This window comes from Heterocephalus glaber, unplaced genomic scaffold (assembly GCF_053883595.1).
Source record: "Heterocephalus glaber isolate CG9 unplaced genomic scaffold, H.glaber_assembly_v1.0 deba00001587, whole genome shotgun sequence".
NCBI classification, from domain to species: Eukaryota; Metazoa; Chordata; class Mammalia; order Rodentia; family Bathyergidae; genus Heterocephalus; species Heterocephalus glaber.
In genome coordinates, this window is record NW_028258365.1 from 3,238,690 (window position 1) to 3,310,778 (window position 72,089).

The 72,089-nt window shown below is 37.8% G+C and overlaps 1 pseudogene; it reads right to left on the minus strand.

Moving 5' to 3' along the window:
• Positions 1-22,483: 22,483 nt before the first annotated feature.
• LOC101704808 (leucine-rich repeat-containing protein 49-like) lies at positions 22,484-54,129 on the minus strand (annotated as a pseudogene).
• Positions 54,130-72,089: the final 17,960 nt, after the last annotated feature.

The window sequence follows — 72,089 nt, forward strand, 5'->3', positions numbered from 1 at the left end:
TACTCTATATAGAAGAACCCAAGAACTCCACCAAAAGTCTTCTAGACTTAATAACCAAACTCAGTCAAGTAGCTAGTTACAAGGTCAACACACAAAAATCAATAGCTTTCCTCTACACCAATGACAGACTCACTGAGAGAGAAATAGGGCAAATAATTCTTTTCACAATAGCTTCCAAAAAACTGAAATACCTAGGAATCAACCTAACAAAAGAAATCTTCTCTGAAAACTGTAGCACTCTGAAAAGAGAGATTGAAGATGATATCAGAAAATGGACAGACATCCCCTGCTCCTGGGTAGGAAGGATTAATATAGTGAAAATGGCCATACTTCCAAAACTGATATATAGATTTAATGCAATTCCAATTGAGATCCCAGCAGCATACTTCATGGACCTCAAGAAAACAATCCAAACATTCATTTGGAACAAGAAGAGACCCAGAATAGCAAAAGCAATTCTAGGTAACAGAGATATGGCAGGGGGTATCACAATCCCCAACCTGAAACTATACTACAAAGCTACTGTGATAAAAACAGCATGGTACTGGCAAAGAAACAGACTTGAGGACCAGTGGAACAGATTAGAAGATGCAGAAACAACGCCAAACACACTCAGCCATCTCATCTTCGACAAAGGAGCCAAACACCCTCACTGGAGGAAAGATAGCCTCTTTCATAAATGGTGCTGGAAAAATTGGGCTTCAACTTGCCAAAGATTAAAACTAGACCTATATCTCTCACCATGCACTAAACTAAAGTCAAAATGGATTAAAGATCTAAATATTAAAACAGAAATGCTGAACCAGCTGGTATAGTCATTACATAAAACTCTTGAAGACATTGGTGTACGAAAAGATTTTATGAACAAAACCTCAGTTGCCAGTGGATTAGCACAAACAATCAACAAGTGGGATCTTTTCTTATTAAAAAGCCTCTGCACAGCAAGAGAAACCACAGACAGTGTGAAGAGGTAAAACTACAACGTGGGAAACAAATTTTACCTGCCCTTCCTCATCAAATTATCTATAGATTCTACTATCTAGAATCTATAAAGAACTTTACAAAATCAAACCTCCCAAATTGAAAGACCCAATCCAAAATGGGCATCTGAAATGAACAGACATTTCTCAGACAAAGAAATAGAAATAGCAAATAAACATGAAAAATGTTCAACATCACTGGTCATTTGAGAGATGCAAATGAAAACAAGGCTGAGATTCCACCTCACCCCAGAAAGAATGGCTGCTATCATGAAATCAACCAATAACAAATGCTGGCAGGGCTGTGGGGAAAGAGGAACACTGCTCCACTGCTGGTTGAAGTGTCAACCGGTGCAACCACTGTGGATATCAATATGGAGATACTTCAAAGAACTAGAACTGGAAGTCCCATTTGACCCCGTTATTCCCCTCCTGGGTATCTTCCCCAAAGAATTAAAAGAATCATATCACAGTGATATATGTACAGCCATGTTCATAGCATCACCATTTGTAATAGCTAAAATTGGAAACAGCCCAAATCCCCATCAACTGGAGACTGGATAAAGAAGATGTGTTGTTTTTTTTTAAAAAAAAAAAAAGAACAAGATGTGGTTTTTTAATAAAATGGAGTACTACTCATCCATAAAGAATGAGAAACTAGAGACATTTATAGCTAAGTGGATGCATATTGAGGCGATACTCTTAAGTGAAATAAATGGGACACACATGTGTAAATACTGAATAGTTTCTCTAGTGTGAGAAACTGAAAGTGTAAATAAAGACTCAAAGGTATAATAGATTAGATAATATGAAATAGGAAGAAAAGGGTCAAAGGGGAAGGGGAAATGAGAGGAGTAGGGGAAAGGAAAGAAATTAATATGAGAAAATGGAAAGATGGAAACAAAGTCTTTGTAAATAGTGAGGGTTGGAGGGGTTGAAGGGAGGTCAGGGGAAGGGGGAAAAATAATAACCAAGAGAGATTGTGTAAAGGTGCAAATTTCCAATGATGAATGTCATTATATTGTATTCCTAAAATGTACCAATGATTAAAATGAATAATTGATAATGCAAAATAGGAAGAAAAGGTCCAAAGGGGTAGGGGAAGTGGAAGGGGTAGGGGAAAGGAAAGAAGAGAAAGGAAAAATTATGAGAAATGGAAAAAGTGGAAACAAAGTCTTTGTAAATAAGGAAGGGTAGAGGGGTGAAGGGAGTGCAGGAAATGGGGAAAAAATAAGAATCAAGATGCATCATGTAAAAGTACAAGTTCCCAATGAGAAATGTAAATGTATTGTATACCTAAAATATACCAATAAAAGAATTTTTTAAAAAAAGAAGCAGAAAGCAGAGGAAGAATGCCAGAGTACAAGAAGCCAGGGATTGAAGATAATCCCCAAGTTCACACCCTAGTGACCCACTTCCTCCAACTAGTCCCCCCTCCTAATAGCCCATTCAGCTTCACAGAACATTTTGTTTAATCTCCAATGATCAACCTATTGATGAAGTTAGTGCCATCCCATTCCATTCTCCTCTCTAGGAGTCTCTTATTTCAGTCAAGTTGACAGTGAAGATTCATTAGCACAGAATTATAATGAGCTATTATCTGGGAGCCCTTTGGAGACAATTATATGTGTCAAAATTTAACCACATTTTTCTAGTGTATTCCTTTCCAGACTCAGTGAAGTTGAATTCATTAGCCTTTGTCAGCTTCCTGTCCCAGGAAGGATTGGTCATTGTCCCCTACCACCACAAAACATTTGTTAATGATATTCCAGATACTCTTGGGTCCATTTGTCTCTCTCATACACATATCCCCCCCAAAGTTGGTTCTTGCTCTTTTTTTCTTCCAAAAATTGTATTGAGGTATAATTTTCTTACCATACAATTTAAATATTCAATTACTTTTAGTAAATGTATAAAGTGGTGAGATCATTACCGTAGTAAGATTTAGAACATTTTTATCATTTCAATATGACCATTTGTACCATTTACGATTAATCACTGTTCTCACATGACACTCAGGAAAACAGCAATTTATTTTTTGTCTGTATGGGTGGATTTGCCTGATATTTCATACAAATACAACTATACAGTAATATGTGGTCTTTTGTAATACCTGGCTTTTTTCATGTAGCATGTTTTCAAGACTTTTTCATGTTGTAGTATTTGTTACTTCTCTCCTTTTTATAATCAAATATTCTTCTGTAGGGATGGAACACATTTGTTTAATCATTCATTCATTCATTCAAGGGCTTTGGGATTGTTTCCATTATGTGTCTATTATGAATAATGTAGCAATGAATATTCATGAACAAGGTTTTTTTTTCTTAAATTCTTTTATTGGTACATTTTAGGTATACAATACATTTACATTTATCTTTGGGTGCTTGTACTTGTACATGATGTATCTTGGTTCTTACTTTTTCCCTATTACTTGTGCGCCCTTCACCCCTAAACCCTTCCCTATTTACATACTTCGTTTCCATTTTTTTTTCTTCTCTTATAATTTTTCCTTTCCATTCTTTCTTTTCGCCTTCCCCTCCCACCACCCCTACCCCTTTGGACCTTTTCCATTTTCAAAGTATCATTTATTAGTTATTAATCCTTTTTGTCCCTATTTACACTCTCTGTTTCTCACACTAGAGAAACTATTTGGTATTTACACATGGGTGTCTTATTTAATTCACTTAAGATGATGGCATCAATATGCATCCATTTAGCTATAAATGACTCTAGTTTCTCATTCTTTATGGCTGAGTAGTACTGCATTTTATAAAAAAAAAAAAAAAAACACATATTCTTTATCTTGTTTCCAGTTGATGGACACTTGGGTTGTTTCCAAGCTTTAGCTATTACAAACTGTGCCACAATAAAGATGGGTACAAATATATCTCTGTGGCATGATTCTTTTAATTCTTTTGGGAAAATACCCAGCAGAGGAATAGCCAGGTCAAATGGCACCTCCAGCCCTAGTTCTTTGAGGTATCTCCACATTGATTTCCACAGTGGTTGCACCAGTCTGCACTCCCACCGACAATGGAGAAGGGTTCCTTTCTCTCCACACCACCACCAGCATTTGTTATTGGTTCATTTCTTGATAGCAGCCATTCTTTCTGGGGTGAGGTGGAATCTCAGAATTTCATCTGCATCTCTCGAATGACCAGTGATGTTGAACATTTTTCATATGTTTATTTGCTGCTTTTACTTCTTTATCTGAGAAAAGTCTGTTCATTTCAGATGCCCATTTTTGAATTGGGTCTTTGAATTTGAGGGGCCTGATTTTTTTCAGTTCTTTATATATTCTGGATGGTAGACCTTTGCCTGAGGTACAACTGCTAAAAATTTTTTTCCACATTGTAGGCTGTCTCTTAGCTCTGTTGATGGTTTCTCTTGCAGTGCAGAAGCTTTTTAATGAGATGAAATCCCAGTTGTTGATTCTTTCTGCTAGTTCCCATGCTACTGAGGTTTTGTTCATAAAGTCTTTTCCTATGCCAATGTCTTCAAGAGTTCTACCTAACTTATCTTCCAGTAAGTTTAGTGTTTCTGTCTTAATATTTAGATCTTTACTCCACTTAGATCTCAGTTTAGTGCATGGTGATAGATATGGGTCTAGTTTTAATCTCTGGCAGGTTGAAATCCAGTTTTTCCAACACCTTTTATTAAATAGGCTATCTTTCCTCCAATGATGGTGGTTGGCTCCTTTGTTAAAGATGAGGTGGCTGAGTATGTCTGGAGTTGTTTTTGCATCTTCTAATCTATTCCACTGATCCTAAGTCTGCTTCTTTGCCAGTACCATGCTGATTTTATCACAGTAGCTTTGTAGTATATTTTCAAGTTGGGTATTGTGATATCCCCGGCCATGTCTCTGTTGCCCAGAATTGCTTTTGTTACTCTAGGTCTCTTCTGGTTCCAAATGAATTTTTGGATGGTTTCCTCTTGCTCTGTGAAGTATATTGTTGGAATTTCAATCAGCATTGCATTAAATCTATATAGCAATTTTGGAAGTATGGCTATTTTCACTATATTGATTCTTCCTACCCAGAAACAAGGGATGTCTTTCCATTTTCTTATACCCTCCTCAATCTCCTTTTTCAGAGTGCTGCAGTTTTCAGTGTAGAGGTCTTTTGCTTACTTTGTTAGGTCGATTCCTAGATATTTCATTTTTTTTAGATGCTATTGTAAAAGGAATTATTTCCTCAACTTCTCTCTCAGTGAGTCTGTTATTTGTGTATAAGAAGGCTATTGTTTTTTGAGTGTTGACCTTATATCCAGCTACTCTACTGAATGGGTCAATTAGGTCTAGAAGACTTTTGACCGAGTTTTTGGGGTCTTCTATGTAAAGTATCCTATCATCAACAAATAATGACAGTTTAACTTCTTCCTTTCCTATCTTTATTCCTTTTATTTCTTTCTCTTTTCTAATTGCTGTGGCTAAAGTTTCCAGAACTATATTGAACAGGAGTGGTGCTAGTGGGCATCCTTGTCTTGTTCCTGATTTTAGTGTGAAAGTTTTCAGTTTTTGACCATTTAGTATGATGTTGGCTGTTGGTTTTTCATAGATAGCCTTAATCAGGTTGAGATAAAGACCTTCTATTCCAATTTTCTGTAGGGTTTTTATCATGAATGGGTGTTGGATTTTGTCAAATGCCTTTTCTGCATCTATTGAGATGATCATATGGTTTTTGTCCTTGATTCTGTTAATATAGTGTATTACATTCATTGATTTATGTATGTTGAACCATCTTTGCATCCCTGGGATAAATCCAACTCGGTCAGGGTGTATGATCTTCTTGCTGACCCTCTGTATTCTGTTTGGCAGTATCTTTTTGAGGATTTTTGCATCTATGCTCATTAGGGAGATTGGTCTGTAGTTCTCTTTTTGGGTTGGGTCTTTCCCTGGTTTTGGAATCAAAATCACACTTGGTTCCAGGAATGAGTTTGGAAGCCTTGCTTCTCTTTCAATTTCCTTTATGAGTTTAAAGAGTAATGGCATTAGTTCTTCTTTAAATGTCTTATAGAATTCAGCAGTGAACCTACCAGGACCTGGGCTTTTCTTTGTTGCTAAATTTTTTATTACATTTTCAATTTCACTCATTGTTATTGGGGTGTTTAGAAATTCTATATCTTCTTCATTTAACTTTGGCAATTCATATGTATCTAGGAATCTGTCCATTTCTTCTGTGTTTTCCATTTCATTAGAGTACAGGTTCTCGAAGTAGGTATTGATGATCCTCTGGATTTCTGCTGGGTCTGTTGTGACTTCCCCTTTTTCATTCTTAATTGCATGGATTTGAGCCTTTTCTTTCCTTTTTTTGATAAGGTTGGCTAAAGGTTTATCAATTTTATTTATTCTTTCAAAAAACCAACTCTTTGATTCATTAATTTTTTTTATTGTTCTGTTAGTCTCCATTGCATTGATTTCTGCTCTGATCTTTATAATTTCCTCTTTTGTGTGGCCTTTGGGTTTGTTATTCTCTTCTTTTTCTAGGAGTTTGAGGTTCTGCATTAGATAATTTATCTGAGTTCTCTCTGTTTTCCTAATATGAGCATTCACTGCTATGTATTTCCTGCTTAGAACTGCTTTCATTGAGTCCCATAGATTCCTAAATGTTATACTGGCATCATCATTTACTTGTAGAAACCGTCTAATTTCTTCTTTAATTTCCTCTGTCACCCATTGGTTGTTCAGGAGGGTGTTATTTAATTTCCAGGTGTTTGTGGGAGTTTTGCAGTTTCTCATATTATTGATCTCTAATTTTACTGCACTGTGGTGTGATAATATTCAGGGGGTAATTTCAATTCTTTGACATTGACTTAGACATGTCCTATGAGCTAGCATGTGGTCTATTTTGGAGAATGATCCACGTGCAGCTGAAAAGAATGTGTATTCTGATTTTGTGGGGTGGAACACTCTGTAAATATCTGTTAAGTCCATTTGTTCAATAGCTTGGTTCACTTCTAGAATTTCCTTGTTAATTTTTTGTCTAGATGATCTGTGTATTTGTGATAGTGGGCTTGAGGGCACCCACTACAACTGTATTAGTGCTTATTTCATTTTTCATGTCCATTAAGATTTGTTTTGTATAGTTGGGAGCATTCATATTTGGTGCATATATGTTTATGACTGTCATCTCTTCCTCTTGGATTGTTCCCTTCACAAGGATGTAGTGACCATCTTTGTCTCTCTTAATTAGTTTTCGTTTGAAATTTACTTTGTCTTCAAATAAGATTGCTATGCCTGCTTTTTTCTGGGTTCCTGTTGCGTGGAGAACTGTTTTCCATTCTTTTACTTTCAGTCTATGAATTTCTTTTTGAGTTAGGTGTGTTTCTTGTTATACAGCATATTGCTGGATTTTGCTTCTTAATCCATTCTGTCAGTCTATTTCTTCTGATTGGTGAATTGAGGCCATTAACATTGATAATTATAATTGATAGATATTGACTCATCCTTGTCATGATGTTTTACTGTTGTTGGCTCTTATTTCTTTTTTCCTCTTTCCCTTTAGTTTCTTACCTCGTCTAGTGGCTTCCCTCTGTTGAGCCTCATGGAGTTGTGACCTTCATTGCCTTTTTCTAGGATATTGCTTAGAATTGTTTGGAGTGCTGGTTTGGTGTTCATGAAATTTCTCAGGTGTTCTTTGTCATGGAAATATCTAATTTACCCATCAATTTAAAAAGATAATTTTGGCCGGGGATTTAGCTCAGTGGTTCTGGTGCCTGCCTCGCAAGCACAAGGTCCCAAGTTCGATCCCTGGTACCAAAAAAAAAAAAAAAAATAGTGAGATTTCCAAAAGATAATTTTGCAGAATCACCAGTCTAGGTTGAAAATTATTTTTTCTTTTAGGGCTTGAGCTACTTCACCCCAGGCTCTCCTTGATTTGAGGGTTTGTGTTGAGAAGTCTGCTGTGACTCTGTTAGGCTTTCCTTTATAGGTGATTTGTTTCTTTTCTCTAACTGCCTGTAGGATTTTGTTTTTCTGTTGGGTTTCTGGGATCTTGACTATTATATGTCTAGGTGTAGATTTTTTTTTTGATCATGGCTGGGTGGAGTTCTATATGCCTCCCTTATCTGTATGTCTGATTCTCCTCCTCTGTCTGGGAAGTTTTCCACTATTACTTCTGTGAAGAGTTATTTTATGTCAATTGTACTTTCTCCTGTTTTTTCATGGACTCCTATCAGTCTTATGTTATTCTTCTTTGCATCATCTAGCAGCTGTTGAATTGATTTCTCATGGTCCCTTACTATTTTTAAGAAATCTCTGTTTTCATGGTCCTTCACTGCAATCCGGTTTTCTATATCTGATATTCTATCTTCAGATTCTCTTAATCTGCCCTGCATGCTTTCAATGGAGTTTTTAATCTCCTGAATATCTGTTTGAATCTGTTTCATGGATTCCATTTCTTTCCTATGTTGGGCAATTATGGTTTCCATTTCTTTCTTATGCTGGGCATTCCTGGCTTCCAGCATGTTTCTGAGCTCATCTATTTTTTTATCAGTTTCTGTTCTAGAGCCTCTAATCATGTCTTTCACTCTGCTCATTGTCTCTGTAGTTATCTGGGAGATTATTTCTGCTTTGAATTTTTCTAGAGCCTCATGGATCAGTTTTGTTACTTCCTGTGCTATCAGTTCAGGGTGTCCAGGTGGTTGATTATCAGACTTTTCCAACTCATTTCCCCCAGAAATTGCCTTTTGTGGGGTGGTAGTCTGGGTTTGTGACTTGCTTAAATGCCTTCTCATTTTTGTTTTTGGCACTGTCCTTGGTTTAGTTCCTGATATTATGAAGTTGATCTATTTAAAACCCTTATGGAATGATTGCTTCTCAGAGGTGTCTACCAGATATAGCTGGTCTTTAGGTTTTAAGTCTCTAATGACTCTGAGTCTCTCTCATTTTCATTATACCAGGAAGGAAAACTGTTTAAATCAATCACGACACTTTAGCCCAAGACATACAATCAGCAACACCATCGCATCCAATACCTCTTAAAGAATGACAATTTGTGGTAGTTATTAATCTATCACCTTTAAAAAATAAAGGACCTCCTTCAAGGTGTGTCTCTGCTGTCGCAACAGACAATGTGGGCAGCAGTGTGCAGTTATAAATCAATGAGTCTCAGTAAGCTAGTCCCAGACCTGTGAGATTCAGGCAGATTTCTGGTTGCAAGTCCCAAGTTGAGCTCCCTGTCCTCCTGCAGGGTTGCACTCTGCAAGTTTTTACTGCAGGTTTCAGCTGCTTTTCCCCTGAAGAAAGTCCAATTTCCAATGGGAGCTGATAATCCCTCCAATTTACCAATTATGGTGGTCTGGTGTGCCTTTATTGCAGAGATTCCTTTCACTTTTCCAGTGGGCTTGTTTTCATCAGGGAGCCTGAGACAGGGGCACTCTCTCTGTTGTTCACTTCTGGAGCTCAGGACAATGGCTTTTGTCCCCCTGTGCCTTTGCAGTGTGTAACCAAGTAGCTGCACAGCCAAAAGGCCAGAGGCCAGGGGGATGGGGTATTGTTAGAGGCAACCATTCGGCCAAGCCATCAGCTGGTGGGCCTGCCCGGGGGGGGGGGGGGATCCTCCTCACCTCATGCACAAGTTTTTGTGTAAGCATATATTTTCAATTCTATTGTTTATATGCTTAGTTTAATTGCTAACTCCATGTTTAACCTATAATGAACCACAAAGCTATTTTCCAAAGTTGTTGTACCAGGTTGTTTCCACCATTGGCATGTTTGTGCTCCAGTTTCTCCACATCCTCATCAACATTTGGGATTGTTCTTTTTAGAAAATTATATCTGTGCTAAAAAATATGAAGTAATATTTTATTTTGGTTTTGATTTACATTTCCCTAATGTTGAGCATCTTGTCATCTTATTATTTCTGTATCTTTTTTTGAGAGATGTTTATGCAAAACCTTTTCTCATTTAATAAAAATTGTTTTGTCTTTTAATGTAGAAAAGCTCTTTGAGCTGTAAATCTTCTTTATATATCCTGGATACTAGTTCCTTATCAGTTATATTATTTGCAATATTCTTCCCATCCTTGTGTTATCTTTTCACAAGACTTAGCATTGTCCTTTAAAACACAAATGTTTTTAATTTTAACAAAGTTTAATTGATTTCAGGTTTTCTGGTGTCATATTTAAGAAGCCATTCCTTAATGCATGGTCACAAAGATGCACACATATACTGCACTTTCTTCTAGAAGTTTTATAGGTTTAACTATAGCATCTATGTGTTTGACCCATTACTAGTGATTGTTTACATCCTGTTTAAGGCAGAGGTCAATTTCATTCTCTTGCATGTTGATACTCAGTTGTATTATTACCATTCATTAAAAAAACTTCTTTCTCCTTTGAATTTTCTTGGCCCTCTTGGTTAAGATTAATTTACTGTAAATGTCTTGGGCTATCTTTGAATTGAATCTATTTTCAATTAGTTTGTGTCTGACGTGTAAGAGTCTACGTTCATCTTTTTGCATGTCTTAGTCAAATGTCTTAGTACAATCTATTGAAAAGAATTTTATCATTTCCCTGTTCAGATTGCCTTGGCACCTTTATCAACAACCAGTTGTTCACAAAGATAAGGGCTTCTGGATTCAGTTTTATTGATCTCTTTTTTTATTCTTTTTAGTTAGTTATTTTAAATTTTTTCCACACATGGAGAGTGTTAAATGTTGGTAACTCACATCATGTTTTCTTCTAAGGAAAATAAAGCAGAAGTTACGCTTTTAAAAAGTGAAGTAAGATACAGGTTAAATGACAGGTTACTGGAAGAAGAAGCCTGGAAATTACAGGAACTTAATATGGTTTTTAGTTAGAAGAGTCTAAAATAAGGGGAATTCTCAGTTGATAACTTCAGGTTTTTGCTAAATGTAGGAAGATTGATGAGAAACATTGCAAAAATGAAATCTGCAAAGGCAAGGATTGGGAGAGAGACTCCATCAGTAGTGATACCAGATTTTGTCACAAGCCACATTGCCAAAATTGATTTTCCTGCTGCAAAATACAACATATTTACTATTCCCTTGACAGCAGGCTAAATTGAAGACCAGAGGAAAGGAAGGAATTGTTGACAGTATTCTACATGCAGTCAATGGTAGTCAGTATTCTAGGAAGGAGGACTCACGGAACATTACCATTCTTGATGCAATGCACATGTTGTGCTCAGGAAGGAATGTAGAGAAAAGTGACAGTCAGAATAAGATTTGCATATGCTGGTTCAGCTGATAGACAGGGAGTCTCCTGTACCTGCCCCACACAACTAGCTGTGCTTGTGGTTAGCCTGAAGAATTCTGCCCTAGGATTGTGGGAGACTTCAACTGGAGGAGATACAGGGAATAAGGCCCATAGCCTCTCCCTAAACAGATTTATTCTGATATAGAAAATATTGGGAGAAATAGTTTTAGAGGAAATGAACTAGACCTTAGTTGTTTCAGTCTTGGCTCTGTCTGGTCATTTTAGTTAAGAACATGACAACAGAGGATAAACCTACTAGAAAATGCAGTAGGTATGAAAGTAGAGTGATGTTAATTCAGTAACTAAAAGCTGTGAAGAGGTGAAGGCTCATTTGTGAAGAGTAAGTTAATAGTATTTGCTCCTTTATAAAGCAGATGCCCCAAGAGTCAGCTTAATATACTAGCAACATTTTTTAATAAAAATATTAAATTTCCTAAGGCAGAAAACTGGAGTGGGTAAATAAGGGCAAGACTTCATGGATGTGAATTCCAGATTTTCCCTAACTAGCTTTATGAACTTGGACAAGGATTTAATCTTTTGGGGCTCCATGGCTACTTCTGTAAAACCAAAAGATTAACTTTGTAATTAACTCAGAGAGTTGTGTTAAAGATTAAATGGGTCATTATATGTAAAGAATTTATGAATAACTGGACCTTACTAGGTGCTGGGTGTCTGTTTGCTATTATAATACATCTTATTTTCTTTGATCATAAATTATTTTCAGTTCCAACTAAAAACTAGGGATCATTTATACCTGAAACTTGTGTCTTCCTCTCATTTTTATAGTAAAGTTACTATATAAAGTAGAATTAATATTATTTGAATATAAGTAGTAGAGAAATCTAAGTTGATATTTAATGATTATATATTAAAAATATTCATTACTGATTCATAGTAAATCAGCATTCGTGAAAAGATGAGTAAAAATTAAAAACTCTTCAAACTGAAATGTAATTACAATATTTCAGTAATATATGTACAGTTAATAAATATATACTACTTTTGAGATTTTTGTACATAAATGATATGTTTTTATGAAATAGTTTTACTCAGGAAAGTAGAGGAGAGAAAGTCAAGTTTACATTATTTTTGAGATAAACACGCTCCTGAAAAGTTAAGTACAAGTAGCATATTTGAAAATTTAAGAATATGATTAATCTTTGTTGTGAAATGACCAAACCTTTGTGTAATGTGAATTTAGTTTGTGTTGTGTGTTTACAATTTGAAATAAAATTAAGAAACATGTATGGAAGAGGTTAATGCATTTCAGCCCTTTTAGTTTCTAGATGTCTTGGCATTTCCAGATGAAGGAGACTCATTATCTTGTTTCTTTGTGGTCACGAAAGCCTTTGACACACTGCCTGAGAAGTAGATGCCATCCCGATGTGGCCAAGGTTACAGTCCAGCGAGGTATTGCATGGGACTGTATAATATGGTCTCTGGAGATTGCACTGAAGAAATTTTATCCTCTTTCATGTAGAATAGGAAAAGGAGGCTGCCTAAATATGCCTCTGAGATGATCTTGTTCCATGCAAGTGAATGTTTTAATACAACTGAGGTCTTCATGACTCTGTCATATTCTTTACTTATAATTTAATTTTCCAGTTTTTTTCATTTTTTGTCTCTTCTTTTCCTATTTTAATCTCCACAATTATGTATTTAATGATGCTTCCAAAGGTAATTGTATCCTCTGTACATTCTTCCTCCATTCTTTACCATCTCTCTGCTTCCATAAAATCCATTTCTACTCACCACCCTCCATTACCTGGTCACTGTGGTTTCTATGGCCATTCTGTCAGAGTTTTATGGTTTGTTGGCACCTAATGCATCCAATGCTACATTGTTCCTTGTGGCTCCTAAGCAATGGCATGTCATTAACACCCAAGGGAATTCCTCAGATCACAAACACACTCATTCAAGGAGGTCATCCTCCAGACATGTCTTCCTTTCTGGCCTGCTACCAGTAAGCAACAGCTGTTGGGTCACATTTAGCTCCTATCCTAGCCATTTTCTACCACAAGAAATCCCATACTACAAGGTACTATGATTGCTCTGAGATACCAACCCTGCCAGCTGATCTGTTTGTGGGCAGAGCAATTGGCCCTAAGGGGTTCCTATTCCCCACACATTCTGTTCTCAGGAATGCAGTCACCTGGAGAAAGTTTATTTCACCGATAAGGAAGCACCTCATGCCATGCCTAGGGGTCACTCATGCCTATGACATGTAAGAGATCACAGCTATCCCTCCAATAGCTCTCCATTGTCATGGCCTAAGGGATAAATGCCAGAAGCCTTGTAGGGCATGCAGTGCCCAGCATGGCTCCATTCTCATCAGTCAGAGTTTTAGGCAAATAGATGTATCAGTTTACTAATTAGTGCTATGTACCTTGCTTAGTGTCTACTTTAACTCAAGGTATGCTGGGCTGTGTAGCATGCTCTCCCTCCCCTACTTGCCTCAGTCCAATCAGCCTTCAAAATGAAGCTAAAGTCTCACCACCTTCCATGGACACTGCCTCTGACTGACCAATCCCTATGAGATTAATTCCACTTTCAATTTCCTTTGGGACAATTTGCACTATTGATTTGACCATTATTACATTTCTTCAATAGAAATCCAATATTTAGACTTTTGGAAAGGACTTTAGTAATAATTGATTTGTTTTCTCCTTCATACAGTTTATTAACTAAGGCCTTGGGGTTCTGAGCACGTTTGTCCACCTCTATTTCTCTAAAACTGAGGAGATCTGAAGCCCTGCTGTTCTAAGGCTGTAGTCTCGACACAGAAGAAAACAGAAAATGGAACCGCAGCTTTCCAGTGTGGAGAAGAGGAAACTCAATCTAAGTCCAAAGAAGGCTCAAGAAGACAAATAGTTTCAATTCCAAGGGAATAGGTCCAGACCAACAATCAGCCACAAAAGAAGAAATTACTTATGTATGCAATCACACTTGCGTGGTTAGTTTTAGGAATAAAGCCAGAGGCAATGGGATCCAAGGCATTAGAGATCTTTTAAAAATAATTAGAAAATGAGGCTTTAGAAAGAAGCCACTAGGAAATGTATAGTAATGTATATTCAAGTTTGATATAGTGGATATATATACATATATATCCATGTACATGTGTATGCATTTATATACATATGTGTGTGTGCACATGTGTACTCATCTAATCTTGTCCTTTATTGGTGTTCCTTGAGGGCCATGACTATTAAGTTAGTACCTGGGATATCTACTTGTGCCTCATTCATGGTGGGTGTTCAATAATCATTGGTTTTTGGGCTGAGGATTTAGCTCAGTGATTCCTCAGCCTGCCTCGCAAGTACAAGGTCCTGAGTTTGATCCCCAGTACCAAAAAAAAAAAAAAAAAAAATAGTTGGTTTTCAATGATCATGAGTTTCCCCATAGTCTTAGGATATTTTCTCAAGCAGGTATGCAAGTTGAAATGAATGACTTCACTGGGGTTATACCTCAGTGGCAGAGTGATGGCCTAGCATCCCAGAATCCACAGGGCCCTGGAGAAAATAAAGGAAGCAGAACTTAGTGAGTTGCAAACTTGGCTGACTCCCCTGGAATCTTTTGTCTCCTACTGTCCTAACTGTCGCTACACTCCCTCCTACAGCTGCTATTTGAATGCCACACTCAGGCAACAGATAGATAGGCAAACCTCTCCGACCCTGCCACTTCCTGATGTTCTGGAAGGAAGTCAGCCCCATGAAGCATTCTCTGTGGCCTTTGGTGTGCTACTTACTGTGCCAGCAAGACAACTGACATGGTCCACTTAACCAGGTGGTGTCTGGAACAGACCCACACTGTATTAACCTAGCTGGTGGAGACAAGTTAGACACAATTTAGCAATTACCATAATACAGTTATTCAAAGAGAATGATACAGCTTCAAGTCCAGGCCTGTCTGAAGTCATCATTGCTACCTCACTTATTCCTAGGAGCTGCCGTTCTTCCTTCCATCTCTTGCCAGTTTGCACCTACTGGTTCTGTGGCTCTGCCGAGGTTCAGCAGCCCTGGTAACATTCTCAGCTCAAACTAATTTATTCTCTTGACAGACCTAGTCTCCTCCCAGGCCAAAATCCAATATCAAAACACATTGAATTAACTGGGAAGCAAGTCACCTACTGCTCAAGAAAGAAGAGCAAGACCAGACCTGTCCAGAGGCCAGATGAACTTTAATAAGGAGGGAAAAGTGAAAATTTAGCACTCACATCTCTTTCAGAAAATATGCATACTAAGACATTCCCATTCTGAAATACCAGGAGCATGCAAAGGGATATTAGGAAATTTGATAGGCATGAGAAAGCACTTACAGGCCCCTATGACCCTTGAGGTTCTGGTCTCCCCAGGGCCCCAGGAGTGGGATGATTCCAGCCAATTGCTGTTTATTCACAGAGGTGGAAACTAGGGAGCATGGCTAATGGAGGTCTTCTGTGAATTCCAAGCCTTGTTACAGTCATTATTTTCATCCTTCTTCCCCACCAAACTTTTAGAGCTGCTAAATGACCAAGTTGAAATTTCACTTCCCAGCCCACCTTCTGCTGAGATACTGAGCTTCGAGTAGAGTTCCAGAACCACCGTAAATTGATGGACAAAAACTGAAAGATCTCTGAGAGTAAAAAGATGCCCAGCTTTCTAGGACAGGCTATGGTAACCAGAACTAGAGGGAACTGTGCCTGCCAAAAGTGGATCACATCATATCAGGATGTAAGCATGTCCCCCAATCTACCATTTATGCATCCCCAGAGCCCCACCAGTTTGCTTATCTGCATAGTACCCTTTCCACTCATTATTTAATTTATGTGAAATTAGTTCTTTGGATACACCTAGTGCTGATGACAAAGGAGGAATAGGAGTATTAATTTGTAGGAATTACAGAAATAAGGAGAAAAGCTGAGCAGAAGAGATGATATCCAAGCTGAGACCCTTGGGGAAACAGTATCCCACGGTGGGTGATTGGCTTTGGTGTTTGCCCACCCCTGTACAGCCCCTGACAGCTGTTGGCATCAGTGCATAAAAACTATCAAAAATAAATCATTCAATTTTTTTGCATACATGTTAGGTTTACAGAGTCCTACACTATTAATATAGTTATAGGGCCTTAGAGATCATTAGTCCTGCATATCCTCTCCCACCACTCTTATTTTTAGATACTTTTCACAAGGAAAAATGAATTTATTATTTATTAAAGATATCTGGTTCTCTCACCGCTGCCCCTCCCTAAGTTTGTAGAAGAGTGGACTGTGTGGGGGACCAGGTGGTGTCATATTAGTCACGGCATCATTTTTCAAATCCTGAAAAGAAAAAACCTTCCTCCACCTGTAAAAATAAAATTGATATCATTTTCCATACATTTTAATATCATGTCTGGAAAACATTCCAACACCCTAGCTCTTGACTGGACGTCACTTTATACAGTGGGTGAAAAATGATGCTGTGACTACTATCATTCTCCCTCCCAAAACAGACTGAGATTTGACGAGAAAGCAGATATACAAGAAAACATCAAAGAAATACGCTCCCATTTGGCTTCCCCGAAGAGCAATGATACTTTTAACGAAATGCTGCAAATAATGATATTTAAAATTCCTTCCTATCTCAAGCAGTTTTTCAAAGTTTCAAAAAGAATACTGTCAAAGTATGAAACAGTTCCAAAATGTTGTCAGCACTGATCTTTTTCATATTATACAGTATAACCATATGAGGACAAGGATGACCTCTTTGTTTATATGCTACCAATTGTGACAGTAATGAACTGATAGTGATTTTTAAATCATCAACAATAATTGCGCATTTTGTTTTGTGGGTGGAAAATATTCCTTACAATTAAAACGAATGCATCTGAAACAGCTGTCTCTTCAATTTGAGCTTCATTAATTATGATACCACAAGAGAAAAAATTTACAGACAGATTTTCTCCAGATCTCCATTTTTCTCCAGTTTTAAGAAGGGACCAGGTAAATCCAAGGGCAAGTAATATTAAGTAAGCATCAGTTATCTTGTTCTGGAAAATTAGCTAATGTGACAAACTTAGTTTTCACAAATTTAAGAAAAATATTGGAACAGAATCTCAAGGTATTGATGACTAGAAACTTTTCTTTGCTCTTATGCAAACAAGAGTGGAAAATAGAACTTGGAAATTTCAAACTACCAGTATTCTCAAGTATGAAAAACACTTTAGAAGGAATTGTCTATGTATGTGTTTGATAACTGGGGCCACTCTGGTTAAAAGCTCACAACCAAACCACCAGAATTTTACCAAGTTAAAAAATTTTTCATGGTAAATTTCTTTTGAAAATACACAAAAGCTTTTGGCTTAGATGTTTTCTTTCACTGATTCAATAAAGAACTAGGTAAAATTTATAATTCCATGGTGAACCAAATCCAGATTTAAACCAGTTTGTGGTCTTTTCACAGAATCACTTTAAGAAAATAAATCAATGTTTCTTTGGGGGTTTTGTATTCTTCTTATTTATTTCTTTACTAGAATTTTCTTCTAAGTGACTTATCTGTTCTTAACAAAATTCCTTTTATTTTATTTTTTTCTTCAGTGTGCATGCCACTATCTTCTTGGCAGACAAAGATCTTCAAATATACTCAGTTTTTACTTTAAGACTTTAGCTGTGAGTGAAAACCAGGAATTCAACATGCATTAAAGAGTAAGAACGATTTCATTTTCAGAGAAGAATAGCAAATAAAAACCCAATTTTGGGGCCGGGTATGTACCTCAGTGGCACCATGCCTGTCTGACAAGTGCAAGGTCCTGAGTTCGATTTCTGGGGCAGGGGTTGGCAATTATTTCCTCAAACACAGCTAAACTGGTTTTAGGTTTGGAGGCAATACTTGCCAAATCTGATCAAATGGTTAAAGATGTCACAGAAAAAAACACAGTTCTATTAAAATTTTCCACACTTTCTCGAGATAGTAAGAAGTGTTAGAAAAGATTGAAATTTTGTTAAATGAAGCAATCTTCTCTTGATGTAACATTGGAAAATGTATCAATAAGCACATCTTGGATAAAGCTATTGATAAGACATCGCCTCCTTGAACAAGTCTGTGTGTGAAATGTTTGTCTCCTTATTTACTATGGCTCCCACCTAGGTCTCAATTTGTAGTCTCCTATATGCCTAACCTTTCTAAATTCTTTTTTACCCTTGAAACTCAACTGCCCTAGGTCTTTTCTCAGGGTCTAGGAGAAGAAAATTTTTACTTCTTGTACTGCAGCCCTCATATTTCCTGGAAGTTCTACAGATTTTGTCAGAAGTTACATGTGCTTAGCTGTCATCGTGTGCCTTTGGGACAAAGCTGTGAAGGATGAGAACTCTTCTTCTGTCATAAACATACTTTTTAAAATTTTAAAATATTAATAGTTTCAGTTTGGTTAAAATGAAATTCTAGAAGTATTTAAACTGCATGATCTATTTAAAGTGACTTTTCAAACCTATCTTCTGATCTATTTCCTCATTTAAATAGATGAAATAGAAGAAAATCTATTTATTTTGCTTGAGGAAAAGCATTACTATGATCACTTTCAAGAACTAACAAGTAGGAATATGTAAATAATAAAATTAAAATACAAGCTATGGCAATCAAAATATTCAAGGTCAGTATGCATTTTCCAATGAGATTAAAATATCAATATGAGCAGTTTAGACTAGATAATCTTTAGCAAGATCTTCTTTATTCTAGGTGTATATAATTCTGAAGTATTTTTCATGAGCATAAATCCTTGTTTAATAATTTTAGATATCATAGATAATAAAACCACACAATACAAGGCCTTAGAGCATCTAGTTCAAAATTTAGCAGTATCTCCTCATTTTGCAGAAAAAAATTAAATACTGAAAGTCCCGTAGCTAATAATTCTGCCCAGATCTATTTCCACTGTTTCTCACATTCCATGTTGCACCTAAAAGTGTTTACTGGAACACTGCAAAAGTTCAATAATTGATATCTTTATTTTAATGGTTAGCATTAAATTTTAGTGATGGTTTGTCTGAAAGTGATAAAATTCTTATTTTTATCTAAAATGTCTTTCTTTCACGTCATAATTAAGTGATAATTTCAGTGTGCTCAGGTCCACAAATGAAAATTATTTTCCCTTTGCATTTATAAAATAGGAGCATGCTGTCTTGTTTGATATCATCTTCTATAAATCTAAAGGATATTTCTTTCATAGATAATTTACCTTGTCTCTCTGGTGTCTTTCCTAACTCTAGCTCATGCTTATTAATTGCCTCTTTAAAAATTACTTTCCTCAGATTTTTTTCTGTTTTCTTCCCTTATGGAATTCTTCTTAAACATAAGTTAGATTTTATTATATTTTTATGTTCGTTGCCTCTCAGAATTTCCATCTTTTTGTTTCTCTGTGTTTTTTATTCTGTGTAAATTTCTAAGAATTATTTTTTAATTCATTAATTCTCTCTTTAACTATATCCAATCTACTCTTTACTCATCTGATAAGTTTTTAATTCCAGTGACTACCTTTTTAAAGAAAATTTTTCTATTCCACATTTCATATTTATTCTCAAAGGTCCATTTCCACCAATGGTACAAAAGTTCATCATGATAGTTTAGACCAAGCCTTAATATAAAATTTTCTTAGCTTCTTTTAGGTAAAAGTCAGCCACTTTAAAGTTATCCCTTCATCATTATTATGTTTTCATCACTGTTAATTACCTATGCTGCTTAGTAGGTAGAGAGGAGAGGAAGAGAATACACATGTATAGTAATTATACATCCTGATTTTCCTGTTATAATCTTAGCTAATATCTTAATTATGGGATCCCATCTGGTTGAGCAATAATTCCAAAATCTTATATTTTAATTAGTACTATTAATGATCATTTTATTGAAATAGTCTGGAATTAGTTTGGTAGATCTGCCCTGTGGACTTGTAGTTTCTACCTTGGCTTTCTCTAATAGTGTGCATAACATGTGCATACTGAATAGAATTTGCATTTTACAGCTAACAATTCTGAACAATGGCCAATGACAACCTACTTCTATTTTCTTAACTTTTCCTGGATTCAAAGTTACTAACATTTTCCTCTCAGAGTTAGAATGTGAGGCACTTACTGATGAAATTCTTTGGGTAGTGAGCAGCTAGGGGAAGTGGACTCCTTTATATGTCAAGGGCAGTTGGGGAGAGAACTTGACCCTGTTGTGCCTGCTAATCACTGGTGTAACAGCCAGTTGGGTGACAGCCATGGCCTGTGTCATGCATAAAACCACCCACCCCAAGGTTTTGGAAATAGAATGAAAACTGAAATATATATATATATATATATATATATATATATATATATATATGAACATACATTAAGTATTTTGAAATATATACAAAAAGTAAAGGTTAAGCATTCTTGCTATACAATACAGAGTATTCTGATTACTGCTTCTACTGTGGTTTTGCTATTTATTTTACATTGTAAATCTACAGCTAATTATTTACTATATTAATCACAATGGGGTTTTCTGGTAGTCAAGGAACTAAAAAGAATCTTAACACAAATGGCAAGCACGGTGGATTGAATAAATCCACAAAGCTGTCCTGTAGTTATTTCTCCAGTTTCTGGATTTATAACTGGAATAAATATACTCAACACATGGCAGAATTCTTGCACGAGCTTTCTAACCCAGCAAGGGACAAGTGAAAAGTCCAGAACTCCTTCTCCCTACCAGGACAGTAAACCAAAAACAATATGACATAACTTGGTACAAGTATGAGTGCTATAATCTCAGACTTAAATGACGCAGATGACATCAACCATGATTTCATTTTACTTGAGTATCTCTTCTGGGTAGAAGGCAGATGAATGTTAGAGGACATCTGTGGATTATTATAAACTTTGATAAAAGATAACTCCATTTTCATTGATGTTCCAGATCTACTGTGTTTACTGAAGCAAATTATAGAATGTGATAGGAAATTATTAAGTAGGAAATGTATTTTCTCTAGACCAATGCACAAGAACTTCAAGAAATAATTTTCTTTTACCTGGCATGGCTAACAATATACCTTTACTATCTGGCCACAGGCTTTATTGTGTTTTGGATTTTATGAAACTACCATTATTTGAGAGTTGGTATATGGTAATCAATAAAATGTATAATTATTTTTTTTTATAGTCAGTGACCCATAAGCTTAAGTGTCAACTTGATTGGCTTGGGAACTGCCTGGAGCAGATTAGTGAAGCACACTTCTAAATGTGTCCATTGGGTCATGGAGGTGTGATTTAGGGGCACAGTATCTAGTTCCTGGCTCCTTCCTTTCTGGCACTTTTTCCTCAGCTCTACTTTCTGGTCTTTATGAACTAAGCATACCTTTTTGCTATGATGTTCCTGCTTTAGAACCCACTGTTGGAGCCACCCAAGCACTGACTAAACTTCTGAAACCATGAGCCAAATAAACTTCTCCTATAAATTTTGATTGTTGAGAACTTTGTTCCAGCAACAAAAGCTGATTAGTACAGAAAATTAGTGCCAGAGAAGTGGGGTTGCTGCTGTGGCTATGCCTAACAAGGTGGTTCAAAAGCCTTTGGAGCTGGTTTGCAGGGGAGTAGCTTACAGAAAGAGTAAGATGCCTTAAGCAGAGTTTTGTGGGCTCTGGTTGAGGTTCAGAAAATCAGAATGCTGATAGGAATGCAAACAGTAAATACCAGATTCATGAGATTTCAGTTGAGAACAAGGACTTTATTGGGAATTGATCTAGAAGCCATGTATATTATACTGTGGCAAAATAATTTGTTTACATTTTGCACATAGCCTGAGACTTTGAAGAAGGTTGAGTTTAAGGGCTATGGACTAATTCTGGCAGAGGAAATTTCTTTTTTCTCTTTCTTTGTTTTTTACTAATGTATTCTTTATTCTTCACTCATAAAAACAATATTTTGGGGCTTTAAAATCATGATGTAAAATGAAAAAGCAAATAAATGAAAATTATCACCTGAAAGTATATAGAGGCAATCTATGCAACCCATCAGCAAATGCTATATCCTTAAGTCTCTATCAGGTGCACCAACCAGCAAGAACTGAAGTTACATCACTAGCCTAATACCAAAGCCATCTTAGTTCCCAAAGATTGTATGATCAATATATATATATGAAATGAATCCTCCTTCTTTTCTGCTTTATTTCTTAGCCTTTAATTTTGAAACAGTAAGCAACAATACTTTGATGCTTTTTTCTAGTTTGTAGGATAGTGTTGTTATTGTTTAATCTGCATATTTTCAACCTTGAAAAAAATCAAACTGCCAAAATAAAATATAAAAGAAGCCATTTCTATTTTTGGGTAATTATCTTCCAAACCATGAGCCAAATAAACTTCTGTAGGCAGAGCTTCATATAGAAGTTTTTATTGTGGATTTCTATGACTGCATCCCCACCATCTCAATGAGTATTTGTAACCAAAGCTTCTGTAAAGCTTCATTTTTTATATTGATTTCTGTGGCTTCTTTCACAAGGCCCTTTATATATGTCTTGAATTTCTTTTTTTTTCCTTTTATAGCCTCTAACTTTCTTTATAAAATTACCTTGTGGTGTAATTTAATGTACCATGGTTTATATTTTCTACTACAAATATTTTGCTGTCATTATTTTCTTCATTGGCAGTACCAGGTTTTTTCCTCTTTGGTTTTTAGTAGATGCCAGAATTGCTCTTCCCTGGAATTCCCCAAATTTGAAGTCAGATGGTACTTAGGTAACTCAGAATGTGCTACATATGCTAGGATTCCAAAGAACTTTTCAGTCACTATCATATCATTCTGGGTCACCTCTGTTCCATTTACTTTATGCATATTAAAATGGCTCAATGTAAACAGTACATAGCATTTCAAGGGTGTAAAATTGGCAACTGAATTTCCTTGAGAATTGATTGTCAATTGGTCACGGTGATGAAGTTGTGTTAACGTATTAAATGACTGCAACATTATAAGATTTGTATCCTTGTATTTAAGGTTTAAAATATTAGGAAATTTGCTCTTCAATTTGAAACCATTTGGAAAATTTTGCCAAATTCTATAAATGTGAAGGAGACTGCAGTGATAACACAATTCTTGCTATCTGACCACTCCAATACTGATCCATAGATTCTAGGACTCCTGAGCCAAACAGGTAAAAGGTATCCCTGTCCACTCCAACAAGGTATATGTCTGTGACAGAGAAGCCTTATAAAGCACTGGCGAGTCCTAAATCTAGAGCTTTCATTTAGTTCTTTAGAATTTTTCTTCCTTCTTTCAATATTTCCCAAGGTAGTGCCCTTTGGATATCAAACAAGAAAAATTTCCCTGGAAATGAAGAGATGATACTTCTATTCATCTGAGAGGGGTCCTGAAGGAGGAGAGTCAGAATCTTTTCTGTCTTGATTTATAATATTGTTTCTTACTGGTTGTTGCAAGTCCCAAGATTACACTATGTTGTTGTTAACCTTTTCTGCTCCTTAAATGAAGACTATTGATGACTTTCTTGCTTCTCCTCTGACTCTTTTGTTGTTTTAACAGATGCTATGTCCCTTTCTTATTCCATGATTAACTTCTCCTCTAGTTGGTGTAGTTGTGTAATAAGCTGAAGGAATTAGTGTGCTTGTACTGTGATTCTTAATCTATTGGGTTTCTATCAAAACTGATGTCTGAGAGATAACTAGAGTCAGTAAGGCAGAAAACACTGGTAAAACTAGATATATCACTGGAGCCAAGAAGCAGACATTAAAGGCAGGTCATGCTGGAGTAAGAATGAAGCCAAAGGTACAGTGCAGACTCCAAGAAATCAGAGATGCATGGAATGTGGAATGTCTACTCAGGAAAGCTGCAGGCAGCAGTTAGCTGCTAAAACTGGCAAGTCTGTAGGGATGGGTCCACCTAGTACCTCAGGGACTCACTTCTCCCAACCATGTTGCCTGGAATGCTGGACATGGAACTATAGGATTTAATGGTTGCTGTGCTGGATTTCAGTCTTTCATTGGTCTTATTCTTTTCTATCCCCCTATTCCTTCCTTTTGGAATAAAAATGTTTATCCAGTGGTGTTGTATTTAGGGATTAAGTAAGTTGCCTTTTAAAAATTTTACAGAGGTTTGCCACTAAGAGTTTGCCTTCAGTTTCAGATAAGACTTTGTTCTTGGATTTTGAGCAATATTAGAACTGTTGGGACTTTGGGGATAGAATTATTATACCTTCACTTGTAGGCAGGATGGTCATGTTAAACAAAATCATGAAGTTGTTATTGTCTTTATTTGGAGTTTAAGTATGGTTTAAAGAAATGTGTTTGAGTGTCAAGCCGACAAAGGGTGGAATGTGACTTTTACACTTGTCTACTTGATTGACTTAGGGGGCCACCTAGGGAATTAGTACAGCACATTTTGGGGTGTGTCTATGTGAGTTCAGCTTCCCAGCTCCTTTCTATGGTGCTGTTCCCCAGCTCTGCTCTCTGGCTCCATGAACTAAGCAGCTTTCCCCCATCATGACCCTCCACTATGGTGTTCCTGCTCTGAAAAATGGTGCTGAATCCAGTCAACCACAGACTAAACTTCTGAAACCATGAGCCAAATAAACTTCTTCTCTTGTAAATGTCAGTGCTGAGTACTTTGTTCCAGCAAAGATAAAGTGACTAACACAGAGTTTCCCCAGTAAATAGATAGAGTTTCTTTGGAAAACAATTATAACTAATATAGCAGTGTTGTAATGCCCTTCTTCAAGGAAGGGAGCTTTCACTTTGATGAACCTGATTAGGTCTGGAAACTGGAAAAGACGCCATTGTCTTTATTGTACTGACTCAAGTTTTGGTCATTAGATCTGATGTCTGCTTTGTGATATACATAAGAAAATTTTGGGGTCATTTCTAGGGAAACTGTGACAAATTAATTCACTCAAAAGAATCCAAGAGATCAAGCCATTTTTGATTATACTACACCTCTAGAACCTTTTACTATAAACACTCTTACCTTGTCTTTGGATTTCAATTGCTTTTGAACTTTGCTACCATTGGATTGAAATCAGTGTGTCCATCTTAATGGAAGCATTCCCCACTTTCATATCTAGAGAGAGAACAGGGATCAGAGACCTTTTTAAAATGCTCCCCTCACTAATATTTTTTCTCAAATTTTTAGTGAAAACATCATCTGGGCCTTTTCCTAGGATGGAACTGAGGAATGGAAGTGCAAAGTATGCATAATGATTCCTAACCAAAATTTCCATCTCCCAAAGCCTTTGAATTCCATCATCTACATCATGTGCAATATCAGGGTCCAATAGACACTTGCTGCAGTCTAAAGCTAAGTCAAAAACCCAAATCAATGTCCAGAGCCATTCCCATATGGATTAGTATATCAGTGAGGCTTCAATAAGAAATAGAACCATTGGGATGATATGTAATATGAGATTTATTATAGATACTTGACCAGAGGCAATCACGGGAGCTAATTAACTAGCTTTATATGTGACTGTTGCTGCTGTATCTGGCACTAGTTCTGGAAAAAATATAGGACAGATTCCATCTCACCCCAGAAAGAATGGCTGCTATCATGAAATCAACAATAACAAATGTGGGTGGGGCTGTGGGGAAAGGGGAACACTGCTCCACTGCTGGTGGCAGTGTCGTCTGGTGCAAATCAGTATGGAGATACCTCAAAGAACTAGGCCTGGAAGTTCCATTTAACCCAGCTATTCCCCCGCTGGGCATCTTCCCCAAAGAATTAAAAGAATCATATCACAGTGATATAGGTGCACCCATGTTCACAGCAGCACAATTTGTAATAGCTAAAACTTGGAAGCTGCCCAAATGCCCATCAACTGAAGACTGGATAAAGAAAAATGTGAGTTTTTAAAAATGAAATGGAGTACTACTCAGCCATAAAAAATGAGAAATTAGAGACATTTATAGCTAAATGGATGCACATTGAGGCGATACTCTTAAGTGAAATAAATAGGACACACATGTGTAAATATTGAATAGTTTCTCTAGTGTGAGAAACTGAAAGTGTAAATAAGGACTAAAAGGTATAATAGATAATGTGAAATAGGAAGAAAAGGGGCAAAAGGGAAGTGGAAGTGGGAGGGGTAGGGGAAAGGAAAGAAGGGAATGGAATTAATATGAGAAAAGGAAAAAATGGAAACAAAGTCTTTGTAAATAGGGAGAGATGGAGGAGTTGAAGGGAGGGCAGGGGAAGGGGGAAAAATAAGAACCAAGAGAGTATGTAAAGGTGCATATCTCCAATGATGAATGTCATTATATTGTATACCTAAAATATACCAATAAAATAAAATTTAAAAAATATATAGGACAGAAAGTTGAACCAGAAAGATAAACATTGAGGCAAGGAAGAGCAAGACAACATTGTAATCTGGGAATATGCTGAAACCCAAGTTGCTTTATATGGTAGGTATAATAATGATACCCCTAAAGATGTTCACATGCTAATATCTAGAACCTCTGGTTATGTGACATTGTGTGGCAAGAGGGAATTAACTTTGCTGACAGAATTAAAGTTGTCCATCAGCTGATGGATAACATAAAGAGGTTTAATGGACGAAAGGTAAGACAGATGAGGCATGAAGGGGACTTGACACACTTTCCTGTACCTTTGAAGATGGAAGAAGGGGACTTGAACCAAGAATGAAGGCAGCCTTCAGAAGGTGGTAATAATCTAAAACCTGCACCCAGCAAGCAAATGAAGATCTCCTTACTAAGGAGAGCTGAGAACTGAATAACAACAATCTGAATGAGCAATGAGTTCTCACTGGAGCTTTCAGAAAGGAAAGCAGTCCACCCAACACTGTCAGACTTCTGGCATACAGAATTGTAAGATAAGAAATTTGTGTTGTTTTAAGACTTTAGGTTTGTGATCATTTGTTATGGCAGTAATAATAAAGCAATACCAAATTTCCAGCTTTGAACATGAGTAGAGTACAACCCACCAAAAAAACCAAAAAAAACAAAAAAAAATTGGTATGCTTTGTTGTGGCAACTAGTGCAAAATTCAGAGAAGCTGAACAAGATAAAATAGCAGTTCAAGGGTCTGTGGCTGGGCTGCTGCCAAGGTGACCTGGCAGATCAGCGATAACAGAGAATGACATAGAACCTAGTAGTAACCTACACACAGCTTCCTAGCATAAAAAGAACCTGGCTACATATTCATCTCTGTTTTAAAAACCACATACAAAATGTGTCTTGTGACCCAGAGTGACCCAGGACCACTAGTGGAAAGGAATTCTGCTAAATGTAGTTCCAGCCTAGCTAGGATAATATGATGCAAATCTTTCAGTAGGAACTAATATGTTCACTCTGGAATCATTGGTAAGTAAGCCCATGTCAATCAACTTGACCCAGTCTGATGTTATACTCGACTCTGCTGAGCCTAACACCTTTCAGTTTATTTCCACATATATTTCACAGGTTTCTGCCACTATAAAATTTCCAATTCTTTTGGTATATAAATCATTTACTTATAGGTAAAGGCTTGTAATTTTTTCTTGGAACATAATGAGATCTGACATTGAGTCAATCAATGAGATGAAACATCAATCAATGAGATGAGACAAGTACAGTGGCAACATTCCTTTTCTGTTTATTTCTTATAGATTTCCTAAATATGCTTTTGATTTCTGGGACTATCACTCTACCCTATCATCTAGAATGAATGGGTGCTAAGGAGAAAGAGTATTCTGTAGGCATGACAAATTCTCAGACTAAGGTCATTACAAGTACCAATTATCCTTAGACATAGGAGGCAAAATATTCCCACTGACAAGAAAAGCTTAGAATGACTCAGGAGTCACAGGTTCTCAGTTCTTTCTTTTTGCTTTTTTGAGTCCAATCAGATTTTCCTTACTCTGAGTTTTGGAGTATCCCAAGCAATTAACTAAAATATTTGGAGAAGCTGTGACCTCAATTGACATTAAAATTTTTCTATCTACACAATTAAATTTTGGGTTTAATTTTCCAGAACATTGGTCATATTGCTATAAAAATAAAAATTTTTGATATTAGAAAGTAAAATATTTTAGAGCTGTCAGAGAAATATTTTTCACTTTCCTGTTCTGAGTTGAGAGTTTTAAGACCAGATCTTATAAAATTCTTTTTCTAATACTTCTCTGCATTCAGAAGAATCTATCCCACATCACAGATTTTATAGTCATCATTGCTGCCATAATGGTCAAGTAAAGCAGTCATTTGTCACCCCTAAATATGTAAGTGGAATATTGTTACAGCTAACCACAGATTGAGTAACTTGATTAATTGCTACTACTTGCAATGAATTAATAGCATCCCATTTTACATTGGTCATAAGTGCAACATTTCAATCAAGTCCAAAAGCACAGTCAAGTTCCAAAGCCAATCCTTTTACCAAATCCTCCTTTGAAGTTCTGCTTTCTGAGTCCATTTCTCATAGTAATTACTATACCTGTCAGGGTCCAGTTAAGCAAAGGAAACCACACCAATGATTTGAATAGAGAACAGTTCACATAAATATCTTGTAATTTGATATAAGGACGTTAAATGAGTTACTGAGTAGGTAGAAAGAAAACTCTAAAGTATTTAATAGCAAAAGATATAGTTAGGTATTATAGAAACAGCATCTGAAGAAAATAATTATTACCCTTGGGGCTGAGGGATGAATTTGGTTTGTTTTACAAACGATGGGAGAATTGCAAACTAGATCCCACTTGTTGTTGTGGAAAAAAAAATCTGCTTTTTCAAGGAAGATGCCTTGCTAGAGTGATAGTCACAGAAGTCAAAAGCATATTTAGAAAACCTATAGGAAATAAACAGAAAAGGAAAATTCCTTCTTCATCCTCCAAATTTGCAATCTACATTTTCCAGTTTCCAGAGACTACCAAGGACCAAGCAGTCAAAATTTATGTTTATAAAATCTAACAAAACAAAGTATAGAAGAGTGGGTTTATGATTGAAAACAAAATTACTTGAAAAGTGCCATATTTAATAGCTGTTAACTTTAGCAAGAACATGCTACTATTACTAATCTTCCATTTCTTAAGAGAATTAATGGCAAACATTAAACTGCACAAAATATTTTTACTTCATGAAGGCTGTAGAAGTATCATTAATCACATGAAAACTGGAAGAAACAAATATGCTGAAAAATCAGCATCTATGTAAAAGCCACAGATTATTTTTAGGAAACAGATGAAATATACTAATTTCACAGCTGCATTTGGAGAAAGTGTATTTATGTATCACCAAAAGTATAACTTTTCATTTGGAACAAATAGATCTCTTTCTAAACTGATTTCATTGATTTTTGGAACTAAATGTTTCCTGAACACTGCAGTTTAATGAAGTAATAGCAAATAGCTGTAATGGCAAAAAAACATGTCTTAGTCGGCTCAGGCTGCTGAAACAAAATATCATAGACTAAATAGCTTGCAAACAGTAGAAATTTGTTTCTCACAGTTGTGGAAACTGGAAAATATCAGACCAAGGCACCGGAAGAAGCAGTGTCTGGTGAGGGCCTGTTTCTTGATTCATAGTCAAGATCTTTTTCTAGGATCTTCACAAGGTGGAAAGGGACAGGACAGCTTTTAAGGGTCTGTTTTTATAGGGACACCAATCCCATTCGTGAGGGTTTTGCCCTCATGACCTACTCATTTCTCAAAGCCCCACCTCCTAAAACCATTCTGACGATGATTAGGTTTCAGCATACATACTGCAAGGGGGTACAAATATTCAACCAATAGCAGAAAACACCTGTAAACAGTTAACAGGTGCATATAATCATTCAATCAGGTTATATTCATAAAAAATTAGTGATTCATAATACCAATTGATTTCTTTGATCAAATTCATATTGCAAAGTAAACTTTTAGAAGGGCATCTGTTGAAGATGAATCTATTATATATTCATGTAAAAAAGAGCAACATTAAATATACAATTATTTGCAATATTATATTATATTATTTTTCGATATTATATGGACTCAAATTTGCCAGAACACAGAACACAGAACATTATATGTAAAATAATAGTTTTAGTAAATTAAGAAATTCATAGAGAAAAATCTTGGAATTGACTGCAATACACATATAAATTATATCTACATCCAACAAATGGCAATAGCCTCCCATTTCAAATAGAAATTGCCAATGTCGAAACATAAACCTTTGAGTAAATTACTTGACTACAGAGACTTTATGATGAAACTTATGTTAAATACAAAAACAAAATGACAACAACAAAAAAATAAACAAGTTTTTGCAAGGCAATATATGCATTCTCTTTTACTTTATATTTTAGAAATATTTTGGCATTCAGAACTACTTTGTAAATCAACCTACAAATCCTGCATTGGAACTGAAAAAGTATTTATTTTAAAATCACTAGCAGGAAATCTTTAATCAAATACTCAATGTATTGGAAGCCAGAAAACTTCAAGTTTTGCAATAACTACAGAGGCAAATTTATCTCTACAAAAGGAAGGAGATGAATAAATTAAATGATGAAACCTCAACTAGCATACAAGATTTAATTTTGAAAATTTTGTAAATGACTTGTAGGAAAAATCTTTTGATCGCACTCCTTTTTTGTAATTGGGTTTTTTATGTACTGGAATGAAATGAAATTGAAAAGTCTTGGGACTTTGTGGCATCTATTTGGCAAAACATTAAAAAAATTACAAGCAAAGAATTTGTTTTATGAGTTTTGCCTTATAAAACACTTTGTGAAAAAGAAAAATTCTAAATTGAGGCAGAGAAAGTATTCATAAAAATATATGAACTGGTACATGCACATATTTCAGAAAAATCAGAATTGATAATATCTTTTACTTTATAGAAGTATTTTCTCTGAGCTTATCATGCATAGCAGCACATTTAATTAGTGTATTTTCTCAATTAAAATGTTATTCACTACAGAGAAAGTAAATATGTGTTCATTTCAGATACATTCATCTAGGCTGTAACTTTGAAAAAGATTTGAAAAATTAAAAAGAATAAAGTTAAAGAGATCATATTGAAATAATACATTATTAAAGAAAACTTTTCATATATCAAAGATATGGTTTGTACTATTTTTTAAAGTTTAGATGACATAAACAAATTTTATATTTTGTTAATCTATGAGTCTATGTGCCATTTTTTAAAAAATAATGTTATTTTTTAACAAATGCTTAGGAAGATGTGTGGTGGGCTTAAACACTTTTTTGAGAATGTATATTAGTATAGTCACTATGGAAATCAGTGTAGAAGTTCCTGAGAAAACTAAAAAGAGAACTACCATATGATCCAGTTATGCTACTCTTTGGTATATAACCAAAGGAATCACAATCAGCCTACAATAGAGATACTTGCACACCCAAGTTTATCACGGCACTGTTCTATTTACAATAGCCAAGTTGTGGAATCAGCTTAGATGCTCATCAGTGGATGAATAGATAAAAACAATGTGGTATAGACACACAATAGATTATTATTCAGTTATAAAGAATAACATTATGGGTCACACAGAACACACCGAATCAGCCCACTGCAGACAGGCAGATCTGTGCATGCCCTACTGAGGTCCTGAGTTGCATGGAAGACACTGAATCACCCCGCTGCAGACAAGCAGCCACCTGGTTCCACACTACAAAGACACAGAGGACACCAGACCACCAGACCAAGGTACTGAGTCCCACTGTTCCCGGTCCAGAGATAGGGGCTTCTGAGCCATCGTCCCACTGCTTCCGGTCCAGAGGAAGGGACTTCCCGGTCACCATCCCTCCCACTGCTCCCAGCCCAGAGGAAAGGGTTTTTGGGCCACCTTCTGTCCCACTGCTCCTGGTCCAGAGGAAGGGGTTTCCCAGCCACCATCCCTCCCGCTGCTCCCAGCCCACAGGAAAGGGCTTTTGGGTCACCATCCCTACCGCTGCTCCTGGCCCCTGTCCCACCTCACCCAGCTCAGAGAACGTAATCCGAGCAGTTGCTAACAGCCCCCTTCCTGAGTCGAAATGAGAAAACACATAAATAAGTCTCAAAACCAGGCTTCCAGATCACCTACAGCAACCCCAAAGGGAAATGAGATGGAACACTCTGATACTCAACTACCTGGACCCACTGAATTGGCAACAAAAGGGGATCTGGAAAAAATGAAATCAGAAATAATTTCTCAGATAACAGGAGAAATTGTGCCCCTAGTGCAAGACATGATTAATAAATCTAGAGAGGAGCTCAGGAACATGATGGAATCCCAACATAAGAAACAAATGGAATCCATAAAACAGATGCAAATAGATTTCCAGGACATGAAAAACCCCATTGAAAGTCTACACAGCAGAATGAGCCAATGTGAGGACAGAATTTCAGATAGAGAAGATAAGATTGCAATTAGTGACCAGGAAAAGAAAAATTGCTTCAAAATTATAAGGGAACATGAGAAATCAATCCAGCAGCTGCTAGATGATGCAAAGAAGAATAACATAAGACTGATTGGGCTCAATGAAGAAATAGGAGAGAGTGGAGATGACATAAAAAAATCTCTTCACAGAAATAATGGCAGAAAACTTCCCAAGCAGGGGAAAAGAGCTTGACATACAGATAAGTGAGGCATATAGGACTCCAAATAGCCTTGATCAAAAAAAAATCTACACATGGGCATATAATTGTTAAGATTCCAGAAACTCAGCAGAAGAACAAAGTTCTCCAAGCAGTCAGAGAAAAGAAACAAATCACATACAAAGGAAAGCCCATCAGAATCACAGCAGACTTCTCAACACAAACCATCAAGGCAAGAAGAGCTTGGAGTGACATAGTCCAAGCCTAAAACAAAACAGCCTCCAACCCAGATTGATGTACCCTGCAACATTATCTTTCAAAATGGATGGAGAAATAAGATACTTTCATGACAAAGAGCACCTTAGGAATTTCATGAATACCAAACCAGCACTCCAAAGAATTTTACACAATATCCTAGGAACAGACATTGAGGATCACAACCCCAGGAAGCAAAGCAGAATGAACCCATCTGGCATGACAAGAAATTAAATGGAAAGGGGGAGAACCCAACAAAAAGAAAAAGTCATGGCAATGACAAGTCAATACGTTTCAGTTATAACCATCAATGTTAATGGTCTCAATTCACCAACCAAAAGAAATAGACTGGCAGAATGGATCAAGAAGCAAAATCCAACAATATGCTGCATACAAGAAACACACTTCATTCAAAAGGAAACTCATAGACTGAAAGTTAAAGGGTGGAAAACAATACTCCATGTGACAGGAACCCAAAAAAAAGCAGGAGTAGCTATCCTCTTGGAAGATTAAGTAGATTTCAAACCAACACTGATTAAGAGAGACAAAGAAGGACACTACATCCTTGTAAAGGGAAGAATCCAACAGGAAGAGATGACAATCATAAATATCTATGCACCAAACACTAGTGCGCCCAACTATATAAAACAAATACCAACGGACATGAAAAGTCATATATGCACTAATACAATTGTAGTGGGGGACCTCAACACCCCACTGTCACAAATAGATAGATCAACTAGACAAAAAATAACTAATGAAATACTAGAACTCAATCGAACTCTTGAACAAATGAACTTAACAGATGTTTACAGAGTCTTCCACCCCAGAAAATCAGAATATACATTCTTCTCAGCTGCACATGGGTCATTCTCCAAAATAGACCACATACTCACACATAAAACATGTTTAAGTAAGTGCAAAGGAATTGAAGTTCTCCCCTGTATATTATCAGACCATAGTGTGATGAAATTGGAGATCCATAGCAAAAGAAACTCAAAAAATTTCATAATCATGTGGAAATTGAACAACACACTTCTGAATAACCAATGGGTCACAGAGGAAATTAAAGAAGAAATCAGACAGTTCCTTCAATTAAATGACAATGACAATACAACATATCGGAATCTATGGGACACAATGAAAGCAGTCTTACGAGGGAAATTCATAGCAGTGACTACACATATTAGGAAAACAGAACGAGCCCAATTAAACAACCTGATGCTGAATCTCAAGCTTCTAGAAAAAGAAGAGCAGGACAACCCCAAAGCTCATACAAGGGAGGAAATGATAAAGATTAGAGGAGAAATCAATGCAATGGAGACTAAGAGAACAATACAAAAAATCAATGAAGCCAAGAGTTGGCTCTTTGAAAGAATCAACAAAATTGACAAACCTTTAGCCAACCTTGTCAGAAAAAGAAATGGCCCAAATCCATGCAATTAAGAATGAAAAGGGTGAAATTACAACAGACCCAGCAGAAATCCAGAGGATCATCAATACCTACTTCCAGAACCTATACGCCAATAAGATGGACAACACAGAAGAAATGGACAGATTCCTAGATACATAAGAATTACCAAAGTTGAATGAAGAAGACCTAAAAATTCTGAACAACCCAATATCAACCAATGAAATTGAAAATGTAATTAAAAACTTATCAACTAAGAAAAGTCCAGGCCCTGATGGCTTCACTGCTGAATTCTACAAGACATTTAGAGAGGAACTGCTGCCACTACTATTTAAACTCTTCAATGAAATGGAAAGGGAAGCAATACTCCCAAATTCATTCCTGGAAGCAAGCATCACCTTGATCCCAAAAGCAGAGAAAGACCCAACCGAAAAGGAGAACTATAGGCCAATCTCACTAATGAACATAGATGCAAAAATCCTTAATAAGATACTGGAAAACAGAATGCAGAAGATCATCAAGAAGATCATACACCCTGATCAAGTGGGATTCATCCCAGGGATGCAGGGATGGTTCAATATATGAAAATCAATCAATGTAATACACTATATCAATGGAGCCAAGGACAAAAACCATATGATTATCTCCATAGATGCAGAAAAAGCATTTGACAAAATCCAACATCCATTTATGATAAAAACCCTACAAAAAATTGGAATAGATGGTCTCTACCTCAAACTGATAGAAGCCATCTATGAAAAACCAACAGCCAATATCATACCAAATGGTCAAAAACTGAAATCCTTCACACTCAAATCAGGAACAAGACAAGGATGTCCACTATCACCACTCTTGTTCAATATAGTTCTGGAAACATTAGCCACAGCAATTAGACAAGAGAAAGAAATAAAAGGAGTAAAGATAGGAAATGAAGAAGTCAAATTGTCATTATTTGCAGATGACATGATACTCTATATAGAAGACCCCAAGAACTCCACCAAAAGTCTTCTAGACTTAATAACCAAATTCAGTCAAGTAGCTGGTTACAAGGTCAACACTCAAAAATCAATAGCTTTCCTCTACACCAATGACAGACTCACTGAGAGAGAAATAGGGCAAATAATTCCTTTCACAATAGCATCCAAAAAACTGAAATACCTAGGAATCATCCTAACGAAAGAAATCAAAGACCTCTTCTTTGAAAACTATGGCACTCTGAAAAGAGAGATTGAAGATGATATCAGAAAATGGACAAACATCCCCTGCTTCTGGGTAGGAAGGATTAATATAGTGAAAATGGCCATACTTCCAAAACTGATATATAGATTTAATGCAATTCCAATTGAGATCCCAGCAGCATACTTCATAGACCTCGAGAAAACAATCCAAAAATTCATTTGGAACAAGAAGAGACCCAGAATAGCAAAAGCAATTCTAGGTAACAGAGACATGGCAGGGGATACCACAATCCCCAACCTGAAACTCTACTACAAAGCTACTGTGATAAAAACAGCATGGTACTGGCAAAGAAACAGGCTTGAGGACCAGTGGAACAGATTACAAGATGCAGAAACAACGCCAGACACACTCAGCCATCTCATCTTCGATAAAGGAGCCAAACACCCTCACTGGAGGAAAGATAGCCTCTTTAATAAATGGTGCTGGAAAAATTGGGCTTCAACTTGCCAAAGATTAAAACTAGACCAGTATCTCTCACCATGCACTAAACTAAAATCAAAATGGATTAAAGATCCAAACACCGAAACAGAAACACTGACCCAGCTGGATAGAGGTTAGGTAGAACTCTTGAAGACATTGGTTCAGGAAAATATTTTATGAACAAAACCTCAGCTGCCCATGAACTAGCACAACAAATGGGATCTTTTCTTATTAAAAAGCTTCTGCACAGCAAGAAAAACCACCAAGAGTGTGAAGAGACAACCCACAATATAGGAAAAAAAAATTCTTCACCTGTTCTTCCTCAGACAAAGGTCTACTATCTCAAATCTATAAAGAACTTAAAAAGATCAGACCTCCCAAATGCAAAGACCCAACCAAAAAATGGGCATCTGAAATGAACAGACATTGCTCAGACAAAAAAGTAGAAATTGCAAATAAATACATGAAAAAATGTTCAACATCACTGGTCATTCGAGAGATGCAAATGAAAACAATTCTGAGATTCCACTTCACTCCAGAAAGAATGGCTGCTATCATGAAATCAACAAATAACAAATCCTGGAGGGGCTGTGGGGAAAGAAGAACCCTGCTCCACTGCTGGTGGTAGTGTAGACTGGTGCAAGCACTGTGGAAATCAGTATGGAGATACCTCAAAGAACTAGACTGGAAGTCCCATTTGACCCCGCTATTCCACTGCTGGGGATCTTCCCGAAAGAATTAAAAGAATCATACCACAGTGATATATGTGCACCCATGTTCATAGCAGCACAGTTTGTAATAGCTAAAACTTGGAAACAGCCCAAATGCCCATCAACTGGAGACTGGATAAAGAAAATGTGGTTTTTTTTATAAAATGGAGTACTACTCAGCCATAAAAAATGAGAAATTAGAGACATTTAGAGCTAAGTGGATGCACATTGAGGCAATACTCTTAAGTGAAATCAATAGGACACGTGTGTAAATACTGAATAGTTTCTCTGGTGTGAGAACTGAAAGTGTAAATAAGGACTAAATGTATAATAGGTAAAATGAAATAGGAAGAAAAGGGGCAAAGGGGAAGGAAGTGGGAGGGCTAGGGGAAAGGATAGAAGAGAATGGGATTAATATGAGAAAATGGAAAAATAAGAACAAAATCTTTGTAAATAGGGAGGAATGGAGGGGTTGAAGGGAAGGCTGGGCAACGGTGAAAAATAAGAACCAAGAGAGATTATATAAAGGTGCAAATTTCCAATGATGAATGTCATTATATTGTATACTTAAAATGTACCAATGATTAGAATGAATAACTGATAATGCAAAATAGGAAGAAAAGGTCCAAAAGGGTAGGGGTAGTGGGAGGGGCAGAGGAAAGGAAAGAAAGGAAAGGAAAAATGCTGAGAAATGGAAAAAATGGAAATAAAGTCTTTGTAAATAGGGAAGGGTGGAGGGCGTGAAGGGAGGGCTAGGAGTGGGGAAAAAATAAGAACCAAGATGCATTATGTAAAGGTACAATTCCCAATGAGAAATGTAATTGTGTTGTATACCTAAAATGTACTGATAAAAGAATTTAACAAAAAAAAAACACTATATTTAAATTTTTTTAAAAAAGAAATAATCTTATTTTGGAAACTAATTTTTGCAAGAAACTATTTTGCAAATCAATCAATAGAAATAAGATAGCTATTTCCAAGCACTATGGAATAGGGCTTAATAAACAAAATAGCTATCCAATGAATAGATATTTCCAAACCACAAATTGAATTAATTGTAAAGTTTCCTTTATTCTCAAAAGTTCCTGGGCTTGGTATCTGACTCTGTTCAGATTGTCATAACAAAACACTGCCATAGACGATGTGACGAAAACAATAAAATTTCACTTTCTCACATTCTGGAAGCTGGAAATTCAAGGTTGGGATGCCAGCATGGTCTAGTTCTGGTGAAATTTCTTTTCCTGCATTATAGCTACCACTTATGATATGGCAGTGGGATCATGTGTCTTGAGATAGCAGAGAGACAAGCTCTCTAATTGCTCCCATGAAAACACTAATCACATACATCTTCATAACCTCCTCTAACTCTACCTCCCGAAGGCCTCATCTCCAAATGCTATCAGATTGGGGGATGCAGCTTCAACATATGGACTTTAGGGAGTCAAAATTCAGTCCAGAGTGCTTGAGTAATAAATTTTTGGCACTATACTAACGAGTATTATTATCCTGGAGTAGGAGACAATGGGTCCATTACCACTGGGTTCCATGTTCCTAGTTCGTGCTTATCTTTCATCATCAACATCCAGCTCATAGCATCTGAATCCAAATACAGATTTCCCTTTAATCTCTATTTTCCAAAAAAGAGTCCATCTTTATCCTGTTCTTCCTGTCTGTAAAAGATCTCTGCTCTTTTAGACCTCTCTTGCCCATTTCTGTGTTCCCCTTGAAGATACAGCTCCTGCTTTCTGTGGTGCTGGGGAGTTAGGAATTCTGTGAGGCTGACCTGGAGAGATTTTTCTCAGACAGCTCACTCCAGCACTTTCTCACTGTGGACCAGATGCCAAGTGAGTGTTGGTTTCTCTATGAACCTTACAACCTCCTTGGAAAGCCAGTTGTTTGCTGTGGCCTGAGATAATCCCACAATAATTTGAAGTTTTTATTGTCTCTGCCTGGGAAGATGGATAATGAAGTACTTGCCAGGGATTCATCACCAGCTAAGATCCAGTAATACTCCCCTCAAAAAGTTAACTTCATCTCTTTTTGGTTAAAAAAAGAAAGAAAGAAAGAAAGAAAGAAGGAAAGAAAGAAAGAAACTAGCTCTTACATGATACCACATTATTTATAGACAAAGTTTAAGATTTGATTCTCACATTCTATTGGGATCCTCTACCCAATAATTCACATTTTCAATCAAATGCCTTGGGTTTTGTGGCTATCATGGCTAGCATGAGTTTTAAAATACCAATAAAATTTCAAACAACTTCATTATTTACTGTCTCTGCCCTTGTCCTAAATAATGAAAATTAATAGGTCTAATGAGGTGGGGACAACATGAGCTTTGAAAAGATAGATCTTAATTATTACCTTAAAATATGCTGCCAAAAAGGCTAGAATCTTAAGACTCAAAAAAAGTCTGTATAAATTATTCATCAAGTCCACTCTGCTTTATAGGTGTCCTGTGTAAAGCTGAGACCCAAACAGATTAAAGGATTTCAAGATCACACAGGTTCTGAACAGCAAAACTACACCTACAATGAAATCGACCTACCTCAAGTACAGAATTTTTCAAATGATTTGTACTGTTTTCTTCTCAATGTACTTCAGGCTTTATTGTCCCTGAACTGCCCTTGAAACATGGCATTGAGATTTGGACACAGCCCTTGAAGGACACTATGAGCATGGTAGAATTATAGTCATCTACTGACTTCGAGATGATACATTTCTCTTGGTGCGGCCTGATCCTCTCATTCAGATTCCTGTTTCTCTTCTCAGCATTACCGTGTTGTAAGTATATCATCCATGTTGGCGTTTCTATCCAGCCAGCTCTTCTCTTTCTACATCATGTGTTTCATTTGTGAAACTGTACTCAAACTCCAGCACATCAGAGTGTTGTGGAATAAAGTTGCTTTAATAATTCATATTGCTGAGAGAAAGGTACATGATTTATACTGTAAAAATGAAACCCTTTCCAATTAGTGTATAATCTAAACCTTAACTGCTTATTAAAAACATTTTCTCAGAGTTGGGCCACATTTCTTTCCAAAGAGTTTTCCATTTGAAGAACAACTTCTGAGATGCAGGTGCTTTCTGAACCACATCCTTTCAGTACTAAGATCCCAGTATTTTAACTGTCCTATGAGACACCTTTGCATCTTGGCAAAACTAAATGAACCATATCAGAACCTTAGGGAAAATCATGCTGAGACAATGTTATAATAGGGCCAAAGCTACACTTGTACATATATACTTTAATTTTTGTAAAAATTAAATGGCCTTTTTAAATATGAATTTTTTCCTTCCTATGTGACACTTAATTCTTCCAATTGGCTTTGTCACCCAATGAAGAATTACATAGTTATTATGATCTCAGGGTGTTATCAACTCTTTCTTCCTCTACATAAGATATATAAGTGCAATAAAGAAGTAATATCACACTAAGCACAAGAAATGCACATCCCAGGAAGCAAATGAATCTTTATTATTATCTGAATAAGAGAATTGTCTTATTCATTTCTTTAATTTCATAGTTTTACTTTTCTGCTTTCAATATCTATTGAAACTCCCTTAAAGAATAAGATCTTAAAAATGGGTTTCATGCACACAATATATACTTTAACAATCCAAAGCAAATTCTTCCATTTTCACAAACTTTTACAGTCTAAACAATAAATAAATCTGCTAAGGACATACTAAAATTTTAGAGCCTGAGTATAGTTATTTAAGAAAACATACGGAAATACAAAATGAGAAATAATAGAAAATGTGATACAAATGTAAAATAATTTATATAATTATTTCCTGCAATGCTTCATCTCTGAAATGCGGTATTTGTAAGGGTGCTTTGCTTTGAAAAACAACAATACATATATAAACCAGAGAGCAAGCATAGCAGCTCTGTTTAGAAAATAGCAAAGTACCATGTAAAAGGCCTCTGTTTAGTTAGCCCACCCACCAACTAGGGGGAAATGTTAAAACGAAAAAAAAAAAAAAAAAGAAAGGATGAATACATGGAGTTGTTTCCCTGTGTCAAACATGCGATTTCATTTTCTAAACAGTGCTCACCAAATAAGGTCTTCAAGTAATTATTCAATACATTTATTCGGTAGGTAGCCAATTTGAAAATTCAATCCAACATCATTTTCCTTGTTTTTTGTTTGGTTTTAAGGTTTGGCTCCGATATAATAGGGAAAACTAGAGAAATAGTAACAATAACCACCCTTTACTGTTGCAATCCATTTTCTAACTTCTACATATTTTTCATTTGGTCTTAATTACAACCTTCCGTGGAGGAGAGTGTATATGAGGAAGCTCAGTCCCCCAAAATATATCTGCCTAGAACAAGTTCACACAGCTCATTTGTGACAGAGCCTAACTAATTATCGAGAAATTTTCCAAGTCTTTTTTCTTTTCAATTAGATGACACTAATTACATATTTTACTTCCTAATTGCTGCTACAAAACTGTATGTATTAAATGCAATTATCTTGAGACCTTTATCTGTTTTCCATGGAAATTTGCACGCTGATAAGACCCCTCAATTCTCCTAAGTTTTCCAGTTGCACATTTCTGTCTCCTACCCAGTGTGGTAGGACGTCCTGAAACTGCATGCGTATAAAACTAAATTCATACCCCTCTCTTGGTTTCCTGCTTCTTACCTCAGTGAGTCGGAGAGACCCAGTCTGCCCTCACCTAGCAGAGAGCTCCAAGTTGAGACCTTGGAGAGCGGAGAGCCGGCCAGGTAGAGAGGGCAGCTGTGCTGCTACTGCCTGCTCACTACCAGTATAGGGTCAACATCCACTTACTGCCTCGCCCGGGTTGCGCTCTTTTGATTTAAAATCTTAGCCCTTCCATCTGCTTTCCCCCTCTAAGTCCCTTCATGCAATGCCCCTCTAGCCCAACCCTTGATTCCAAAGAACTATTTTTATATCTGAAAGCTCTCCATTAGCCTGGATCCCGGACCTCTTCCTGGCAGAACCCTACATGACTTTGTGTTCCTTCTGTTGGTTCCAGGGCACTGCAGTGAACAGGGCTCAGTTCCCCCCCTCTCCTTCACTCTCCATGTTCATTTATTTTTCTACTTCGGCAGATTCCATCATCTCTCCCATCACTCCACAGCTCAAGTCCCCATTTTCCCTTGCCTAGTCCTGACTCCTAATGAGCAATAGAAGTACAAGCTGCTATTTTAACTATGCCATATGAAAAGGGATATGGCTTTGGTGATTACCAAAATATTATCTACTCTTTTCAGTAGCATCCTATGTACATTCTCTAAGTTGAGATAAGTAGAAAACTTTTCCTACTCTCCCCACTGGGTCTCCTTTTGCATGTAAAGTCCATCTCAGATGGATAACAAGAATCCTCCCCCTGCATGCCTTCTAAACCTCTTCTCTTTGCTTCTACCATTCCGCATCTTGCTGGAAAAAAACAGAAGCTATACAGCCATTTTCACTCTTGCAGCTAAAGTGAACAAGATATTTTGCCCTGAAGTTTTTTCACTTTCCTGAATAAAATTGTTGCACAAACTTCCTGGTGAATGTTAATCCTCACTTATTGTATAAAAATGCATTACTCTATTGCAATAATTTTTATCTGCAGCCTAAGCTTCCTGTTGAACTCCAGACTCACCTGTACTACTTCATCCTTAATATCTCCTCTTAAATATTAGAGCAGTCAGTCTGTCTTATCACTGCCTCATTGCTGAGGCATAATATCCAACACCCTCAACTTAAAGAAGGAGAGGCTTATTTTGACTCCTAGTTTCAGTCCATGGTTGGTTGGCTCTAAGGCAGAATGACACAGTGGAAGGATCCAGTTGAGGAGAGGTGCTCATGTCATGGTGGTCAGGAAGCAGAGAGAAAAGGAAGGACCCAGGAAGGGGCATATACCCTTCCAGGTCACAGCCCCAGTGACTTCCCTCTTTTTCCAACCAGATCCTCACCTCCTAACAGAAAATCAGCTGTAGTGCCCCTGTGATTCAATCACTTTCCAAGCCCCCCTCCTAAAGTCCCTAAGGCCTTTGGGAGACATACTTGATCTAAACAAAAATGTGGACAAACCAGGGAAACAGAATCAGCAAGTGAATACTGAGATGCATTGCAAAAACTTGGCTTATGCAACTCTAGGGGCTGAAGAGCTCAGCCCCAAATCCATAGGGCAGGCCATCAGGAAGAACAGCTTGGAACTCTGCAGGGCTGAGGAGCAGGGAGGCTTTAGTTCTACCCTTAAGGCCTTTGAACTTATTAGACGAGGCCCACCCATATTTTCCAGGATAATCTTGTATTAAAGCTAATTCACTGGAGACTCTAATCATGCCAACAAAATACCTTCATAAGGACACGTAGATTACTGTTGGATTATGACACAGTGCAGAAAACCTCATCCCCATATATGACACCTTGGAACACTGTTTTAAGAGGAAGGAAGATGAGAAGACAATAGAAGAAGGAAGGTATCTCTGTCCTCCTCCTCCACTCCCCAGAAACGGGTCATGGAGACCTACTCCCCTCTCACCATTTTCTCCCTAAAGCAGCATAAAACCTCTCTAACTTTATCCCTCCCTTCCATCCTGAAAACCTTCAAGTGACAGATGTCTTGCCCTATACCTGGAAGGACGGATTCCATACAGACAGGCCAAGAATAATCCAAGTAAACAGATCTTGCTATATTTGCTCCAGATTCATATAATGAGATCCTTCTTTTTTGTTTACTACGGTGGGTATGGTGCTATGCACTTATAGTTCCCAAGAGGCTGAGGCAGGAGAATCTCAAGATTAAGGTTATCCTGGACAACATACTATAGTCAACATAGCAAGAACTTGCCTCAAAAAAGTATGTTTCTTTCTTGTTAATATGTCTTTTGTCATAGGGGTATCACCTGTGAACCTTGTGATAGGGAGGGAAAAATATTTCTCCCCTACAATTGAATAACTGGGGGTCTAGCCAGTTGATACATTGAAAGATCATCACAAATGTTTAATCAATGCATCTCAAAATTAATGTATCTCTAGTGAACACCTATTCTTCCCTGCCCTCAGCCCCCTTTGCAAACTGACTTCTCTTGCAATGGAAATTTCATCATTTCAATTATCCAAGCCAAAAAACATAAAATTAAGCTCTCTTCTCCTGCTCCACAGAGTAAGATAAGAATTACCCCCTCAAAAAACAAAACATGTGAACCTCTAATTCCCAGAACTTTTTATGGCAAAAGGAACTTTGCAGTTATGACTAAATTAAAGATCTTGAGATGGGGAAATCATTCTGTATCATCTGTGTGAGACAGGTATAGTCACAATGACGTTTGTAAGAAGAACATACAGTGTCCGTCCTCCGCTCCGCTAGGCAGGACCAAGCAGCGCAAGCTGAGGATCCAGGCAGCGTGAAGCCTCCGCCCAACTCCATTCCGGGCTCCCCCCACGGCACGGTGAGGACCCAGGTGTGGCTTGGAGTCTCTGCTCTGTCCTGCGCTCCGCTTATCCGCCTGGGCGCCTGCAGGGCCCAGTCCCCCACCCCCACCCCACCCCCCGCCTCTGCCCTCCTGGCTCTTCTGCTCCCCGTTCCACGTTACAGAGGCACAGGGGATTATAAAGGCCCTTGTCCTGAGCACCTCAAGATAGAGCAGAAAGATAGAGCAGAAGTTAGCAACAGAAAGAGGACCTCTCAGGCTCCTCAGTGAAAACTGAAGCTCAGCAGAAAAGTAAAGAGAATCTCTAAAATAAAGGCACACCAGACCACCGTACTTGGTAAGTTGGAGGGATCATCACCTGGGATCATCACCTCCCATCGGAACCTGTACTATCTTCAGGGGAAGGGCACCTGGAACCTGCAGTAGAAATTTGCAGAGTTCAACCCTGCAAGAGGACAGGGAGCTCAACTTGGAACTAGCAGCCAGAAATCTGCCTGAATCTCACAGGTCTGCTACTGGCTTGCTGAGACTCATTCACTTGTATATGCACACGGCTGCCTAGGTTGCTTACTGTGACAGCAGAGACATAGCCTGAAGGAGGCCCCTCATTTTTATTTTTTGTTTTTTGTGAAAAAGAAAAAAAAAATTTCTCTTATTTTTAATTCTTAAGTTTTACTTTTTTCTACTCTTTTCAAATTTTTACTTTTCTTTTTTTTCTTTCTTTTATCTTCTTTCTTTCTTTCTTTCTTTCTTTCTCTTGATCTCTCACTGTCCCACATTGCTCTTCATCTCCCTATTTGTTCCTTTCTGGAGTGAATTTGGATTTCCCATTTATTTTTCTTTTCTTCTCTTTATTATCATTAATTTTAAAGGAAAGTAAATACAGTATCTAGCCTCCCTATTGCTATTAGGTGGTTCTGTTCATGTCTTTGTTCTTTCATTCTGCCTTATCCTCTTGTTTTTAACAATTTCTTAGAGTTTCTGTGATCTTCGTGTATCTTCTGGCCTCACTGCTAATCTTTCCTGATTTTTCTACCTGTCCCTCCCTCTCCAACTCCTTCTAACTCCCCATCCCAAGGGGTGAAGCTGCTATATTGAAGAGTTTATTCACTATAAACATATGTTGGGTTGGTCCTCGGTTTTTATTTAATTCACACAGTTAAATGTGATAGATTAATAACTACCACAAATTGTCATTTTCTAAGCTGCACTTGATGCTAGGTATTGCTGATTGTATCATTTGGGCTAAGATATTGTGATTGATTTAATCAGTTGTCCTTCCTGGTATAATGAAAATGAAATAGCCTCAGAGTCATTAGAGTCTCAAAACCTAAAGATCAGCTATATCAAGAAGACACCTCTGAAAAGCAATCATTCCACAAGGGTTTTAAACACAAGCAACAAAGATCCATATATTAAGCAATTTTGAAATATCAACCCAGGAATTAAACCAAGGACAGTGCCGAAAACAAAAATGAGAAGACATTTAAGCAAGGCACAAACTCAGGCTTCCACCCCACAAAATGTAAATTCTGGGGGAAATGAGGTAGAAAAGTCTGATAATCAACCACCTGGACACCCTGAACTGATAGCACAGGAAGTAACAAAACAGATGCATGAGGTTCTAGAAAAATTCAAAGCAGAAATAATCTCCCAGATAACTACAGAGATGGTGAGCAGAGTGAAAGACATGATTAGAGGCTCTGGAACAGAAACAGATAAGAAAATAGATGAGATCAGAAGCATGCTGGAAGCCATGAATCCCCAGCATAAGAAAGAAATGGAAACCATGATCACACAACATAAGAAAGAAATGGAATCCATGAAACAGATTTAAACAGATATTCAGAAGATTAAAAACTCCATTGAAAACAGGCAGAACAGATTAAGAGAAACTGAAGACAGAATATCAGATATAGAGGACAGGATTTCAGTTAAGGACCATGAAAACAGAAATTTCTTAAAGATAGTAAGGGACCATGAGAAATCAATCCAGCAGCTGCTAGATGATGCAAAGAAGAATAACATAAGACTGATAGGAGTCCATGAAAAAACAGGAGAGAGTACAATTGACATAAAAAGAAAAACCTACTCACAGAAGTAATAGAGAACTTCCCAGACAGAGGTGGAGAATTGGACATACAGATGAGTGAGGCATACACAACTCCAACTAGGCTTGATAAAAAAACATCCACACCTAGACATATAATCGTCAAGATCCCAGAAACCCAACAGAAGAACAAAATCCTACAGGCAATTAGAGAAAAGAAACAAATCACCTACAAAGGAAAGCCCATCAGAATCACAGCAGACTTCTCAACACAAACCCTCAAATCAAGGAGAGCCTGGAGTGAAGTAGTTCAAGCCCTAAAAGGAAATAACTTCCAAGCTAGACTGTTGTATCCTGCAAAATTATCTTTCAATATAGATGAGGAAATTAGATACTTCCAGGACAAAGAATACCTGAGAAATTTCATGAACACCAAACCAGCACTCCAAACAATTCTAAGCAATATCCTAGAAAAAGACAATGAAGGTCACAACTCCATGAGGTCCAACAGAGGGAAGCCACCAGGCAAGGTAAGAAACTAAAGGGAAAGGGAGGTAAAATAAGAAATAAAAGAGCCAACAACAGTAAAACATCATGACAAGGATGAGTCAATATCTCTCAATTATAACTATCAATGTTAATGGCCTCAATTCACCAATCAGAAGAAATAGACTGACAGAATGGATTAAGAAGCAAAATCCAGCAATATGCTGTATAACAAGAAACACACCTAACTCAAAAAGAAATTCATAGACTGAAAGTAAAAGAATGGAAAATAGTTCTCCATGTGACAGGAACCCAGAAAAAAGCAGGCATAGCAATCTTATTTGCAGACAAAGTAAATTTCAAATGAAAACTAATTAAGAGAGACAAAGATGGTCACTACATCCTTGTGAAGGGAACAATCCAAGAGGAAGAGATGACAGTCATAAATATATATGTACCAAATATGAATGCCCCCAACTATACAAAACAAATATTAATCAACATGAAAAACCAAATAAGCACTAATACAAATGTAGTGGGGGACCTCAACACCCCTCTATCACAAATAGACAGATCATCTAGACAAAAGACTAACAATGAAATTCTAGAACTGAACCAAGCTATGGAACAAATGAACTTAATAGATGTTTACAGAGTGTTCCACCCCACAAAATCAGAATACACATTCTTTTCAGCTGCACATGGATCATTCTCCAAAATACACCACATGCTAGCTCACAGGACATGTCTAAGTCAATGTAAAAGAATTGAACTTACCCCCTGTATATTATCAGACCATAGTGCAATAAAATTGGAGATCAATAATATGAGAAACTACAAAACTCCCACAAACACCTGGAAATTGAACAACGCCCTCCTGGACAACCAGTGGGTCACAGAGGAAATTAAAGAAGAAATTAGACGGTTTCTACAAGTAAATGATAATGCCAGTACAACATATGGGAATCTATGGGACACAGTGAAAGCAGTTCTATGAGGGAAATTCACAGCAGTGAATACTCATATTAGGAAAACAGAGAGAACTCAGATAAATAACCTAATGCAGAACCTCAAACTCTGAGAAAAAGAAGAGAATAGCAAACCCAAAGCTGCACAAGAGAGTACATTATAAAGATCAGAGCAGAAATCAATGCAATGGAAACTAAGAGAATGATACAAAAAATTAATGAATCAAAGAGTTCATTTTTTGAAAGAATAAATAAAATAGAAAAACCTTTAGCCAACCTTATCCAAAAAAGGAAAGAAAAGGCTCAAATCCATGCAATTGAGAATGAAAAAGATGAAGTCACAACAGACCCAGCAGAAATCCAGAGGATCATCAATACCTTCTTTGAGAACCTGTATTCTAATAAAATGGAAAACACAGAAGAAATGAGCAGATTCCTAGATACATATGGATTGCCAAAGTTAAATGAAAAAGATATAGAATTTCTAAACACCCCAATAACAATGAGTGAAATTGAAAATGTAATAAAAAAATTTACCAACAAAGAAAAGCCCAGATCCTGATGGCTTCACTGCTGATTCTACAAGACATTTAAAGAAGTATCACCGTTACTCTTTAAACTCATAAAGGAAATTGAAAGAGAAGCAACACTTCCAAATTCATTCCTGGAACCAAGTGCTACTTTGATTCCAAAACCAGGGAAAGACCCAACCCAAAAAGAGAACTACAGACCAATCTCCCTAATGAACATAGATGCAAAAATCCTCAACAAGATACTGGCAAACAGAATATAGAGGGTCATCAAGAAGATCATACACCCTGACCAAGTTGGATTTATCCCAGGGAAGCAAGGATGGTTCAACAGCCATAAATCAATAAATGTAATACACTATATTAACAGAGTTAAAGACAAAAACCATATGATCATCTCAACAGATGGAGAAAAGGCATTTGACAAAATCCAACACCCATTCATGATAAAAACCCTACAGAAAATTAGAATAGGAGGTCTTTATCTCAACCTGATTAAGGCTATTTATGAAAAACCAACAGCCAACATCATACTAAATGGTCAAAAACTGAAAACTTTCATGCTAAAATCAAGAACAAGACAAGGATGCCCACTATCACCACTCCTGTTCAACATAGTTCTGGAAACATTAGCTACAGCAATTAGAAAAGAGAAAGAAATAAAAGGAATAAAGTTAGAAAGGAAAAAGTTAAACTGTCATTATTTGCTGATGATAGGATACTTTACATAGAAGACTCAAAAAACTCAGTCAAAAGTCTTCTAGACCTAATTGACCCTTTCAGTAGAGTAGCTGGATATAAGGTCAACACTCAAAAAACAATAGCCTTCTTATACACAAATAACAGACTCACTGAGAGAGAAGTTGGGGAAATAATTCCTTTTACAATAGCATCTAAAAAAATGAAATATCTAGGAATCGACCTAACAAAGTAAGCAAAAGACCTCTACACTGAAAACTACAGCACTCTAAAAAAGGAGATCGAAGAGGATACAAGAAAAGGGAAAGATATCCCTTGTTCCTGGGTAAGAAGAACCAATATAGTGAAAATGACCATACTTCCAAAACTACTATATAGATTTAATCCAATGCTGATTGAAATTCCAACAATATGCTTCACAGAACTAGAGGAAACAATCCAAAAATTCATTTAGAATCAAAAGAAACCTAGAATAGCAAAAGCAATTCTAGGCCACAGAGACATGGCAGGGGGTATCACAATCCCCAACTTGAAACTATACTACAAAGCTACTGTGATAAAAACAGCATGGTACTGGCAAAGAAACAGACCTGAGGATCAGTGGAATAGAGTAGAAGATGCAGAAACAACTCCAGACATACTCAGCCACCTCATCTTTGAAAAAGGAGCCAACCACCATCATTGGAGGAAAGATAGCCTATTTAATAAAAGGTGTTGGAAAAACTGGATTTCAACCTTCCAAAGATTAAAACTAGACCCATACCTATCACCATACACTAAACTAAGATGTAAGTGTATTAAAGATCTAAATATTAAGACAGAAACACTAAACTTGCTGGAAGATAAGTTAGGTAGAACTCTTGAAGACATTGGCATAGGAAAAGTCTTTATGAACAAATCCTCAGTAGCACGGGAGCTAACATAAAGAATCAACAACTGGAATCTCATCATATTAAAAAGCTTCTGCACTGCAAGAGAAACCACCAGCAGAGCTAAGAGACAACCTACAATGTGGGAAAATATTTTTAGCAGTTGTACCTCAGACAAAGGTCTACTATCCAGAATATATAAAGAATTGAAAAGAATCAGACCCCCAAAATTCAAAGACCCAATTCAAAAATGGGCATCTGTAATGAACAGACATTTCTCAGACAAAGAATTAAAGCAGTAAGTAAATATATGAAAAAATGTTCAACATCACTGGTCATTTGAAAGATGCAGATGAAAACAACACTGAGATTCCACCTCACTCCAGAAAGAATGACTGCTATCAAGAAATGAACCAATAACAAATGTTGGCAGGGTTGTGTGGAGAAAGGAACCCTTATCCATTGTTGGTGGGAGTGCAGACTGGTGCAACCACTGTGGAAATCAGTATGGAGATACCTCAAAGAACTGGGACTAGAGGTCCCACTTGACCCAGCTATTCCCCTGCTGGGTATCTTCCCAAAAGAATTAAAAGAATCATACCACAGTGCTGTATGTGCACCCATGCTTATAGCAGCACAGTTCGTAATAGCTAAACTTGGAAACAGCCCAAGTGTCCATCAACTGGAAACTGAATAAAGAAGATGTGGGTTTTTTTAATAAAATGGAGTACTACTCAGCCATAAAGAATGAGAAATTAGAGTCATTTATAGCTAAATGGATGCATATTGAGGCCATCCTCTTAAGTGAAATAAATAGGACACACATGTGTAAATACTGAATAGTTTCTCTAGCATGAGAAACTGAAAGTGTAAATAAGGGTTAAAATGATTAAACTGAATAATTGATAATTTGAAATAGCAAAAGGTCCAAAGGGGTTGTGGTGGTGGAAGGGGAAAGGGATAGGGACGAAGGGAAAGGAAAAATTATGAGAAAAAAATGGAAATGAAGTCTGTGTAAATAGGGAAACGTGGCGGGGGTGAAGGGCGCTCAAGTAATGGGGGAAAAAATAAGAACTCAGATCCATCATGTACAGGTACAAGCACCCAATGATAAATGTAAATGTATTGTATACCTAAAATGTACCAATAAAACAATTTTTTTAAAAAAAGGACGTAGGGGGAGTCGGGCTTGGAGCAGGAGGGAATTCAAAGGCAGATGCAGGGGTTGGAGTGTCATGCTTTGATGAGAGAAGAGGCCGTAAGCTGAGGAGCGCAGGGAGCTTCCTTTGTCAAATCAGCCTGCGGACATCTTTACTTTAGTGAAACTGATTTCAAACTCTGACTTCCAGAATTGTCAGACAATGAATTTTCTTAGTGTTGAGTGACTAGGCTTGTCAGGATTTATTATAGCAGCACTAGAGAACCAATACACCCATTTCCAGTCTGAGGCAGAATTCTGTTGGCTCTACTTTGCTATGTGTGGAAGGAACCACTTTTTACCAACTCTCACACTACCACCTGACTTTGGCCTACATCATCTCAGTTAGGAATGATTTCAGTACTCTTCTAACTATTCTTATTCACTGTCTTTGTTTCTTTGGCTCTTGTCACCCTAGTCAGCCCCTGCTATATGGCAGCTTTGTGAGAATCAGCAAAGGTGCCACTTCACCCAGGTATGCTCCCCTGCCAAGGTGCGTGGTATTGCAAGCAAAGCCCAGAGCTGATGAACTTACACAGAATACAACTGGCTGGAGCTGACCTGCTGTGGTCATTTTCAACAGCACTCTGTCCAGCCTCTTGAAAATGACCATACATCAGCTCATCTCATTGCTCCCTCACCCTCACCTGTTTCCCCACTTTGCTCAATCTTTACAAGAGGATGATAAACTCTACATCCTGTGGTCCTTGTTTCCTCTCATAGCTCACCTCCTACCACTCTCTCCCTCTCACTACTACAACAGAACCAGCCTTTTTGCTGCTCTTCAACACACCTTCACTTCTTTGTTCTATTGCCTTTGCCTGTAAAGATTTCTCTGCAATATCCAATGGCTCTTTCTCACCCCCTTCAAGTAGTTGATCAAATGTCCCTTTCTAAGTGACATTTATACGGAGTATTATTAAAATTTGCAACCAACACCTCTATCTCATACTCCCTAAATCCTTTATCGTGACTTATTTTCCTCTATAACTCTTATATTAGTCTAATATTTTTGATATAAATTAATTAATATATTTGTTATTAGCTCTATGAAGGAAGGGATTTTTGTTTGATTTATCCACTCCCTTGTCTTCAAATAAATATGGTACCTAGTAAGCGCATAATATCTGAAGGCTGAATAAAAGAGTTCCTTCTGTCTCAATTTGGGATCTTCCAGAAATGGACCCTAAATCAACAATCCAATCCGGGTACAACGAATTTATTTGGAAAGAATCCCAGCAAACACTGCTAAGGGAATGAGGAAGAGAGGCAGGGTGGGGAAGGCAGCTACTAAAGTGCATTTTCAAACCTTGTTACACTGCTGGCAAGGAGAGCTTAAGCCCGCCAGGGGGGCCCTGGGAGGCAGTGAAGAAGACAAGCTTCAGAGCAGATCCTGCCACCCCACCACCGAGAGACTAGAGAGCTGGGGTCTTTATGCAGGCGGTCTTGGGAAGAGCACGTGTTCTCGGGTACTGCCTCCCCAGTGTTCACAGGGAGTGGAACAGACTCCATCCTCAAAGTCTTCAGTCGAAGAGGTCATTGCCAGGAGCTGAAGTCAAGTCCGTTCACTTGGCAACAGTAAAGCCTGAACCACATAAGTGGCAGAGCATATACAAAGTTTCCTGTTACATTGAAATATCCACCAAAGGCCCAGGAGTAAATGCACCATCCCCAGCCTTTAGCACTACAGTGGGCGGTAGAACCCTCAGGAGTAGGGTCTAGTGGGGAGAAGGGGAAACTTTAAGGGGAAACTAGGATCTTGGAACTTTCCTTGCTCTCTGTCCTTCCATTCAGGTTGCCATGAGGTAAAAAGACCTCCTAAGCTTCATCCTTCTGCCACAATCTGTTTTTTCACCTCAGGCCCAAAGCAACAGGGGCAAGAGACTATAGATTGAAACCTCTGAAGCCATGAGCTGAAGTAAACCTTTCCTTTTTTAAATTGGATTTTTCTCAAGTGTTCTGTCATAGCAATGGGAAGTTGACTGATATACTTTCCGACAGAAGAGAGAAGCAGAAGCACTGCCTGTCACATATGTAAGGAGGAGGACAATTTGATGATGTCATGTTATCTGCAGTTCATGCTCTAGGACCCACGTGATCTGTTGTGGCATGGAGAAGTGTGCTTGTGGCCTAGAGCCTGGAGGTGGAGGATTGGAAGGGGAGATAAGTGGCTGTCCAGTGCAAATGAGAGAAAACCTTTCTTCCCAGGAACTAAAGAAGACACCTGGCCAGGGTCCAGTAGACAAGAGGGTGTGACATTTACCAGAAACCTCTGAGTGGCTATCCTCATATGTATAGCCAGGATCCTGTTCGAGGGGTGCCCATGCCATAGGCACTGTTAATTATTGTGAATATTAGCCCTTAGAAGGTGGCCTATACATTAATCCAGAGCTGACATCTCAAAGGGTCATCAAAGGATAAGGGAGCCCTGGGGCAGACATGGGAATCTGGAATGCAATAAAGAAGCATCAAAGAGCAGCAAGTAGAGGGTTCGGAGGATGAGTGGCTGGGTGGTCTGGGTAATGGCTAAAGTGCAAACTGTTCTCTGTGGATGCATTAATATCTTTCTGCAGCAGGATGTGTTGATAAACAAGGTAGTTAAAGGAAGCTGGAAAAGGGGCCATGTCAGATACCTTATAGTCAGGACTTCCTTGTGATGAAGAGATTTTTGCTTGTTTGTTTTGTTTGCTTTGCTTGCTAAATTTCAATTTATCAGAAGTGAGTTACTTTCAGGTTCCACAAAGGGAAAATTTCCCTAGTGACAATCAGGATGCAGATTCCATTTACCAAAGTCCAGCAAAGGATTTCTGCCCATTCCTCACTAGGAGCTGTGAGCCCCTCCAAGTTCCTTGTATCCTTTTTGTCTGCCCTCCAAGAAGTACCACTTTGCAGTGTAAAGAAAGGGTCACACTTCCTCTCAACTGTCTCAAATTCTGCTACAGTATCTTTAGGCCTGATGTTATATTTTCCCTCCAAGCCTGACCTCATTTTTCTTAGGTTCCTGGCTGAAAGCCTGGGCCAATTTGGGTGACTGACAACGCTGATAGTTGATGCTTCGGTAGCTGAACAGAGAGGAAAGAAGCAAGTGAGTAGTGAAAAACAGATCCTTCAAGTCTTGCCATGAGGCTTCTGCTAGAATGGTCAGACTTAGAGATGAAGAAGCCCCAGGTGGAAGCAATGCAGTCCGGGATAAAGGGCTGTCGTGAAGCATTCCTTATTGCTCCAAACTGGTTAAAACAACTTCCAAAAGGACATCACTTTGCATTCCCCCTAGACTAAGAAACCACTGTCTCTGCCTGACAGTTCTGAAGACAACCTGAGCTTCCTCACAACCATCAGGTCTTACACTGCGAAATGACTCATCTATACCTGTTCTCACAGGATGGGTCCGACGCTATGAGACTGCAACATGAAAAAGCTAGAGCTCAAAAATGGAATATATATTCTCTTTAGAATAAAAGAAAATGACTACAAGCCTGGTAATATATGTGGCAGCTTACTGGAAAGTCAGGTTTAAAGAATAAGGAAACTCATGTAAGAGTTTAAATCAAAAACAGGTGCCTGAACTGTTTCATGGAGTCATAGAAAGTCAGAACTGAAGGATAAGAGAGGGAGTTACCCAATAACTCACCCAATTCCCACATTGATGTCTCAGGAAACCCCCATTATGAGAAGTGAAGTGACCTGCTAATGCCACACACAGAGTCAGATTTATCTCCTGATTCAAAATTAATCTGTTTGGGGGCACCTGAATGCCTCTGGCTGAAATTAGTAAGAGAAATCTCTACTTTTTTATAGGACCTATCAGCAGTTTGAATTCTGAATAATACCTCTTTGACTATTTTCTCTACTGTCACATTCTCTAAGACCTTATGTCTGAATCCTGTTTATGTCACTGCTGATATACACACTTTTCTGGGGTCTTACATGATTCAAATCCTTGGAGCCATTTTTGACTGTCTTCATTTGACTCTTTCCTTCTCTCCCTACAGCCAAAGCATAACTATGAGCTCTCAACTTCTAAGTCCACCTTGTGAATCAGTGGGCTTTTACCTGTACACTTTGTGTCCTATGTTTCCCGTATTTATTAGTTCTTCTTTATTATTCATTAATTTTATTGGTACTTTTTAGGTATGCAATATGACATTCATCAAAGGGAATTTGTAACTTTACATGGTGTATCTTGGTTCTTATGTTTCCCCCTTCCCTCGGCCCTCCCTTCAACCCCTCAACCCCTCCCTATTTACAAAGATTTCATTAGCACTTTTTCCTTTTCTCATATTTATTCCTTTTCTTCTTTCCCTTTTCCTACCCTTCCCACTTCCCTTTCCCCTTTAGACCTTTTCTTCCTATTTCGCATTATCTATTATACATTTTGATCCTTACTTACACTTTCAGTTTCTCACACCAGAGAAACTATTCAATATTTACACATGTGTGTCCTGTTTATTTAACTTAAGAGTATGGCCTCAAGGTGCATCCATTTAGCTATAAATGTCCCTAGTTTCTGATTCCTTATGGCTGAGTAGTACTCCATTTTATATATTAAAAATACCACATCTTTATCCGGTCTCCAGGTGATGGGCAATTGGGCTGTTTCCAAGCTTTGGCTATTTCAAACTGTGCCTTAATAACATGTGCATATATTGCTATGGTATGATTCCTTTAATTCTTTTAGGAAGATACCCAGCAGGAATAGCTGGGGCAAATGGGACCTCCAGTCATAATTTTTGAGGCATCTGCATATTGATTTCCACAGTGGTTGTGCCAGTCTACACTCCCATCAGCAGTGGAGCAGGCTTCCTCTTTCCCCACAGCCCCACCAGCATTTGTTATTGGTTGATTTCATGATAGCAGCCATTCTTTCTGGGGTGAGGTGGAATCTCAGCGTTCTTTTCATTTGCATCTCTTGAATGACCAGTGATGTTGAACATTTTTTCATATACTTATTTGCTATTTCTACTTCTTTGTCTGAGAAATGTCTGTTCATTTCAGATGCCCATTTTTGGATTGGGCCTTTAAATTTGGCAGGACTGTTTTTTTTAAGTTCTTTATAGATTATAGATAGTAGACCTTTGTCTGAGGAACAGCTGGTGAAAATTTTTTCCAACATTGTGGGTTGTCTCTTCACACTGTCGTTGGTTTCTCATGCTGTGCAGAAACTTTTTAATAAAATGAGATTCCAGTTGTTGATCTTTTGTGCTATTTCACGTGCAACTGAGGTTTGTTTCATGAAATCTTTTCCTACACCAATGTCTTCAAGAGTTCTGCCTAACCTCTCTTCCAGCTAGTTCAGTATTTTTGTCTTAATATTTAGATGTTTGATCCATTTAAATTTTAGTTCATTGCATGGTGAGAGATATAGGTCTAGTTTTAATCTTTGCCATTTGAAACCAATTTTTCCATCACCATTTATTAAAGGGGCTATCTTTCCTTCAGTGAGGGTTTTTGGCTCTTTTGTCAAAGATAAGATGACTGAGTGTGTCTGGAGTTGTTTCAGCATCTTCGAATCTGTTCCACTGATCCTCGGGTCTGTTCCTTTGCCGTTACCATGCTGATTTTTTCACAGTAGCTTTGTAGTATAGTTTCAAGTTGAGGATTGTGATACCCCCTGCCATGTCTCTGTGGGCTGGAATTGCTTTTGCTCTTCTAGGTCTCTTCTGATTCTAAATGAATTTTTGGATTATTTCTCAAGATCTGTGAAGTATGCTATTGGAATTTCAATTGGGATTGCATTAAATCTATATAGCAGTTTTGGAAGTATGCCCATTTTCACTATATTGCTTCTTTTTATCCAAGAGTGTCTCCATTTTCTGATATCATCTTCAATCTCTCTTTTCAGAGTGCTATTCTTTCAGGTAGACAACTTTGATTTCTTTCATTAGGTTGATTCCTAGATATTTCACTTTTTTGGATCCTATTGTGAAAATAATTGTTTCTCTAGTTTCTCTCTCAGTGAGTCTGTTGCTCATGTACAGAAAGACTACCAATTTATGTTTGTTAGCCTTGTGTCCAGCTACTCTACTGAATTTGGTTATTAAGTCTAGAAGACATTTGGTGGAGTTCTTGGGGTCTTCTATATAGAGTATCATGTCATCTGCAAATAATGACAATTTGACTTCTTCATTTCCTGTTTTTATTCCTTTTATTTCTTTCTGTTGTCTAATTCCTGTGGCTAATGTTTCCAAAACTATATTGAATAGGTGTGGTGACAGTGGACATCCTTTGTCTTTTTCCTGATTTTAGAATGAAGGATTTCAGTTTTGGACCATTTAGTATGATATTGGCTTTTGGTTTTTCATAGATGGTTTTTATCAGGTTGAGATAGAGACTATCTATTCTAATTTTTTGTAGGATTTTTATCATGAATGTGTGTTGGATTTTCTTGAATGCTTTTTCTGCATCTATTGAGATGATCATATGGTTTTTGTCCTTGACTCTCTTAATATAGTGTATTACATTTATTGATTTGCATATGTTGAACCATCCCTGCATCCCTGGAATGAATCCCATTTGGTCAGAATGTAAGATCTTCTTGATGATCTTCTGCATTCTGTTTGCCAGTATTTTATTGAGGAATTTTGCATCTATTTATTTATTTTTTTGGTTTTTTGTTTGGTACCGGAGATCGAACTCGGGTCCTTGCACTTGCGCAGCAGGCTGCGAAACCACTGAGCTAAATGCCTGGCACGTGATTTTTGCATCTATGTTCATTAGGAAGATCAGCCTATCGTTCTCTTTTTGCAGTTGGGTCATTCTCTGCTTTGGGAAAAAAAGTGATGCTTGCTTCCAAGAATGAATTTGGGAGTATTGCTTCCCTTTCAATTTCATTGAAGAGTTTAAACAGTAGTGGCAATAGTTCCTCCCTAAATGTCTTGTAGAATTTAGCAGTGAAGCCATCAGGACCTGGGCTTTTCTTAGTTGGTAAGTTTTTAATTACATTTTCAATTTCATTGATTGATATTGGGTTGTTTAAAATTTTTAGGTCTTCATTCAACTTTGGTAATTCACACATATCTAGGAATCTGTTCATTTCTTCTGTGTTTTCCATCTTATTGGCATATAGGTTTTTGAAGTAGTTATTGATTATCCTCTGGATTTCTGCTGGGTCCTGGTAATTTCATCCTTTTTATTCCTAATTACATGGATTTGGGCTTTTTCTTTCCTCTTTTTGATAAGTTTGGCTAAGGGTTTGTCAATTTTGTTTATTCTTTCGAAGAACCAACTCTTGGCTTCATTGATTTTTTGTGTGTGTGTGGTATCATTCTTCTACTCTCCATTGCATTGATTTCTGCTCTGATCTTTATAATTTCCTCCCTGTACGAGCTTTGGGTTTGTCTTGCTCTTCTTTTTCTAGAAGCTTGAGGTTCAGCATCAGGTTGCTTATTTGAGCTTGCTCTGTTTTCCTAATATGAGTATTCACTGCTATGAAATTCCTTTGTAAGACTACTTTCATTGTGTCTCATAGATTCCAATATGTTGTAGTGACATTGTCATTTAATTGTAGAAACTGTCTGATTTCTTCTTTAATTTCCTCTGTGACCCACTGGTTGTTCAAAAGGGTGTTGTTCTATTTCCATGTGTTTATGCAATCTTTCTGGTTTCTTTTGCTATTGATCTCCAATTTTATCACACTATGATCTGATAATATACAGGGGATAACTTCCATTCCTTTGCATTTACTTAAACACGTTCTATAAGCAAGTCCGTGGTCTATTTTGGAGAATGACACATGTGCTATTGAAAAGAATGTGTATTCTGATTTTGTGGGGTGGAACACAGATCTTAAACATTGGGAAAATCATTGAGTCATTTTCTGCTTCCAAAATTTCAAATATTTTTATTCCCAGAAAAAAACAAGTCTAATTTCTTCAACTCCTAATCTCTATCTTCTAATCCTGCCCTCCTGGTGCATTAGTAAATAACTGATATCACTTACCCATATTTTGAGTCCCCAGCACTTCCTATCTTTTTATTTTTTCAAAAATATTCTACGTATGCACATTCCATACATCCACATGTAGACTCTCACCTCCCCCAACAGACATGCCTTCCCACTCATCTCTATCTAAAGCCCATCTATTCATCAAAACCCAGCAAAAAAAAAACCAGAACAAAAATCAAAGACAAAGTTTTCTGGTTATTTTAGTTCATGTGTAGTTTCCCGACCCTCTGAACCCCTGAGTACATATTATCTCTTTAGCAGCTTTTTAACTCTTCTGTATGAATATGTCTTACAAAGCACCATCCCACACCTCCACTGCTTACAGCCTAATTTAAACATTTCTTTTATATTCTTTTCAACACCTAGTGTACATAATGCTCAGTAAAGGCCTGCCAAAGAATGAATGAATGAATGATGAATAACTGAGGAAATTGCTCTATACATGATATCTTCATTATACATTAATATAGATTCAAAATTCTAAAAGTATTGCTTTCTTGCTGTGGCAAGAAAGGACATCCTGGGCTGGGGATGTAGCTCAGTGATACTGAGCCTGCCTCACAAGCACAAGGTCCTGAGTTCAATCCCCCATACAAAAAAAAAAAAAAGAAAGGACATCCTCTAAGAATGTAGCTGCATAAATATAGATGTCCTTATCTAGACAGTCTATAGCCATTTGCCTTGAGACCTCTCTATTGTGTCCACATAAAACAAAAGGGAGAGGATAACCTTTAAAGTCCATGCCCTGAGCTGGTGGCAATTCATTCTTTCAATCAGTCAGTCAGTCAGTCAATTGGTCATTCAATCAACAAATATTATTTGAGTATCTATTATATGCCAGGAATTTTCTGGGAACAGTTCTGTCTTATATATATGTCATTAAAAACATATATTAACTTTTCTTCTTGGAAATCTATTGTCTTCCTTATAAATTTAATAAACCTAAATTCACACATAGTGTAGAAAATCCACTTTCACTATACATGTACTATACACTATTTAGAATATATTTAGGGCCAGGATTTAGCTCAGTGGCCCCGCATCTGCCTCTAAAGCACAAGGTCCTGAGTTTGATCTGCATTACTGGAAAAAATAAAAAAGAGTAGAATATATTTAACTTTGAAGTTGAATGAATAATATAGAATATAAAAATAAATGTTCTAACATTTAAATTTTATTAGCACTCTAGCTTATCCCCATGCTTCTGAAACTATTTATCCAGTTTCTGTGTTATAAGTTTGCCAATTACTTATCAATCCTACAAAAATGAATGAACTATCAGGGACATAGTGCTTGGAACAAACAAGCACTCAAGGATACCGCTCCCCACCCCCACATGCGATTCTTAGGGACTCATAATTCAGTCACTGTAGTGGGTCCTGGGGAGAGGGGAGATTACATACTTAAAATTCAACTGGAAATCAAATTTTCATTTTTTTGATTTTGGCAACTCTGGTGCTTTCTACCTTTCTTATTGTGCGACCACTGTAGTAAGTTAGGGCCTAAAGGTGACTCCCAAATATAGGCTGTCCTTTTAAATGTCAAACAGGGACCAGAAGAGAGATCCAAATGGAAAACTTGCGGAGAACTAGCTGCCTGCGCCTCTCTCTCACTTAGATTGTGTGCTCTAGGGCCCAGACTTTAAGGAGGTCACACAGGAGGTGAAGTATCTGGGTCCTTAGCAGTGATGAGTAAAAGCAAATGAGTAAATACTTATAATGAAGCATGCTCTCACCTGCAGAATCCTCTTACATAAACCACTAATAAATTCAACACAGAGATCAGATTTGATAATCAGCATCCTGGCCCTGTCTTTCCATTTGTTGGGATAGACACTGAAGCCACTGGAGAAATTATACTGCTAGTAATGACTGAGAGTGTGATCATTTGAGTACTTTTTTCTCAGGGTGATGAAAGAAAGTGATGATTTTCCCCAATGCTGAGAGGTTGCATGTTCAGTTTGCTGTAGTATTCCTCCAACGATCGTCCTCTTAAATTTAGTTCAGAAATTAATTAAAGCTACATACTCTCGTTCAAGAATTCTAAACATTTTATGACTGGCTCAACGGTCCTTCTCAATTTCTTCTATTTAAAGTCATTGAACGTGGGTATGTTCTTTCTCTTGCCTTTTTTTTCACACTTACACTGGAAGCTTAACCAACTCCATTCAGAACTAAAGAAAGGAACAATGTGGTTTTGTACTTCATAACAGCAACTGCCCTGTTTATAGGGACAGCTTTTCTACAGACTCAGGAGAGACACCCTTCTCTGCCCCCTTCTCCTCCTCCTGGCTTTCCTAAGATTCATCTCTCGGTGTTTATTGCTCAACCACAAGGAGAGGGGAAAGCTTGGGTCCCAGTTAAGGACAAAAAAAAAAAAAAAAAAAGTGAAAGAAAAAAATGTGTCCCTGTTTCTAGTGAATGAAACAAGTAAGAACGAAGTAGTGGTAAAATAATGTATTCAGGCCCATTGCCCGGTCTCTTTCTCCATGATTTTCACAAAAGAAACCACGTCAAGGAGAAAAAGGAAACTTCTGGTCCTAGATCCTCTGAGTGCTGGTTACAGAGTCACAAAGGTGGTGATTTAATGCTAGTTTTCCACCCACTCAGGGCACAGCCCTATAGCTCACAGCCCAAGCTGCTGCCAGGCTAATTCACAGCTTTCAGAAGCCCAATGTAGGTCTTACAGTTTTGTGTGAGTTGAATGAGTTTTTAACTGAGTTTATCACTCACAGGCAGCCCCAAAATAGTCATTGCCCTCCTGGAGTGTGCACCGCAGGAAACTGAGGCAATTAGAGAAACCTTTGTCCTCCAATAGGAGCTTTCATGCCATGGGGAGAAAAAGGGAAAAGGTAAATTTCACTGTAGTCAATCACTAAACCAGAAATCGGTTTCACTAGTTAGTCAGTAAGTCCGTATGTCCTACAAAGTGCCAGTGCTGTTACACTCAGTAATTCCTAGTCACATGAGCCACTGATTCTGATCCACATTGTCCAGCTTCTTAGACGTGAAATTAATGCATTGATTTTCGCTGCTGCTGCTGTTAACAATGCTGGGGATCAAACCCAGGCCTTTGTGCATGCCAGGAAGTGCTCTACCACTAAGCTATGTCCTGATCATGCATGGCTCTTTAATAACTATGATCTGATGAGGTGGGGAGAATGTTGCATAGGAGGGGTTCTTGAGAATGGATGCAAGAAAATGACAATGAAAGTGTTGGAATCATTACTTTATTTGTTTAAAAGCTGTCTTTTGTTTAAAGGTGAGTTTTTAATGTCTACTTATGTAAGGACACAGTGATGTAACAGAAGTTTATATAAATTTTATTACAGAACAAAGAACTATAGATAGCTGATGTATGTATTTATTTGCCTATTCATGTAATTTATTCAAAAATATGTATTGAGCTTGCCATACATAACTGCAAGTGTAGTATTCTTTTGGCTTTTGAGGCGCAAATTCCTTTTGAGTAGTTTTTATAGATATGCCAGTGGAGAATGCAATTTTCATCCACAACACACTTTCCCTAATGAAACCACTGGTATCACAACTGAAGGTTGAAACTGAAGCAGAAGGAAGGGCAAGCAATTGGGGAGTGCGTGTTACAATGAGAAAGAGTCAGCAGTCAGATGTGCCCTGGCTCCTTCCTAATGTTGAAGGACACTGTAAAAAATTGCTTGCTGAAGACTAGATGTTTCTAGAAATTTTCTGTCTATAAGGAGCTAATGTCACCAACCATCTCCAAGGTTGTAATGTGGAGTAAATTAGACTCCTTAACACAGTGGCTAGGGCATAGCAAACACATTAAATCTTCACTCATTTTATTAATAATATGCTTCTCAATCTTCCAAGTGGTGATTCATATTAGCAAACAAGAAAAGTATTATTAAGAGAAAATAGAAAGTAGCAGAGAATCTATTCTGAAGGACTCCTAGAGCTTAATGAGGATCCTTAAAAGAAAATTTCAGCTTGTTTTTGTAGTTCCTCATGGGATGGCGTGGGGAAAAGAGGAAAAACAGGAGAATGGAATTTTTATCAATGACCAGGAAAATTGCTTTTGGAAGAACTTAACAAAATAAACATTTTGGAACTTAACATCATAAAGGCACGGAATGAAATGGGCATGGTAGTGCACACCTGCAAACCCAGTACTCTGGGAGACTGAGACAGGAGGATCACAAGTTCAAGCCCAGTCTAGGCAGCTCAGCAATTTAGACCTTGTCTCAAAATTTGAAAAAATTAAATTAAATTAAAGAAAAGATAGGGATACACCTCAGTGCAAGAGCCCTGGGTTCAATCCTTTGTACAATCAAAATGAAACAAAACAAACCACAGAGTGAAGAGATGCACAGTCAGAGAATTACATGTGAGGGTGACTTGTCACAAGTAATGGTCATAATCTACAGAGAGAGCAACAGTCTTAAGAATATCCCCTCCAGCCATGACAGATGACGTTGTTATACCAGAAAGCTTGTGAGACAGTACATGAAGACACAAATGCCTACCACTCAAAGCATCACAATCCACAGTGACTTGGCCAAACATTTCAGAAGTGTTAGCACTCTTTAGGCGACTTAGTCCTAAGTGCTATTGGAAGACTTGATCTTCATAACAGTGAGGGCAAAGTGTAAGCTACACAGAATGTGAATATGCTCTTCAAAGAATTGAGAACTACCATGGATATAATTTGATACTCTCAATTTTCTGTCACCAGTTATCTAAATTAAATTTATGTTCAGAGCTATGTTCTGATTATTGAAAACTCAGGAAGTGGTGCAGAATTTTAACGAGGTGAAGAAATAGGAATTATCCCATACAGATCAATCAGATATCAAAGCAAACATTTTCCTCAACACATTATGATAAGAAAGCATTCAAACTGATTATATACTAACTAGTAAATGAAGGGGATTAAGTAAACTGTCTAGTTCTGGCTTGTCTCTTTTGGTGATGTTCTAGTTACCAAGTGGAAAAATGCAGTCAGGTCAGAATACATGAACATTGATAGGTCTGGTAAAGATGGAATGAGGGCTAGTTGAGTACTAAGCTAAAGTGAGGAAGTAGCTTGGAATAATGGAACCAAGAATCCTGAGTCCTAATATCAGGTGTTGGACCAAACTTTTGAGTCACTTTACCTTTCAGGGCCAAGATTTCCTGATCTACAAAGCTAGTGGGTTAATCTAGGTAATTTCTCAGGTTCCCCCCAGCCCTACTACTCTGTGATTTCGGCTGTTCCTTTGCTTGCCCATGTTATTGTTTTTGCTACATCTTTCATTTCATTACTGACTCTGTAGAATGAGAGAGGAGAAAAGGATTGGGCTGGGAAAGGGACAGGGGATGTTGCTGTAGTCTGAATGTTTCTGTCCACCCCAAAATTCACAGTTAAAACCTAATCATCTGTGTGATGACATTTAGAGCTAGAGCCTTTGGGAGGTGATTAGCGATAAAGGCAGAACCCTTGTGAGTAGGATTACTTCCTTCATAAAAGGCCCCAGAGAGATACTTCCCTTTCACCATATGAGGAAAAAGCTGAGGAAAAAGCTAGCCCTGTCTAGGAACTAGCAGGCCTTTACCAGACACTAATTCTCTGCTAAACCTTTTTTGGTTTTGGTTTTATAGTATCGGGGATTGAACCTAAGGCTTTCACACTGACTACACACCAGACATTTTTTTAAAAGTTTTTACTTTGGGACAGCATCTTGCTGAATCTCTAAGTTTTCCAGGCTGGGCTTGAGCTTGAGATCCTCGTGTATCAGCCTCCCAGAGTACTAGGATTACAAGTGTGCACTACCATGCCCAGTTATGGAAACTTGATCCCAGACTTCCCACCCTTTAAAACTGTGAGAAGCAAAATTTCTCATGTTCATGACCTACTCAATTTATCATATTTTGTTATAGCAGCTCAAATGGACTAGGACAGGTGTTACGAAGAATAAGTAAAGATAATGGATGTGTACAGAGTGTGAGCCATGTTGGTAAATGATCATTCATTTGAAGTTGTACTCATTCTTTTTTCATCTTTGAGATGTTCCTCAGTGTCATAAATAGCTACCAGTTCAGTTGCTTAAAAACAGGTAGATGTATAATCATATAATCATATGTATAATCACTACAGTGGTCGAAGTTCCATAACTTTGAACCTTGATCAGGGGTCTCTTAAGATCTGTCCTACTGAAAATTATATGTTTCTTACACAAGCCTTATACCACAAACTAATTACCTTTTCTGCTAGTAAGTAAAGTTTTGTCTTACCCTTACAACTTTGTCTTGTTTGGAACAGTTACCGAAATAATCTTACAAATTAGTTCTTGGTATCACACGGGCTGGAGGGCGCACAGTGGCTCTAATTCACAAGTGAATGAGCTATGACTCATCTACCCTTTGACCATCACTTCCTTTTGCTCCTTCAGGCTTTATTAACCAACAGCTCTTGATTTTCTTCTCTGTGCCACTTTTTCATGAGAAATATGAAAAGCTTATCTATATGTAGTATAGAAAACAGCTAGCGGCTGGGGATATAGCTCAGCGGTGCCATGTCTGCCTGGCAACCCCCAGGTCTTGAGTTCGATCCCCGGTACAAAAAAAGAAAAAGGGCAGGGGGAGAGAGAGAGAGAGAAAGAAAACACTAAAAACTACATCATACTATTCCAATCCATGATGTCACTCACTCACAAATCTAGTGGCCTACAGCTGCTACAAGTTTCTCAGACTGTGCAATTCATTAATTGGATTTTTGTTTTTACATTGGTTTGACTGCCCACAAAACACAAATCACTGAAGCATTTCATCTGTCTGTTCACTAACTCTATCCTCATAATAACCTCCTGAGGAACATGTTATTGTTAGCCCATTTTTCAGGTGAGGAGAGAGGTTTACAAAGGCTTCATAACTACTTCAAGGTCACTTTTTTTTGCAACAAAGCAAATACTTAACTCTAAATACTGTAATTCCAAAGTTTCCCTTAAATACATCCTGTAGCAAAATTAGAGATTATTACCTGTTACAAATCTCATAAATCACTTTCACATTTTGGTATTGCAAAATTACATCTACATTGGCAGCATGTGCACATCAATGTTCTTCATATTAGCACATTACAGGTGGTGATAAATTTAGAGTTGGAACTAAAAGCAACGATATATAAAAAAATATTCTGTACACCATAAATCAAAGAATATCAGTGTCTGTTAAGTAAATGCAAAAACTGTTTCTCTTCACGCTGAATGGAAGAAAATAATATAGTTGGACTGATCTACTAATTACAAATAATAAAAATGTCATTTAAAACATTTCTTCACAGCATCTAATTGGGTTTTTTGACTAGTATAAAGACCATCTCATCGAAGAGTTGTGTCCCTTGTTTTTACTGTTGTTTGTTTGCTTGTTTGTTTTTAACACTGTTCTGGAGGTTGAAATTAAGGCCTTCATGTTGAGCCACATTCCCATCCTTTTTTATGTTTAATTTTGAGACAGGGTCATGCTAAATCACTAAGTTGCCCAGGTTGGGCTCAAACTTTTGATTTTCTTGACTGAGCCTCCTGGAGCACTGGGGAACCAGGCATACACCATCACTTCTAACCAAGCTGTTTTCTCTTTGGTCTCTACAATCTTGCCCAATACCTGCAATTGTGGCTTGAAATAAAGTCTCTACAGTGCCATGCAATCTAGAGTTTGACAAAGATTGGAAACATACAATTATAGCAAGGTTCTAATTTTGGTACCAGGTGGTATTTGCTTTGCTTAGAAAAATTTTTTTTCTCTTTGTAGCAGTGGATAAAAATTTAAAAGGTTTCAGGTTAAAGTTTTTTAAAGTACAAAAACACAGTTCCAGTTTAACACATTCCTCCTCTACTGTTTATTGCTAGGTTTGGAAAGTGGGTGGGATAAAGTACATTTAGATCTCAACCGCCCTAGCATTTGAATCCTATTAACAGGTGGATAAGACATTTATTTTTCTTAATAGAGTTAAATATCTGGGATTTATTTAGTGGTTTTGAGGGAGACTAGAAAACAGGACTGAAACTAGGGTGAGAGAGTAAGCCAGAAAAAAACAAGATAATTTCTAGCTGAATTATGACCTCAAATGAGTTCTGGAGAATGGAATTTCCATAGCTCATAACCTTATTACTGGTTATTTCTGGAGTTTTGGGGGCTGAGGGAAATATCCTCTGTCGAATCCAAAGCCTATTTCCTGGTCTGTTTGTCTTTGCTCTCTATTCCTCATCTCACTAATTAACTGTGTATTATATGCTAGCTTCTTATAGGAATCTGGCTGACTTGTTCCAAATGCCAAACAATGGAATTATTATCTCAAGGAGGAAACACTATGAAGTGCTATTGAGAGAAAGAATATTTGTACCACGATACTAGCCTAAGAATTATGATGACAACTGAGCAGAAATATAAGTTCTCTCATTTCCAACAGTCCCTGCCAACACGTTTACCTCGTGTGGTAAGAATAAATAAGAGCAAAAAGTTCAAAGCAAACTCTGCAGGAGTAATTGCCAAAAGAAAACAGGGCTGGATCCTATAATATCTGATGGAAGGAAGCAAAAGGAAATGGTGACAATGCATAGTTGCTATTCCAAAACCAAAAGAGGAAAAGAATTTCAAAGGAGAAAGAAAGAATTCAACTAAAAGGAAAGTCAGAGCAACTGAAAATGTATGTTCCCTGTGAAGAAGGCCACCCTTAAGAGATTTCAGATGGGGGGTGGGGGGCAGGAAATAACCAAATACCGCCCAAATGATCTGAAAGTTAATCTAACCTCTTAGTATATGATTTATTTACATAAAAACAATTCACTTACAGACAGACTCTGCCCAGAAATTTGCTTCAAGTAAAGAGAGAGGGGAAATACATCAGGCTGGACAGACAGGGCCAATTGCAGATAGAATGAGCAGGAACATTTGCCACTTATTTGGAGGTGCTGCCAGTTAATGGTGAGGAGCAGGACCTCAGAGGCTCCTGGTGCACTGCTGGCTTTGGAGCGATTCCTCCTGCTTTGGTGGGTCCCGCCCCTCGAAGGCACTGTCTGGCACTGGGCTTCTTGGAGCAGCCCATCAGTTCCGTCTGCAGACTCCATGGAGGGACAAGGCAGCTTTTCTTAACTGCCCACTCCCTTGGCTTCCAAGCTCTTACACTTCGTCTGCAACATCATTCTCGGCTAAGTGGAAGACGTGCAGACAGGATGACATGTCCCAACACAGGCCTGGTGTCCCAGAACTGCTCCAATGGCATGTTATTTCCACACAATGAGAACACATGGGTCTTTGTGCAGTGTGCATCTGGAAAACTTCCCAGATCATGCATCTGCCCTCTGATTTACACCTTGTAGCATAAGGCTGACCGGCAAGAAAAGAGGCAGAATCTATAAGCAGTGGGTGGGCTATGCTCCCTTCCCCAACCCCTGCCTCTTTCTTATTCTGAGAAACAATCGTGGGTGTTCCCACCTCCCCAAAACTCCCTCCCTTGAAAAAGAAGGGGGAAAAGCTGCTTCCTGGCTGAATAAAGCTGAAACACCTGTGTGCCAGAAACACACAGATGTGGACAGGCGCAGCACTGCTGCAGATCCATCTGCCCACTGTGATTTGGGGTGGCGATCAATTAGGGTGGGGAACCCACACCAGAGGGCAAGATTCCTTTGCTCCTCATTATCCCCATTCCCTTGCAATTCTTCTTCTCACATTTCCCTCTCTCTCTCTGGAGCTCTACCAAGTATGAATACACAATGCCAAAAACAACCTTTTGCTTAAAATGGCCTGAGAGGCAGCTATATTTCAGGTGGTATCTTCCTTTCATCATTACTCATCCTGCCTTCTTGAATCGGGCTGGCAGGACAAATGGAAAGCAAAATAACATAACACTTGGTGCTAACTGAACCTTTGTCATAAAAAGTTTCTCCTGTGTGTTACAGCCAGGAACTCTTGCTCATGTGAAATGTGTGCTCCCCTTCATTCATTCCAAAAGTATTTACTGAGCACTAATAAGGCCTGGTTTTCTTCGAAGTGCTGGAAGTAGAGAATCTGGCAAAATGGTCACACCAGATTGATCAATGCAGTAAAAATCCCTGCACTGTGCATTGCAAAACAATTTAACGTTTAATATCATTGCCTTTTGTATTCTGTTGCTTTTATCTATCACTTTTTGTTTTCTTTTGTATAAAGTAATGTCTATATAGAACCCAGAATGGGTCTAACTTGCTCATCACACTATCTAACATAGTGTAGACAACTAGTGACTGTCCCAGGAGAATAACAAGACACTCAGAGTCGGAGGCTCTGGTAATCCTTTAAACTCTGGGTATTAATTACCCAGATGAATTCTCCACACAGCTTGGGGCATGGTCTGTAGGCTGGGATGAGTGCAGAAAGGTGATGGAAGCTATCAGTCAGGACCCCAAATAAATCAGACTTTCAATAATAAGTGTTTGTTATATAGTATTAGGCTTACAAAAGAGCTGCTAAACAGTCCTTAGAGCTCCCCTGGACATTTACTTGGTGTCACCTAATAGTCACCTCTTATGTAACCATGACAGATTGATCCAAACTAAGTAATTAACATTGTTACAATACTATTAACTAAATAGCAGGCTTTACATGGATTTCTCCAAGTTTTCTACTTTCCATTCTGAGATCGAATGCAAGATATTCCATTGCGTCTATGTTTTGTGCAGTTTCAGATGTAGTTATTTATCTATCTCAGTAGATCTCCTCCTACTGATAAGTCAGCATTTGGAAAAGAAGTTCTCTTTGGGTCTACAAAATACAGAGAACATAGGAAACAAGGGAAAGTGGGAAGATGGGAAAGGTTCCATGGTTTTTGTTTTGGTTTTGGTTTCTTTTCACCTACCTTCAGGATGTGGTTTTCCTGATCCTGCCCTATCTTCTTAGCCACGGGAAAATGAAAGGTCAAGTATTCTCTTCTGATAATTTTGTTACTCTCTTAAAGTCTCAATAGACACTCCCACTGATGTATCCCTGAATTGCTATTTCCAAAGCCTTGTCTCATTGGACAACTACTTAGGACCAAAAGACCTGTTTAACATGTAAATCTAAGACTAAGGCATAAAACAGAATCAAGCTGAGCCTTGGAGTCTGTCTCAATGGTTAGCACTTATTAGAAGAAACAGCAGCTGGGCATAGTGGCTCATACTTAGTAATCCCAGCACTTGGGAGGCTGGAGCAGGAGGATCTCAAGTTTATATCCCACCTGAGCAACTTTGTGAGAACGTGTCTCAAATTTAAAAAAAAAAAAAAGAAGAAGAAGAAGAAGAGGGCTGTACATATAGCTCAGGGGTAAAGTGCCCCCGGATTCAATCTCTAGTACTGCCAAAAACAAAAACAAAGAAAAAAAAAAAAAGAAATATCATTGATTTGCCAGAATGTGAGAGAAGTGTTTTTACAATAAAATGTTTGGAGCAGAAACTGAAAATGAAGTCCCTTAGCCTATTTAGGGAGTTAGGGAGGGGTCCCACAACCCCATAGTACTGAACTCCGATTGGCATAGGGATAAATTCTAGTAATTTTCAATTGGTTTAAGCTGCAAATGCCAAGTTAGCTAAGAAACGTGGGGCTTTCCTGTGTGTGATGTTTGCAAGCCAGTGACTTGAACCAGCTGGGCTGTTCTCTCTGGACCTTGACGTCTAAAATATCTTAGAGGAACATTCTGAAAGTGTTAGCTGTATTTTGGACATAGAAACCTGAGCTGCAGACATCAAAGAGATTCACTTCTCAATTTTGCACACTTGTGAAAACCCACCAGAAAGAAGCAAACGTGCTGCAACTTCAGTAGCAGGTATTATGCTGACTGTAAAGACCATTAGTCTTAGTCAAAATCGCAAATGGCTCCCCTTGTCTTCCTCCTCCCTCTTCCATCCATCCCCTTCCCTCATGAAGCAAAATGTGTTCGTTCCTTGCAGCAATAATGATGTCTACAGGGAGGGGTGCCGCTGGCTGGATCAAAGAGACCTCTCTAGCAGGGGAGTGTGCAGCAAGGAACAGCACTCCACAGCGCTTCTCTCTCTCTCCCTCCCTCCCTCCCTCCCTCTCTCTCTCTCTCCCTCTCTCAACATTAGGCATTCTTTCGCCATTTCAAATTAACATTAAAGAACAATAACACAGTGATTCATGGCTGTGAAAAACAAAAAATAGGGATACCTCTACAATAAAACTCTATAAAATGCACAAGCTGGCACGTTTTAAATGACTCTTTAGTAACGGAGGGGGTGGGGGAGCATATGAGGTAAATCCTTCACCGAGTAAATCACCAGGGAGACTGGTAAAAATAAATTACACAGCTCTAATTTTTCTAGCAGCTTCCATGCTATTCTTTGAAACTGAGTAGGAACCCTTTGGCCTAATCCCAAGAGCCGATCTATAGTAAATAGTGCACACTTAATGCCTAAGTTCCTTTTTAGCACCATTCAGACAGTGACTTCAGCTTCGGAGCTTAGTCATAGCAGACATTTTTGTGGTGAAAGCATTAAACCCACATGCAGCTCTCTTTCTGTGGCCACTGGGGGTCATGCTCCCTTCCCATTAGCTGAATAAATCATAAAGTCGGCTCAGACCACCCAAGGAGCAAGACCAGCCAGCCACAGGCGATGCCTGCAGCCAGTTATTTCTTTTCAGAATCTAAGGGGGGGGGGGGGGGGCTGGCTGGCGGGGGGGGGGGGGGAGACAGAAAAAGAAAAACAAGGGGAGAAAAAACACTACAAAACAGGCTGGCTGTAGAAAATCATTCGATTTTTTTAAAAATAATGTGATCTCTTTGAGAATAACCTGGAGTTTTTTGTTTAGTTATTTATTTATTTTGTGCAAATCAAGGAAATCTTGTTTAAGAAGAAAAGTAGTCGAAAAATAAAGCCACATGCATGGTTTTTGCCATGAGTTGGAGTTTTCTGACAAAAAAAAATTTTTTTCTCTGTGGATTTTAAATGAGGGAAGGCCACACAGGGTGGCCAGGCTGTTCAGGTGGTTCTGATAAGGCACGATGCAGGCTCTGCCAAGGGGCTGCTCATCAGGCCAGCTACTAGCTACATGGCCATCGGGATTTTACAAGGAAGCCAATGTGTCCTCTAATGTCCTCAGTGCAAAGCGATTCTCTCTGGCACTGGAGGGAGGACAGGGAAGAAGGTCTTAGAAGTCATGTTCCCATCAATCAGTAAATAAGATAAGAAACAGGAATTTTAAACACAACTATTAGCAGGCAACTGCCACTGCAGCAGG